The sequence below is a fragment of the Chanos chanos genome, chromosome 10, assembly GCF_902362185.1.
Source record: "Chanos chanos chromosome 10, fChaCha1.1, whole genome shotgun sequence".
NCBI lineage: Eukaryota > Metazoa > Chordata > Actinopteri > Gonorynchiformes > Chanidae > Chanos > Chanos chanos.
Window position 1 is genome coordinate 9,410,394 of NC_044504.1, and position 72,089 is coordinate 9,482,482.

The 72,089-nt window shown below is 40.7% G+C and overlaps 1 protein-coding gene and 2 pseudogenes across 1 annotated transcript; 1 reads left to right on the forward strand and 2 right to left on the reverse strand.

Moving 5' to 3' along the window:
- Positions 1–18,859: 18,859 nt before the first annotated feature.
- On the reverse strand, positions 18,860–30,073 carry LOC115822765 (transient receptor potential cation channel subfamily M member 2-like; annotated as a pseudogene).
- A 10,022-nt stretch (positions 30,074–40,095) lies between these two features.
- LOC115822767 (transient receptor potential cation channel subfamily M member 2-like) lies at positions 40,096–53,481 on the reverse strand (annotated as a pseudogene).
- Positions 53,482–61,700: 8,219 nt separating this feature from the next.
- On the forward strand, positions 61,701–64,950 carry LOC115823057 (protein lifeguard 3). The gene is made up of 11 exons (XM_030787057.1): positions 61,701–61,953; positions 62,416–62,486; positions 62,659–62,723; positions 62,859–62,912; positions 63,148–63,198; positions 63,311–63,350; positions 63,548–63,585; positions 63,701–63,788; positions 64,223–64,318; positions 64,640–64,693; positions 64,801–64,950. Exons 1-11 carry the CDS (start codon positions 61,701–61,703, stop codon positions 64,948–64,950), a joined length of 960 nt encoding a protein of 319 aa, XP_030642917.1.
- Positions 64,951–72,089: the final 7,139 nt, after the last annotated feature.

Below are 72,089 nucleotides of genomic sequence, written 5' to 3' on the forward strand. Positions count from 1 at the left end.
GATGGCCAGCAGGGCGGCCAGATTCCCCGATCCTGGCAGATATACTGACAAATGGTGTTGTTACCACTAAAGGAGAGAATAATAATACAAAATAATATGAATAGAACAGTCTTTTTAATAGTTACATCAAACTGGAATTCATTTACATCTTACAAAATTACAATACACATAGGCTGCCAACACCTTTTCAAATTTTGAAACCTTTTCATGGCTTTTCAAAGTTCTCACTTGCTGCTCCTACGCTGCTCCCCTCTCCTGTCCAAGCTCCTCTACTCCTCTCTTCTCCCCAAGCTGCTCTGCTCCTCTTTCCTATCCCTAGCTCCTCTGCTTCTCTCTCCTCCCCAAGCTGCCCTGCTCCTCTCTCTTGTTCAAGCTGCCCTGCTCCTCTCTCATCACCTGCCCTGTTCTGCTCAAGTCTGCATTTAAATGAGAATTGACAAAGGAAAAGGAAAAACCTTAATATAAAGTGAAAGCACTGATGGCGTGACATGATGATGACAAATCTGACAAAAGACTGAAAATGCACCAAGGGACAATAAACTTGAACTAGCTTGGCCATTCAGTGTGGTACTTTAATATCAAGAAATAAAATCATGACTGGATTACCTAGAGAAATCCATTGCTGCATAAGTTATCACTTAAATTAATGAACCACATGCTGATAACTTATGTAGCCTTGTTTTGTTTTAGAGACATGTAGATATAGTAACCTTAACTCAGACGATACAGAAGGCTACTAAGTTATCAACGTGAGGTTTATTAATTTAACTTGAGTCACTGAGCGTTGTGTCTTGTACGATTTGGAAAAGCAGACGCATGTCACAAGCTACATTGAATGCTATAGACCAGTGTGTCTCCATCCTGGTCCTGGGGGACCCTTGCTCCGCACATTTTCCATCTTTCCCTGCTCTACCTACCTGACTGAACTCACCAGTGGCACTTTTGATTGGCTGAGCACACCTGATTTAATCAAGAGCATATTAATCACACTAATCAGGTGTCTTCGGAGCAAGGATAGACAGAAGATATGCAGAGCAGGGGTCCACCAGGAACAGGAATAAGAACCACTGCCATAGACTACCACATACAATTGCCGAATGTCAGAACCGTTTAGACTCAACATATTTACCGATTTAAAAATCCACATCCACACAGCACAAATTTTCATTTAAAAGTATTTGCATGCGGAGGACAAACAATAAAAGGAATAACAAAATTACAATAATTTTGCTAAACTCGTTTTGCTTATCTTTCAGGTGTGTCTTCCAACCTAGGCTGCACAACCCACTCTTTACGCACCGCAGTAGCCTCTAGATCCACATCTAACATCAAATGCTCGAGCCACCTCGCTTGGCCGTCAAAAGGAAGCCTTAGGCTAATAATGGAGATGATGAACCGTCATCTAATGTGTGAGTGTGTTTAGGATGATTATCATGGTATTCTTATCAGGAGAACTAGGAAGCTACAGTTAATGGTAATGTTAACCATGTGGTACAAGTTAATGTTGGTTGATAAACTGGCTGATTGTCTATAACATCACATCAGTAACATAAGCGACTGACTGGCATTAATGCAAAAACCCCGTAGCTAAATACCACTGGTAGCCCAAAACTGAACGAGACAGGCTGAACATCAACTTCACATCTGAGGAAAGCTTGCTAGTGGTGTATGTGTCGATGATTTGAAGTGAAAGCAGAAAAATTAAGAAAACAGTAGGCTACATTTTCCAGTTTGTTTTCGTCAAACTGTAGGCTACATGTCCTAATAAAACACTGGGATTTGACTATCGGGTTCGACCCAAATGTAAATGCAACCAACACTATTTTCGATGTAGCCTACTAAGGCAATAGGTTATCTAGTCTTTTCCCAATGCCTCACAAAATTACGTTAGCCTACCTAATGTTAGCTGGTCTAGTTTTGCTAACTAAAAAGTGTCAACTTTAAGTTTTTCTCTCAAGATTTTCACTGATGTGGTACCCTTCTTTACATCAGTCTTTAATCCACATAGACATTTTTTCTCGCATTCTTTCACATGCTTCTTCTTTTCCCTCTTTCTTTTCCTGTTCTGTGCCCCTGACAGTCTCTTTTGAGCTTTCTCCATCTCGACTCATCATGACAAGTTGACAACTTGGATCACAAGATCACAGGATACCGCAAAGCTTCGCACTCTAGGATCTTTTATGACAACATTTTAACTCTCATCATTCAGTGCAATTGCATGAAGGTAAACAATCCGATTTCAATCCGATTACGATCTTTACTTCGATTAAAAAATTTCATGTAGATTGGGTTATCCGACTGAAATCCAATTTCATGAAATCCGAAAGAATAACCGGGAGTATTCGATTTTGATTGGATTAGATATTGCATGTAACTGATGCTCTGATTTCAGTTGGAGTTTATTTGCACGTTCCTGTGTAAAGCGCAGGCCAAGAGAAGGGCACAGAGACAGGAGTGGCAGTGCAGAATTTTGCGGTTTATTGGAGGAGGCATCAGTTCACTGTGAAAGAAAGAAGAAAATCCATTAAACTTTGTAAACCGAAAGTGAAACAAAATAAAATCAAATACAAAATAATTCTATACAACTAAACAAAGTCTTCTCTGGCCTCTGATGATAGAGGTCCAAAACCAGCAGAAACCAGTTTAAATAAATAACCAGTGCTCTGGTACTCCGGGACAACAGACAGGGACCTGCAACAGGGGCAAAAGATAGGAACAAAAGACAGGGACAAAAAAAAACAGGGAGCTCCCACACACATTCATATAGTTTGGTGGACAGAGAGGGTGACAAACAATAGAGCATGGCTAATATATAAATATATATGGTTATGGTTAAACAAATGTATCCACTGAAATTTACATAAGGTTATTTAACCAATAATCTTAATAAAGAAAACAGAGCAAACACATTAAGAACAATTATTTTGAAATTAAGCATTCGATTTATTATTAGGATGGGTGCTCAGGTGCAGTTTTAAGGTTACTGCCACTGTAATACAAGCAATTTAAATGCTGAAGCAGCCTAATTTTTATTATCATTTAACAATAATTTTTTCCCAATAAACACATTTGCACTTTTTGAATTTCAGTAACAGAAGCGGTTGCTCTCCATCAAGGCATCATAAATTTGCTCATAATCTAGGAACAACGTTTACCTGTCATTCTCAGTCTTGGACAAAGAAAAAGAAAAAAAGTCCAAAAAATCCCTGGTTTGGAAGCATTTCAAGCTTACTGGTGATGATAAAGAAAAAAGTGGAGTGCCGGATATGCACCCAACAATAAATTTGGGAAACCATCTGAAAAGTGTGAGATTATCTCTGAATTCCTAATATGGCTATCTTAGTAAATTAAGCTCTACAGTATCGTGAGTTACGCCTAGGTTAAGTTTAGCGTACTGCGCAGATAATCACTGTATTATTTGTGAATGGTTAGATGCATCCTCAGCTATGGAAAGAATGCCAACAGTCAACACCACAAAGACAGAGAACTCTGGATCAAATGATGTAAATAATGTCTATTAAAGAGTGTTGAAAGAAAAAAAGTGTGCAATTTCTCATATTTTATCACCTCTTTACTTATATTATTGAGCAGAAGGTGGAATATCCCACAACAACAGGCCAAAAGGATGACGTCACGTCACAGACATTCACAGCTTCATTCGAAAAAGGTTGGCTAAAATTCGACCGTCATGAAATGGCATTCAATACAGCGTAATACCAGAGAACATCTCTCTCACTGTACTTTTCTGCAGAGCATGTGCGAGATTGCAGAACGAAGAGGTGAGGGAGGGGTAGAGCGAGGGGAGACTGTCCACTAGTTAATCGATCGCAGATGACATTGTTCTCTTGTACAGATAAAAAAAAAAAAATACTAAAATAGGTTTCCAAATATACTTCAGCGGCCGTTAATTTACTGGGGCTTACTTTGGATCGAAAAAGTATAGTTTAGGAACTGGTATCGAAGTCAATGTATCGGTACCGGTATCGGAATTTTTTAAATGATACTCAGCCCTAGATGGCAGTGTGTATATTCATTGAAAACATACTTTTTAAACTGAAACGTGGCTCCTTTTGACATATAAGGTTTGCACCTGACAACGACTATATTTGATATCTTTACATGTACTGTATGTCAGTCTTAAGCAATCACAAGTGAAGCCACAGAGCAAGGCTAACACTCTGAAGCAAAACGCACCAAAATTCTGAATGAACATAAATATGGTCCTGTAGGCCCCATCACCAAAACCATGTGGACGAAGAGAGTCTAGGAAAATGACCTCTTTCTGTCCTACCAATAACACCTGTAAAGGACATATTTCATAATGATCACAGACACAAATATATGGGTCATCACTGATATATGTAAATACATGAGAGAACGCTAATAACTGACACTGTACACAGAGCATATACTGGTTTGCTTCACTATGCTGCCTACTCCATGCTGGTATTACAGTGCCATCTTTTGAGCCCATGTGTTCCTGGAAACATAAGGTTTGGACATCCATAAATTCCTACAACTTTGCATTTCTAATAGTGTGTTATTGAGTTTGCTGCATCTATGTAACATTTTAAGGTATTGTACTCAAGAAACCCACTGGCAACCAGATCTCACCCATTTTCCAAGTGGGAACCATGTACAAATTCACAAATTTATATCTCAAGTACAAATTCCCTAATTTATATCTTAAGTCAGTATTTCAAAATGTCTGAATCCACAAGTACATGAAATCCAAAAATTAATGTTGTATGGGAAAGCATGACTGATATACATGTCTGTGGACAGCTTCCTCTATAATCTTGAAACAAGCATTCCCAATCTACAAGTACAGAATGCAAAGGATTATGAAATTCGCTAAGTTATGAAGCCACCCAATGAAAATACAACATGCCAACCCCCCCCCCCCCCCCCCCCCCCTCCAAACTGAAGCAAATATCAACTTACATTGCTTTCCATGTTCTGACTTCAGCCTATGCTCCAAAACCCCTCCCCCATGAGGTAAATGGCGCCATCCCGCACAATCAGCTCTTGTGCTGGATGTGTTCTATCCGGGACACATTGTTCAGCTAAGAATGAAATAAAGTATACCTGTGATTAATCTAACCCTTGAACCGATAGCATGGCCTCAGTCGTGACACATTCAGTGTCTGGAGCTTGCCATCGCCCTTCCTCACAGTCGCCAGACCGGTAAAGGTAAACGGTTCTTGATGCTTATTCTGGAGAGTGTCTCCCACTCTACGTTTCTTGGGGTCCTCCCTGATTGGCACCTCATCACCAGCCTCCAGGGAACACTCTCACCTGCTTTTCTTTCCTTTCTTTCCTTTCCCTTCCCTTTTTTTCTGCTGACTGCTCAGTGCCCTCTCGATGTTGCTGAGAACCTAAAAGATCAGTACATAGAATTTAGTATACTACAACGCATGCAACTGCTGATGTCCTCTATAACTGTCCCAACCATTTAGAGCTTTAATGTCAGTCAATCTCCTATCCAGCTCATCCTCCAGGTCCTTTCCTTCAATTGTTTCTCCCATGGGACACGCATTCATCACCTCTGGGAGATGGAGATGTCGGTGGAAAAGAAGAAGTACGGACTGTACTGTGTGGATCTCTAATTTTTAAGAAAGTTTTTGTAATGCATTTAGATTTCACTTTTAAAAAACATGAAGATTTCACTCACTATACAACAACAGTTACGGTAATGGTAGAAAATTTCAGTTTCTGAAAATGATATATTACACACCACCTACAAATAAAAGACCCATTATTGACTGAGATGCAATTTTAATGAAATTGCCAAAAAAAACAAACAAACACTATTATAGAGTAAAAATAATAAGAAAACTGCTCTAGGAGTGCATTGTCTACAGATAAATTATACAACCTAATATCAGTTGGCAAAAATTATTTACAGTGGTGCTGTGTGGTACAGTGCCAGGACTATGGACTGATTTGCTGCGTGATGAGCCATTTTTGTTCAAACCGGTGGCTGCGTGTGGGTTTCGTTTTTGTGGCCATGTGCTTCTGTCTTTCCCCACCTCAAATCCCTGCCTCTCTGCTGATTGGCCAGCCCTTTCCTGATTACTTTTCTAGCACCAGCTGTTTCCTGTTTTCTCTTGACTTGTTTGCCTATTTAAAACCTGTTGTTTCTTTCACCAATGTCAGATCATATATCTGTTTTTCTGGTGTAAGTTCTTGTCCTGTTTCCTGCATCTGCTGATGATTTGTCTACTTGTTTGGATTTAATCTTTCTGGTCTTTCTGGATTTATGGTTTGTGTTTTTGTTTTAGGGACCATGTCTGTTTTGTTTTGCGAACTCTGCCACTTTCTGCCTCTGGATTTTTGCTGTGGACTGTTTACCTGTGTTGACGGTTGGCTTGAGCTTGGACTGTTTGTCTTTAACATGTTGATTACTGCAATAAAAACTTTAATCAAGATTCAGTCTGCAATTGGATCTTTCCTCCATCCACTGACAAAGTAAAGGTCTCTCACTGATAATGCTCCTCTCCTTCATCAGTGTGTTCTACAGTGACTGTGAGACATTGTCGACAATAACCCTCAGTTTGGTGCACATCTTCCCTTTCATCTCTACACTCACTGAGTCCAGACTGACTCCAAGACTCTGCCTTCCTCACTAATATTTTAGTCTGTTGGTGTCCACTACTTTCATGCCAGTGTCCAAACACACTGAAACAAATGGATGTATGTGATAACACACCCACTTGGTAATTGGTTTGGGGATAGTATGCACTGGACACTGCATTTTAATGTTCAGCGCCTTGAAGATTCTGCTTTTAAGTGGTCAGTAATTAAGAAAGACATAACATTGACTGCTTTAGGGTATGATGCAATCTCAGAAAAGAGGAAGGATAAGTAGCTTAAAACTGACATTACATGACACTGCGTGAAAAGAGGTGTATCCGGACTGGAATACTCCTGTATATTCCCGGATACTCCACAGATAATCGGCTGTATCCAGCAGTTTGCAGCTCTGTTACGCAGCATGGAATACTCCTGAATATGTACCGTGTTTGGGGGTCTGCCTAGAGCCCTTAGTTGCCATGGTGAATAATCCCTTGGGGGTGCTTGCAAGGGAACATTTGCACTTCACACCTTGGGCCACCAGGTATCCTGCAATTGGTCAAAAGTCTTACTTTGGATTGATGGAGCAATGTCTTGCCCCTCCTCTAAAACCCTTCCTCATTGGTCCATTGTGGGTCCCCAGACATGATTTCATATGGTTTATATTATTAATATTATTATTGTTATTATTATTATTATTATTGGTGGTGTTGTTTTATGTGGGCAGACTCCTCTTGCGCCTCTTTGATGGGACTCCATCCTGTCCAACCGCCGAATAACATTCTCCATGAACGTTTACTGCTGTTCAGACCTCTTCTTAAAAATGCGTTTAACGGGGACACCAGTTGTTTGTTTTCGTTCGGACTCGGCGTTGGAAAAATTGGATATCCCCGGTGCACGAGTAGCCTCTCCACTCCGCTGTCCGTTCGAAAACTCAAGTGTTCTTTTGCAAGCCATCTTCAAAATGCACACTATCGACAGAATACGGAGTACAACTTCTGTAATCCTTCAGTGACTTGCTTCTCCTACGTACAGGTAACCCCTTCCCCAAAGCAAATTTCGCGCTGCATTTGCACACAATGCTATTGGTTACTGTCACTCTACGCCATGCACGCACAGAAAACTGATTGGACAGGACTCAACCTTAGATTCTAAGTGGGTTGTTTGAAAATGGGGCGTGTCCTCGTACTGAGGATAAACATTCCAAACAAACAAGCGAGGAACAACAACAACAAAAACTCCTATGCCCGGTAAACTTAAAAAAAAAAACCTCCCGTATCCTTTGTCCCGCATCCCTCATACTGAGATAATGTCCCACATTTTCGTTGGTCGTTTAGTTTTTAACTGTCAGAAATAAAAAATATATGGATCCACTGTTTTACCCGCCCGGCACATGAGCTGCCTATGCAGTTGCGGCATAGTTTCTAATCTATTTAATAGCGCTATGTCAAAAGCAGTAAAAATGCAACATAGCCGAGTTTTTTTAAAGCCTTGCTTTCACCAAATGGCTGAGAGGAGAGCATTGAGGGCAGTCATCAAGAAGCTGTGGCGGCAGTCAATCAAACTGTGCAGATGTGGGGCCGACGAATTTCTTTGCTACATCACAAAAACCAAACTTTGTAAAACTTTACAGATATGAAGGTAAACGCTGTCAGCCGACATCATGGTCAAAAAGAAAGGAAAAAGTTCTTTTATCCCTCCTCACCATGCTACTCATCCAATAGAGATTTTGGCTTGATATAAAGATTTGCATTGAAATTGTTTTATTTTATGTAATATTTTATTTTGAGCCTTATTTATTCTTATAGTTGGATTTGGTCAGGGGTTTAACTTGAAAGACCTGAGCTGTATGATGCCTGCTGCTTTGCTTAAGTACAGTTGCCTTTGATGGGCCTGTAATGGCCAATGCATGTTGGATGTGTATCAATACACGTGTATACAAGTGTTTCTTAGACTGACATTATATAAGTTTTACCTTATTTCTCAGCATTAGTAACATGTCCCACATTGTCCCACACAAACTTACTACTTGTCCCCCATTTGGTCTGTTTGCATCTGATCACCCAATACCTTTGACCCCAAGTAAAGGACAGTTGCATAACCATCAAATATGTAATTAATGAACCTCTCATTTAGACTTTTTTTTTAAATTATGTTTTCAGTGTGTTTTTGTATGCTCCATTTGAAGAGTACATTGTAATTTAGCTGCACGACAGAGCAATGACATTAAAGGCTACATGGGCCTACCACTGCTGTATTATACACCATGCAGCACCTAACAAGTTTGTGTGGTTATCAAAATATCGGCTAAATATTACATATAGGCTAACTGATAGAAAGTAACAGCGAGGAAGGGGGGCAGGCTTCTATACCCAGTCCCACCTAGACCACTGACTGTTATTAGCATTTGAAAGGCCAAGCCATCAGCTAACGACTGTGGTCACGCAGATGCCCGAAAACCTCCGTCTAACAGCTGTATTCAGACATTTGCGGAAGTTTTCATAACAAAGTTCTGCAGGCATCCGAATACCTCCAGAAAACAGCAGGATTAGCGGAAGTTTACTTTGTCCAGATATTTCCGAATACACCACTTTTCACGCAGTGTGACATGCCATGATTTTTACAAAGTGCATTAAATTTGCAAGGCTTTAAAATATGTATGGGGGGGTATAGGAAGTGAAATATACTTTTTGGCTGTCTCCCTTAGAGGGCCAATAAGGTCTATTCCCACCACTTCCCATGCCTCTTATAACCTGTGGAGATGTGTGCTATTAGCATATTACCTTGCACAAGTCTTCTCATAGCAATTGTGCATTAGGCAGTAGACCCTACCTTGACTGGATGCAGAACTGGTGCCATCATCTTAATTGGGTCATTCAGTTGACAGTGATAACATTTGACCTGATGTAGGGATTCATTGTTTAAAACAGAAATTAAATGTCATGCGTATTGGAAAGACAAGCCTGATAAAATGTGAAATCTGAAGTTGAATAAAAAGTAAACTGCAGAATGATCTGGTCTGCACAGGTGCTCACAGCAAGAGCACTGTGTGAAAGTCATGATGTTCAATTCAATACTATGAAACACTCAGTCTGCATCCAATCTGCGGCCTCTTTCCTTAAACAGGACCAGTAATATCCGGCAACCACCCTGTCTCTGGTGCTCCTCACACTATTGTGGTTGGTGTGGCACTCTTTCAGTATTGCCTGCTTTTGTCCATCAGGCAGAACAGCAAGCCTCACGTACAGCCTGCTGGGGCCAGTATAGAACAGTATAGTCTGTTTGGAGAGAAGAAAAAAAAGACACGCTTCACTGACTTGCTTCCATGGCTTTACCTTAACACTAGCCAACTAGAAAAAAAGTGTGAATATTCACAGTGGCAAGATTTACTGCGTTAGAGTCAGTTCTGCTTTGGATATTCATTTGATATTTAGCTAATTGGTCTATTAAACACTCTGACCATTTGAATTTATGATGTCAAACACGTTACAAAAGACACAGATCAAGACTCCTCACCAAACCCAGTGCTGTTAAATCTTGTCTGGAAATCACATATGAATATTATCAACTTACCACAAGACCTTTAAAGAACTTTGAAATATATTTGACAATCATGGCATACCAGGACCTACATGTATGTTTATCATTATATGTTTATAGGTCTATCATTCCTCCTCATGATTATATGTGAAATAATGTCAAGCCAAGTGTAGAGCACATACCACAAAATTTGTATTAGAAAATGTACATGGTGGACAAGAATGTTAACTTCAAGCCCTATTTTGGCGAACGTTAGCTAACGTTGACTAGTGATAACTGGCTAACGTTAGTTACCTTTTAGGACGTAGTTATCAGCCACCCGGGTGACTGTCTTTCGCCCAACCTTGTCCAGTAGTGGTGCTATTTTCCGGCTCTCTAGATATTGCTTGGAGGGTTGTGAAGAACTCGGTATCAGACATAGCCCAATCTCGTATCACTAGTTAATTTCACTAATTTGATACCAACTCCTGTTGCCACGTCTCCGACGAGATCCAAGCCACGACTTTCAAAATGGTCATGCGAGAATTAGAGCGAGGTAAAAAAAAAAAAATGCCACATGCACGTAACGGATTGGACAGTCACTGCATGAAAAGTGGTGTATTCGGAAATATCCAGACAAAGTAAACTTCCGCCAAACCTGCTGTTTGCCGGAGGTATTCGGATGCCCACAGAACTTTGCGGACTTGAAAACTCCCGCAAATGTCCGAATACAGCTGTTAAACGGAGGTTTTCAGGCATCCGCATGACCACAGTCGTTAGCTGATGGCTTGGCCTTTCAAATGCTAATAACAGTCAGTGGTCTAGGTGGGACTGGGTACAGAAGCCTGCCCCCCTTCCTCGCTGTAACTTTCTATCAGAGCCTATGTTACGTCTCCGGTGGAGTGTGGTGTCTAGGGGTATGTAGGGAGACACAGCAAAAAGGAACCCACCACCTGTGCTGGTTTTGGGATGGTGTGATGGGGGAGAAAAACACGGACACTGGGAATTAGTGTAAAAGAAAGTGCACAATATATTTAGAATATTTACAAAGTGATATTTACAAAATATTTACAAACACACACAAAAACACACAAAGGTGGGAGAGGACGATAGACGGTGCCAAAGAAATGAAACTAGTAAAACAAAAACCACCCTGTCTACACCGAAATCTACACACACAGTGCATCCAGTGTCTTTAAATGTTGGCACTCCACGTCTGGTTGGCTAAACCACGAGGGGCACTCCCTCCCTGGTTGGTCGAACAGGAGAGGGGGGCGGGGCACAACATCAGGCCAGAGGGTTCTGCATACCGGACAAGAATACAATTGGGTTATGATCGGTGTACACCACCACCGGGAGTGAGCTAGACCTGACATAAACTTCAAAGTGCTGCAGAGCAAACAGGAGGGCCAGACATTCCTTTTCAACCGTAGAATAGTTACACTGATGCTTATTGAACTTTTTCGAGAAATAACTAAGTGGATGAACAATGCCACGGTCATCCTCTTGTAATAACACTGCCCCAGCCCCAGTGGCACTGGCATCCACCTCTAGCTTTAATGGTCTGCTGTAATCAGGGGCATTGAGAACAGGTGCATGGCACAATAGCATCTTCACACGCTCAAATGACTCCTGACACTCAGGCGTCCAGACAAACTCCCGGGAAAGACTTAATAGACTAGTAAGAGGAGCAACTACGGTGGAAAGATTTTGGCAAATATTAACCCACCATACCCAGGAAACGCCAGAGTTGCCGTCTAGTATCGGGCACAGGGAAACAGTGGATGGACTCTACTTTAGCATCCACGGGTCTTACCTGCCCTTGGCCAACTATCTTACCCAGGTAAGTTACGGTGGTTTTACCAAATTCACACTTCGCCAAGTTAAGAGTCAAAGACGCAGAGTGCAGACGACCAAAAACTAATCACAGTATTTCCATGTGCGTCTGCCAATTGGAAGAATACACCACGAGGTCGTCTAGATAAGCTTCACAGTTAGGTACCCCCTCTAAAACGATAGACATGAGCCGCTGAAAAGTAGCCGGAGCATTCCGCATCCCAAATGCCATGACTGAGTACTGAAGGAAATGATCAGGTGTCACAAAGGCAGAGATTTCAGCAGCACGGGAAGTTAACGGGACCTGCCAATATCCTTTTAATAGGTCAAGTTTACTTACGAACTTCGCCGACCTGACTCTGTCGATACAATCCTCCATACGAGGCAGAGGGAAGGACTCAGGCACGGTCACCGCATTCACCTTACGGTAGTCTGTGCAAAAACGGGCTGTGCCATCACTTTTGGGTACCAATATGCATGGTGAACTCCAAGGACTAGTGCTAGGCTGGGCAAGGCCGTGATCAAGCAGGTATGACACCTCCTGCCGCATTAAAGTGTGCTTGGTTGGGTTTAGACGGTAAGCGTGTTGCTTAATTGGCTTAGCTACATCTACATCAAAGTCATGTTTTAACACATTGGTTTGGGTGGGCACATCATTAAACAAAGAGGGGTATTCATGTACTAACCGTAGCACATCTGCTTGCTGCAGGGGATCTAAATGAGTGAGGCTACGAGGAAGCTCTTGTAAAGCGGGAGAATTCTGCAGCCTGGCACACTGCTCCGGCGTGCTCCGCAGCAAGAGGCCATCTTCATCCTCGCCAACGGTCAGCACCAGCACAGTGGCTACTGAGGGAGCTGGAGTTTTCGCCACTGAACAGGGGGCTTCCGACGCCTGACCACGCACACAATAGCGCTTCAACATGTTGATGTGACATACGCGAGTTTGATGCTTTCGGTCAGGCGTCTGAATTACATAATCAGTTTCTGAGAGCTTATAGTCCACCACATAGCTTACTGAAATACCAGTCATTTTATGATGGCATTAAAGCCTTGATCTCTAATGTGATGACTGATGAATCTGTGGCATCCTACACTTCGAAATGGGAATTCTTGAAATTTAAAATTCGGGAATATTCTATACATTTTGGAAAATTGCACAGCAGGAGTAACAAATTATCAGAGCTTAACATCATTAAAGAAATAAACACCTGCTGCAGTAAGACATCACCTACTGACAATGATAAACAGAAATTACAAACTCTGCAAACTAAACTTGATGAAATCTATCTTAGAAAAGCTGAAGGGGCCTATATAAGATCCAGGGCAAAATGGATAGAGGAAGGGGAAAGAAGCACATCATATTTCTGTCGATTAGAAAAGAAAAGGCAGGAGAGAAACTCAATTAAAGCCTTATTAATTAACAACAAAGTAAATACAGATCCGGCTTTGATTGCTAATGAAATAGTTTCTTTCTATAGTAATCTATACTCCTCAGCCTTTTCTATGGATGATGCTGACTCTTTCTTCAGACATATCAAAGATCTCATTCCCCGCATAGACGATGAGTTTGCAGAGTTGTGTGATGCTGATATTTCTTCTAATGAGCTAGATAAAGCGGTAGAGAGTTTGTCCTTAGACAAATCTCCAGGTAGTGATGGTCTTACAGCCAATTTCTATAGACACTTTTGGGACTTATTGAAGGGTCCATTCTCTCATATGTTAAAAGAAGCAACTGAGAATATGACATTTCCCTCTACTATGAAGCAAGGTATAATAACTCTAATTCCCAAGCCTGGCAAGGACCCCAAAATATTAGATAATCTTAGGCCAATCACTTTATTGAACAATGACTACAAAACTGTGACCCTTATTTATGCTAACAGATTAAAAAAGAATCTACACAAAATTATAAGTGACTCCCAGTCCGGCTTTATTATTCACAATAATATTCGCTTAGTGCTTGACCTTTTAGATTACAGACATTTAATAGAAGATAATGGTTTTATTTTGTTTCTTGACTTTTATAAAGCATTTGATTCAATTGAGCATCCGTTTATTTGCCACTGTTTAAGGTTATTAGGCTTTGGGGTTAAATTTCAAAACATTATAGAATGTCTTTATGAAAATACAAATAGCTCAATCTCTTTACCAGGAGGAACATCACCCCGATTTACAATTAATCGTGGGGTTAAACAAGGCTGCCCTATTTCTCCTTTTCTCTTTATAATAGCTACAGAAATGCTCTCCATCTTTATTAAAAATTCTAACATCGCTCCATTAGATGTATTCGGGAAACCATTAATAATTAGCCAGTTGGCAGATGATACAACTATCTTTATGAAGCAGCTAACTGAAGTCCCCAAGATACTACAACTTTCTCCAAAGCCTCTGGTTTAAAACTAAACTTGAACAAGTGCGAGTTAATGCCAATTCATGAAAGTAATTTAACTGTGGCATACAACATTCCTATAAAATCCATTGTCAAATACTTAGGCATCCATATATCTAAAGACTCAACTGAAAGGGAAAATATGAATGTGTGGAAGGGGATAGATGAATGCCACACTAGACTTAACTAATGGTTGTTGAGAGACATTAGCTTATTAGGTCATACTTTTTAACTAAATTGGAAAGCATCTGAAGGTGTATCTATCCGGCATACTCAATTGCTATTCCAAATGGAGCTATTAAAAAGATCAAATCAAGTTCATTTTGACTATATTTGGAAAATGTAAATCCACTATGTTAAGAGAGCAGAGATGATCAAATAATTTGAAGATGGAGGCCTACAAGCTATTAATTTTGATTTTATGAATGGAACCTTGAAAATCAATTGGTTAAAATCTTTTTTGAACAACAATAACTTTTGGTACCATATCCCCAGAGAAGTATTCAAGAAATTGGGAGGTATAGAATTTCTACTTAAATGTCATTTCACTATTCAAAGGCTCCCAATTAAATTATCCATTTTACCTCAACAGGTCCTGTTATATTGGAAACTCTTATATAATCACAATTTCACCCCACACAATACACCAATATGGAATAATAGATATATTACAGTCAAAAACAAATCATTGTACAACAAGATCTGGATGGAGAAAGGTATTTGGTCAGTGATTCACTTAGTTGATAGTAGTGGCTATATCATGTCATTTGAGAACTTCTGCCTTAGATACAATTTAATTGGCAATTGTAATATATTTAAATCCATAACTAAAGCCATCCCCAACTCTTTTATATGTCTAATTAAAGGAATTTTAACAAACTTTACTCCTATCACCCCTTGTCTCCAGAGGCGGACAAAGTAAACAACTCCATTACTTGAGTCAAAGTATAGATACTCCTGGTCAAACATTACTCCACTACAAGTAAAAGTTGTTCAGTTCAATTTTTACTTGAGTTAAAGTACTGGAGTACTTGCTTTTAAAAATACTTAAATATTCAAAAGTACATTTTCTTTTTAATGTCATCGCATTGTTGTATGCATTTACAGAGTCTAATGAGTCTAACTCTGTTAAGTAAAAAGCTTGTGGAATATGCTACAAAGCCTATAGAAACACAGTTGAACCAAATGCTTCCTCTATAAAAGACAGTGTATAGCTTCAGTTAAGCAGACACTTGGTTAACTCAGATTGGCCTTAAAAGGATAAACACGTCATAATGTTGTAGGCTAGCTTAATTTTACTTCTACTACATAGCATTGTCTGAAATGTGAAACAGCTGGATGACAATCGTCACCGCTTGATTCCCGCCCCCCTCGTCTTATTGGGACTGGGTCCTACGTGAATCCACTGACCTTACAAATATTGCTGTGTTTACCTGACAAGATTAAAACATATATTTCTGAAAGGATTTTTGTCAGTAACGTTAACTCGGCATTTTCGCTAGCTAACTATTAGTATGCGACAGCAGTGGATTCACACAGGACCCGGTGTTATGCCCCAAATGGTTTTCAAGCCAACTGGTTTCCATACGCATACGGGAAGCAATTAGCTTGGAAACCAGTTAATTTCAAAAATGTCAGACATGGACTTAAGATATGGCCATGGCTGCTCTGGTGAGGAACCTTTATCTTTATCATCTTTATCTTCCATTGTAGTAGCCATCAGTAAAACCGCCAAGTTCAGTTGTTAAAAAAAAAATGCAGCACGCACTTGACTGACAGCATTGGAGTAGTTTACTGTGATTGGTTTTTTCCCTGTGATGAACACAATATGGCCTATCGCATTTTAGAAAAGAAAATTTGTCCGCTGACTTCAAAGCTATGCATTAAAGTAACGAGTAACGAGAACATTCATAGAAATGTAGTGGAGTGAAAAGTACAATATTTGTATTTCAAATGTAGTGGAGTAAAAGTCATAAGTTTCCAAAAAAAAATAACACTCAAGTAAAGTACAGATACTCGAAAAATGCACTTAAGTACAGTACTCAAGTAAATGTACTTCGTTACTGTCCACCTCTGCTTGTCTCCCACAACTTTTAGTTGGAGGCTGTGACTTTAATGAAGTCAAAATTCCAAACAAAACAATTAGAAATATGTTTAATAACATTTCATACCGTGTCTTACAGAAACTCGATTTCAGAAATGTATTCGAAATGTACTATTCATAAGTTACGAACTAAATATTTAAAATTTCCCATAACTCCCAAAGCAAAAGAAATCCATTTTAAAACTTTAAATGGAGTGTACCCATCCAGTGACTTGTTACGAAAGCGTTTTGGAATTGAATCCAGTAATTGTGTATTTTGTGATGATACTGAAACCACTGATCATTTATTTTTCCAATGTATGTATTCTGAAGCATTATGGCTCGATGTACATGACTGGCTTTACCCAAAGGTTTTTCAACTTGAAAACTTTTCTCGAAAAGACATTGTTTATGGGCTTGTTATGGACAATAACAAAGATGACTTTCTCATTAATAATATTCTTATTTTTATATACACAAATCAAAGTTTATGAAAGTAAAATCTAAGTTTAGCGTTGTTCATAATGAGTTTCTTTCTTACACAAAAGCCCTTAAAGTTATGAATAATAAAAATGCAATGAAACTGTTAAGTATAATAGAAGAATATGATTTACAAGAAAAGCCCTAGCCCTTTAAGTGTTTTTTTTTTTTTGGTTGTTTTCTCCCTCCTTTTGTTATTAATATTATTTCAATCTTGTCTGTTGTGGTTTATCCTTCTTTGTATTTTTGATATGCACCTGATCCTATTGGTATATATGTGAAGCCATGTTGTTTGTATATGGAAAACTGTTCATTAAAAAAAAGCAAAAAAAAACCAAAACAAAACAAAAAAAAAATCTTGTGAGTTTTCACATCACTTCCGTGTTTTCTCAGCTACACCTGTAACCTGGCGCGCAGATCACACCGTGATATAAATAGAATGAATGAGATTCACCGTTGTTGTGCCCTGTCTTGGCAGTGACGGAGAAATATTTGAATAATTTATCGTTGACGAGTAAATGTAAACAACCTTTGTATCAATATTTTGCTGTAACTAAATTTAAATCTTAGATTTTGAACTATATGTTTTAAGTTGCGATTAAGTTGCACATGAGCTGCACTTATTTGAATATAGATTTGAACATTTATTTATACAATGCACTTTACGATTTGTACTCAGACTGAAAATTACATTGTGTATATGTAACCAAATCACAGTATCCAGTAGAAATGAACAGACTGGATTGACTTACTGAAATGGAGAATTTATTCAGGGTTTGATAGCTGTTTACTACCTGACTCCAATAAAATTATTGGACTGGAACGTATCCCTCTCCTAGAATACAAAGGATATTATACATCACAATAAATGTTTGTTCAATCCATAAAACAAAGTCTTTCTATAGTATATTACACTGCTTTTGTCCAAAATAAACAAAATGGATTCTTACAACATTTGAATTCACCTCCAAATGATACTTTGAACACTTCAGTTAAACACAAACTCACTAACAAATCCTTTGTGTAGTCCATTCTACCAGATTTGTTCCGTAAAGGTCTCTCGTCTGAAGAAATTGTTCCTTCGCCAAATGTGGGTGTCCTTATCACCATACTTTAGTTCCAACATAAAAAATTGAGAAGAAAAGGAAGGAAGGAAGAAGAAAACAAAACGAAACAAACAAACAAAAAAGGGGGTACACCTCAAAAAAATATTGTATAGAGCTCTATGTGAAAAAAATGTGTAATACTCCAGTTGTCCCGGTAGGGTGACCAGTACAAATCCGTCCACTCCTCTCCTCAGCGTGTCAAAAAGTCCAAGACTACTGAGCTGTCACTGAGCAGAAACACCGAAACTGCTACATGAACGAAGCTGGTCTGAAGAAGACTTTGGTGGCATTATCAGGGACCCTGTAAAATGTCATATGAGGCTACTGCTGAGAAAACCTAACTGATGTTATCTGATGCCTTATATCTATACCAATATCGTCAAACCTTTGCGAAATTTCTATTTCCCATCAGAAAAATAAAAGATGTCAGTCCATTATGAGCACTAGAGGGCAATTTTGTGTTGCAAATCAGCCACCAGATGCACTGCTGTTTGATTAACGAGCACAATGATCGTGACTTAAAAAAATGTTTGATCAACAATCTCTCTCTCTCTCGCTCTCTCTCTGATGGAAATCAGTTTCAGTTTGCCTGAGAAAAATCACCTGTTAATTTTCTGTGAGTGACAGAGAGAGGAATACTACAATACTGTCAATAAACCATTATGATTATATTATTATTATTATTACTTTTTTTTTTATTAAATGTACTGCAGTTTGCCTCAGTAATTCAAATTATAATTTCTTACAGGATTGTCTGCATCTTGATATACAATGAAAACAGTGTGGCTTATGTAGTTTTGTCATTGCAGTCCTCTACAACATGGTGCAGACTGTATCAGTAGTCTTTCCGTCTCTTAGAGCTTTGGCACGTGCTGTTTTTCCTGAGGATCAGAAAGGAATATTGTGGTCTTGAGCAACTCTCCGGAGAGCCTCTCTTTGGTACTCGCACACCGCTGTACTTCTGCTCACCTCCTTCCACTGCAGTGACTCAGTCTGAAGAGAGAAGAGAGAAAAGATCAGCTCACAGAGAACAGCCAAGCTCTTCAACCTCCTCCAATCACACACAGACCTGAGTACAGACGAAAGAGTCGGCGATGAACAATAAAACCAAATGTCATCTCAAAAAGAAGGCTGTGCAGTACTTTTCCATGTAGAAGAACACAAAAAAAATCCAATTTATTGCATTAAGACTGTTTGACCGATATTTGGAGAAAACAAGACATAAAAATTTTCTCCAAAATTAAGTGACCTGTGATTAGCTCAACTTTTACACTTTACATTAGACATCAAAACATGTGTGCACGTTCATTCATTCATCCATTAATTTTCAAAGCCTCTTGTCCTAATTAAGGTCGCGAAGGGTGCTGGAGCCTATCCCTGCATTCACTGGGTGAAAGGCAGGGAGACACCCTGGACAGGTCGCCAGTCCATCACAGCACTTGTGCACATTTCTATTCTAATTAACGAATAACTATCTAGAGTAATATGTCTTAACATTGATGACTGGAGTAGTCTTGGAGTTAACTGCCTGTCATGTCATCATCGATAGGCTATGAATAGAGAACTGGACCAGAACACTCTTTTTGTCTCCCCCGCCTCTCAAACTTGCTTGTCTGCTTCCCTTTACCTCTTGACCACCGCTTTGCCAACTGGTTACGTGAATGTTGATGATAGATCTTTCAAGCCAAGCGTTATCAGTGTTCCGAACATCATCAATGTAAACTTCATCAACCTGGAGAAGAACACAAAACCGTAAGTGTGTTTGACACAATATTCATAAATATTACAACCTACATCCTATGTAACTCAGCTCTGTCAAAATGAATATGAATGTTGGCCTTTTATGACATGCAAAGAGTTATGCATGGATTATCATATAAAAGCACTTGCTACCTATAGTGTTTAGCTGAACAAGACAAGGATACTGCCATAAGCATAACATGTCACATCCAGGTATCTGCATTTTACCTTCTTTCTCTGGGCTGGGCCCTCTACCTCTGCTTTGATCTTCTGATAGAGCTCTGTGCCCAGTAGACTCAGCAGCATTTCAGGTATGGATCCATCAGACTACAAGAGAGCATTGAAGCTGGAGTTAATGGTATGATGTACCACACAATAAAACTCTGAAACCCTCTAATTATGATTACTCCTCTGAGCTCTTTCACTATTACACAATGACAAATGAGAATTATAACGCATAATTTAATGGTTCTTTAGGGAGAGTTCAGAGAGCTCTCACTGCAGGAAATGCCCACTGGTGTGCAGGCTCATCCCAAACAGCCAGGAACTCAAGAGCAGAGCGGTCACTATTACGCCACCTGGAAAAAAAGAAAAAGAAAAAACCCTATCTCATTTAAGTCAATGCGTGTTACATGTTACTGCAGATCCTCCGCGCCAGGCTGCAGGGCTAACCTTAAGATACACGACGAATGAATCAAATTATTTCATCTTGAGGCATTTAATCTGATCCATTTGTAGTCTAAATCTGATCTTAATCTGAGTGCATGTTGGGAAAAGCCATAGTATGCATTTATATATATATACACTATATATATATATATTCATAAATATATATATATATATATATATATATATATACACACACACACACACACACACACACACGCACATACATAAATATACATATACATATATACATATGGGTGTGTGTGTAGTGTGTAGTGTGTAGTGTGTGTGTGTGTATGTGAGTATCTATTTTTTCTCCATTTTAAATTGGAAGGGAATTGGATTTTAGAGCTTCATTCTCTCACCGAGTGAGAATTAGGTTGACCCCACGATTTGGACCCAAGTTGTTAAGCACTCCTTTCCCCCTCATTCCAGTCCGGCCATTTGGATTTCTGATTTTTTTTTTTTTTTTAAGAAGAGAAGAGAGAAAGAACATAAGTAAAGTTTAATAACATGGTGGTATAACAGAGCAGTGCTGGTCCATAAGATGTTTAATGTCTCCATACCTGTAGTTGTCTAAAGAAGCAAGTTCTGATCTGCAGAAGAAAAAAAAAAAATCCTTTACAACGCCCACTTGCTTTCTCATCAGAGCTAACTCAATATGTTGAATGAAGTAAAATTAAGAAGTTCAGATTGTATTTTTCAGACCTTGTCTTTAATATAAAACTCACTCATTCATCTGCTCTTTTTTGTAAACCGGAGGTTTGTAAAGGCTAAAGTCCACCTGTAGCAGAGTGTGTAAGTGTAAATACATCGGAAAAAAGCTTTGCAAACAGGGAAAATACACTTATCCATCAGTTTGTCCACTAGACAGTAGAGTGAAGTAAAATAAAGCACCTCGCAGGGCACTTTCTCCTCTGGGACAGGGAAGCGAGGCTCTTTGCTGTCAGGGTACCGGAGCTGTCGTGCAAGTAGGTGATACTGGGCCTTCACTTGATCTGTCTCCTGCCCATCTGACTCATCTAGGGAGGTGCTTTTACCTGGGGGGTGGGGGGGAATTTTGTTTAGCATTCATCAAAGAGTGGAACAAGACAAAATCTCTCTCTCTCTCTCTCTCTCTCTCTCACACTCACATATATATATATATATATATATATATATATATATATATATACACACACACACACACATATACACACACACACATACATATATATACACACACATACATGCATACACTTACAAATCACTGGAGGGTCCTCTTTTGATTTGAAACCTTGAGATCTGAGTGTATCCATTATCCATTGGGAGTGACTGAGTGACTGGGAGACCTGTCAGAGAATTATCAACGTGTCACAAAGTTGAACAATGACAGCTTTGAATCTCAGTGTTGACATTTTGGACAGAGAAGGAATGAATGCAAGGCATTAAAACCAGATTCACTGGTGGTGGTACGTGTGGACACTTAAAGCTCCAAACCTGCTCCTCCAGCTGAGTCAGCCTCCTCTGTATGATCTCAGATGCACTGTCCTGCCCCCACTCCCTCTCCAGCAACTCTGACATGGTGCCGACCCTGGAGAGCATGACCAGAACCTTCCATTTCTACCAGGCTCTTCTAAATAACCTCAAAATAAATGCTATATAACCCAAATTAGCCATAATAATTATATAAGTCATAAGCAGTTTCAGGGTACAGATGTCCACTCCCAGCCCCCTATTTTCTTTACTTTTCAGCCATTTCCTGGATACGGTGTTCCATGTTCTGACTACTGTCCTGATGCATAGATGCCAAATAATTATCCGTCATGAGGGCTTCCCATGACAACAGCAGTTCTTCCTCTTCTTCTTTCAGCTCTATACCTGAACAAGTAACAAAAAAAATGAAACTGTTATATTACCACACATTTTCTCGCACTGTTCAATCCCACTCGCTACGAGCACTCACTGAAATGGTCGTCATTCCGCAGAGGGCAACACAGGAGTACTTTTCGGATGAAAAGGTAGAGGTGGCTGAACAAAATGAAGGGAGGTGGTGCTGGAGGTCGGCTGTGGTACTCTCTTATCAGCTCATACCTCTGAAACTTCCAGAATTTGTCAGTGTTGTCTTGCACCTCCTGAAACGTGTAGCTATTCAGAAAAGTCAATGAAAAGTCAAAGAAGTGTGGAGGGCAAGCTGATCAAGAAGCCATGAGGTAACTGACATTGTTCCAGGGGATAATTTATTTCAGTCTAAATGACCATGTTTTAGATCTACTGTGTCTGTAAAATTTTAAAATAAATGTTTTAAGTGATTTCAATAAAATTACACTGTACTTTGGACAAGATATATATTTAATGGTTAATACTGGTGGGTAAAACAAAGTGTTTGGAGTAGTAACTCACTTGAATATGGCAATTAGTAGATTAAGAAGCAGTATGTTGGAAAATAGCAGATAAACACTAAGCAGGATAATAGTAATCCATTTAGGGAATGCAGGCATGTTGTTTTCATTCAGTACAGGACATTTGGGTTTCAGAGGGTCTGTACCATCCACACTACAAGTGCTTATGTCAAACTCAGCATCTGCACCAACAAATAAGATGTAAGGTTAGAGGCCTGAAAAATGAAATCTCAGTGTGCGTTTAAGAAATAGGACATTATTGACACTCACTGTCACTGCTCTTTGGCAATTCTCCAAATATGATGAGGTAGGGCTCATAGACAGCACCCCGAAATATCCAGTCGAGTCGCACCTCGTTGTGGACTCGAATGCCCTGTACAGCCACTCCATAGGCCACGATCCAGATACTCAACAGAACCAAGAAGAAGAACAGATCCTTCATCTGTTGAGAACACAGAAAAAAAACAACAACAGTCATTCACTGGTCTCATAATGTTATACAGCAACGCATGACAAACGTGAATCTTAATGTTCTTATGCAATAAAATGTAATCAATGATGACTGGCTTTACACCCTGAAAGCTACAATGTGAGGTCAGTAGTCAAGTACACACCATTCTCCTGACAATGATGATATTAGGGCCCAAAGTTCTGTTAGCAGTGAAGATTTCCATCAGTCTCAGGGCAAATATGATGAAGTCAATGCAGAGGATAACTTTGCCTGCATAGAACAATGAGTCATTGGGCTGGAGCCTGCAAAAAAAAAAAATTCAACTGTGTTGAATCTGAAATTAATTTTGGAGGGAAGATGAGAGAGATGAGAATATGAGAAATTTTTTTTGGACAAGTCATAGATAATTGTTCTATTCTCTTAACACACCTCAAAGCTAGACCAATGATGAACAGTAGTATGGAGAGCACATCAAGAATGTTCCAGATGTCACTGATGTACGTTCCCGCTTTCCCTCGAAATCCAGATTGATCAGGCATATGGAAAAGCTAAACACAGGTAAACATGAATGCAAATCAGAACACGTCACTGTGAATGAAAATGCTAGTCATAAATCTGAGTCAGTGACTGAACTGAACTTGTTACTGTTTATTTGTAAGCCTGTTATGCTGAGTATGCTTCTGATCCAAATAAAGAGAAGTGACATATGTTGTAAGGTCTCACCTGTCGAATCTCCTCAAACACAAGCGATACAAGCCACACGTAGAGCAGGAGCTCCCTCCAGGATGGAGTGTCCTGGAAGTCAATCATCAGCACAAAGGCAAAGAGCCACAGAAAGCCAAAATAAGATGCTATGCTCCAGCAGAATTTCACCTTAGGGGAGGTGAACAGGCCCACTAGCCTGGATGAGCAGGTCAAAGGTTCCAGAGATGATCTGTCTGAAGAGTCACTGAATAGAGCACAGGCATAAGTTAGGTTTTGACAGGAGTTGACAGTTACTATTCTAGTCTTGCCATAACTAAATGCACTTAAGAGCAGGCTTCAATGATAAAAGTATTTTGTAAATATAAACCGAATGCTTGAGTTTCCGTGGGGATTGGAGCAGGTCTCATAAACAGAGCGCATTGCATTTTTCTCTTCCTCCTCCTTCTTCTTCTTGGCCTCTTTCTCGATCTCTTCATCCCGCCTGACATACACAGAGTAACATCACTTTCTCATGAATATTATGCTTAAAAGGAACACACTGAGTATAATGTAAAATAACATACTTCTAAAAATGGTTGAAATGTGAGGGTTTTTTTTGTTTGTTTTGTTTGGCTAATCTGTGCCTTCTGCCCCAAGGAGATAAAAGGAAATGAAGTGTTAATCTGACAGCGTCACTGACCCAAATGTCATGCTGCCATCTTGTGATCATTTGTCTCATTTTAAACCTATGTACAGAGCCAAAGTCTGGACTAATTTTCTCTAATCTCACTAATCTCATGTTTTAAGATTACAAACAGACTGCTAAAAAGCATTCCGATAAACTTCATTACATTAATATCAAATATATATAACCTATGACAATATTAACTGGTACTACTTTTTCACTTGTTTTTCTTTCTTTTTTGTGAATGTCGGTGTAAACTGCAGTGTGATGAGGTTACCTGTAGTTCAGGAAGCCTGTGTAGATCAGAGGAAAGAAGAACATACAGAGCCATAGCTTCCACAGTGGATTATCAACGGCCAACTCTCCACACCAGATCTGGTTTAAGAGAGCCTGCACAAGGCACAAATCTTCCTTATAAGCATGTGTGCCAACCCAGTGTCGCCATGATCTTCACACTGAATCCCCCCCACCCCCACCCCCACGCATGTTTCCCTCACCACAGATGTTTGGAGAAATGCTTAAATAAAAGGACCACATCCACATCTATTTAATTTGAAATTTTCTCAAATGCAGTGTATAGCAGTGAGACACAAAAGAGCCTGTGCCCAAAGGTCAAACATATTCTGACCTGAACCCCTGAATGGGCCACAAAGTTCTTGTCGTCGGCCTGCAGAGCCAGTTGTAGACAGGTGGTTTTGCCCCAGGAGGGTGAAATCCTGACCAGCAGCATCTGAGCCCGCTGTTCATCCCATTTGTAACATTCAGAGAACACACCTGAAACACACACACACACACACACACACACACACACAGGTATGGGGAGTCTATAATGTATAGCATTAATGAGCATAGTATGCTTCACAGATTCTCTATATCCTAAATATAACTAAAGTAACCAAATCCACGTATGGTTCAAAATGTACGTCAACAATCAATCAATCAGTCAAACAATCAACCTATAAATAAACTCTTAAAGAATATTGGTCTGGAGGTAGAAGGTTGGCTTGTCCTGATGTAGTGAGAGTGTTTTGCTGAGTATAATGTAAACTTTGTACCAATGGCATGTTTCTCATAGTGGTTGGCCAGTTCTCTCATCTCCTCTGACTCAACTCCCTCATTCTCGTCCTCCTGTGCAAGCTTCTTCAGAATCTTACTGGCTGCCAGAGCTGCTGCAATGCAATCTTTGCACTACACACAGACATCAAACAATAACATCAGTATTTACCTTTACACTCTTAACACAACTTAAGGATGAGAACAAAAGACAACTAAAATCAGGAAAAATTCATTTAATCATAATTGAGTGTGTTTGTGCATGTTACATGTGTACGTGTATACATATATACATATATGCACCAGCCGAAAACAAACCCTTATCCTGTTCATCCTAAGATAGCATTCCTTCCTTTTTTCCAGTTGCAGTACCTGATCAAAGATGATCTCAGCCAGCTCCTTCTGGTTCTGCACGATAGCCCAAAGGAACAGGTCTCTGCCTGGATCACACACAGTGTCCATGGTGTTGCTGTCCTCTGAGTCGCATGGCACCTCAATGTACTCTTCAGATGTCATCTAGGGAAAGCCATAGATCATTTTATCCATTTATATTATTATTAAAACAACATGATAATAGGTCTTGTAATGACGGCATCCATGCTCTAACTCACTGTCTGTCGGACGGTGGCGTCTCCACGCACATCACTGTGCTGGGTCGTGGAAATAGGATAGAGCCGCTGTGTGAAACCCCCCAGCAGGTGGCACACCTCGTCTGATACATGACTGAGGGAGAGTTTATTTGAGCCACTTTTATCATCTCGAAGACGCTTTTCTAGCTTTTTCTGAAAGAGGCAGTGTGGCATTTTGGCATAGAGATCACACAAACGGCCCTTCTTTTCCAGGAACTTGCCAAAAGAAACATTGTTCTCCAACAGCAACCGCACAAACTCAGGCTTATGGCCCACCAGCGCAGAGAACATGGCCTGATGCAGATCAGTGGGCTGATGTGAGAGGAGGGAGGAACGACAGGTAACAACAGTCAGAATTAAATCAAGCAAGCTTATCATTGACATTAATGCAAAGACCCTAAGTTCACTTCAGCTATCTTCGATGATCATTTGAAGTCAACCCCTTACTGAAACTGACAGCCATGTTAGATATGGCTGTATGTTTGTTTGGATGACAAAGCACGGACCTTCCACTGGTTCACTTCAGTGAAGATCTCACTCCTTGCAATGTCAACACGGTTCCAGGCCACAGCCAGTTCTAGCTGCTGCACCCAGCTTTGCTCACCAAAACTTTCACTGCTCCTAGAGGCTGCAAGGAAACAGCAAAATTTCATCAATGTCATCTTGAGCTAGAGGAATATTGAGGTAATGAACCAGCCAATGGAAAAAGATTTCTATCAAGATCTCGCACGAGATCTAGATGCAGGAAAAGCCCTAGATTATATTACATTACATTACATTTATTTGGCTGATGCTTTTATCCAACGCGACTTACAAGTGGGGAAACAATTCAAGCTCCAGTATAGTGAGAGCATCTGTGACTGCCAACTATGGCAGACTACTGCAACCCTGACGTCTTGGGTTTGATAAAGTGCTGTTTGGGCTGACCAAGAATCCTTTTGTCATGGGGCACAACCACACTGAGAAAAGGTATTGTCACAGGGGCTAAAATTCTTTACAAAGAGCATGGCGTACTAGCACTGCACCCATAACATAGATGGAGAGGCGAATAAGGGAAGAGGTGGGAGGCAGTGGGTGTGGGTGGGGATAAGACACAGGAGCAGCCAGACAGCACAAAAATGAAGACAAAACAAACAAACACTACAAACAATGCCGAGACAAGAGACTTTCATGAAAATTAAGTAATGGTTCTTAGCTAACTGTCAATGACATAACACTGGTAAGTTTATTGTTGATGTAGAAGGATTGCTAAAGATTTGGGAGACACTGGGATGATCATTAAAAACATTAATCTTGCATGGAGTCCTACCATGGAAGTTGACACACTTTATCTGCCACAGTGAAGCATGAAAGAATGAATTAACACACTATGGTAACAAAATCAAGTTACTGGATGAATTTCAAGTGTTTGCTGGTGGGTTTGATTGGGTTCTTTCAGAAGCACCTTTCAAAAAAGCTTGAAGAATGGCTACATCCACATCCTGTTTTTTTCCCTCATCATAGTGGAACACAGTCAGTAACTGGGGCATTCTAATTATGTCTTGAATCTGTGGAGAGGACGAAAAAGGATAGCAAAACGCATGATCCTGAAATAAGTTACACACATACAAATGCCACCAAATCACCACTGTAATACCAAATCTACAGGCATCTAAGTGTCTCGGACATGTTTCCATTGTCACCTTTTTGGTCCACTCAATCAAGTTCAGCTCAATGATCTTGTCACTCTCCTGGCCAAAGAATTTCTTTATCAGTTGCTGGATGAGAGCCATGGTGACTTGGGACACAGGCAGACTGGCAACCTCGGCGATGACATCTGCCACTCTCCCCGAACCCCCCAAGACCACACAGGGAGTTTTGTTGAGCATGGCATTGTAAATAGTCTGTGGAACACATCTTTGGATTAACCATAGCTTCATGAAAAGTAAAAATACATAACGCAAAAATCAAATTCAGAAATTCAGAAGGTTTTAATGTCTCACATTTAGAGTCCCTGGTCCACCATTCAACACCACACATACCACAGGAACCTTTACAACACTGTCTGGAGATGGTAAACAAAGCCAGATAAGAAAGCAAATGATTATACTGTCAAAAGCATGGATTATCTAAGAAAGAAAAAACAACAGCACATTTCAGGATGATGATGCTTACCTTTGTCTCCCAGGGGCTTTTCGGATATGAGCTTCTCTAGCCGGCTACGCAGCTCGATCTCCCTCCCATACTGTCCATGTGTCCCATCATCCACCAGCAGAAAGTGAGAGTGATTTCTGTCCAGATTCATTTCATCCAGAGAGTAGTTGACAGGGATGTAACCCTGAGAAAGGGAGACAGAGAGAGAGAGATAGAGAGAGAGAGAGAGACAGGGAAAAAGAGAGAGGGTGGAAGTATAGAGAGACATGCAATCAGCATCTTGCGGATTATCATTTTTTTCATCATCGATTAAAAAGTAGTCACGAACCCCCTTCATGCATTTAGCTGAAAGATACGGCTAATGGCTAATGGCTAATGTCAGTAAGGTCTGTTTCTAACTTCACTGTGAATCAGAGAATCCCTGTTGTGCACTATGCCCCAGGTTGCCACGCCGATGGTAACAATCTGGCGGCCAGAGGAACCGTTTCTCAGAGTGTGTTCATGGACGGCCATCCCGACATGTTTCATCACCCCAGTGTTGGTGCCCCCAGTGATGATCCACGCACCTGCACGTGCCACACAACAGATGTTAACATGAACAACAGAACATGAACATGAACACATAGAGAATGTGGTAGTGCTACATTGTACTGGCATACAGTTAAAGAAGCAGAAACAATAAAAGTAATTTTTATTCAGATATAATCATTAAGGTGCTGTAAACCTGTAGTTTGAGCCACTTTAATCAGGCCCTTGCGAAACGTCCTCTTCAGATGGTCTTTCATGTGGAAATTTTTAGCTCCACCAGTGACTGATATCAGCAGATTAGGAGGCTGCAGTTTCCAGTGCCTAATCAACAACTCAAACAGAGTCTTTGGCTCGGTATCTGAGGACACTCGAACATACTACACGCACGCATGCACGGGCCCAAACACACACACACACACACACACACACACCGGAACAAAACAAGCTTTCACATTCAGAAAATAATCAATATATGACTTAATATGAATTAATGTATGAACTGACATATGATCAAAAACAAGAAAATGAAAAACCCAAGAACCCCACCTTGCTTGTTTTCTGATTCAGTCCTCCAAAGTCTATTTCACCAAATGCATCAGTAGGCACCTCACGTATATGCCTATGCTTGTCCCACAGCGCACCCATGGATGTCTCTGATCTTCTCTGAGCTTCATCAGTGTGGTCAGACTTTTTATAGCCGCACTTACAAATCTCCTCTCCTTTACTGTAAGAAAGTCCACGTTTACACATAATAGCCCAGTACCACACAAACCCAGACTACAAATCATAAACAGGGATGGCTGCACAAAAATTAGAGATAAAAAGATAGAGATGTCTCTTTATCAGATGATTTACAGTTCATTATCACTGATACAGATATCAAAAATCGTCTGTTTACCTTTGTATCAACATTAAACAATAGAAGTTTGCTACCTCCACAGGCAAACAGAAACAGGCACAGTACCTGACATCTTCCTCATAGAAACAGCACTCCTTCTTCTTGATGTTTGTCTTGACCCACTTGGTAAATGTGCTGCCCTGAAATATAGGAGTGAAAAGAATATATCTTTAATTCTGATTCCATCTGACAACCCACCGTTGCACCAGGGCAGGCTCTATTACTGCCTCTCCCATCTTTAAAGCACAGAGGAAGAGTGGTGTCAGACTGCTGCACTCACAGCTCAGCTACTGCATCAGTGATGTCATTCAGCAGTGCCCACAGAAGGAGTGCTGTTAAGTGAGGGTGTAATCTGAGTGGCATCAGGGAGACATATTATCCATAAAGTGAGTTTAACTTAATGTTATCACCCTGTACTTACAGTTTTGTGCTTAATGATCTGTTGGCTTTTCCTTTTTTTTCTAGATTAGCCAGAGACAGCTCTGAAAAATTGGACCTGCTGTAAACTTTTACAAGTTCCACAAATAGTTTCTTGTTGCCATGATGGTTGTGACCACAGTCAAAATTCTGTTGCAATAGTTTAACTGATTTACTGATTTAACTGAACTCAACTGCTGTGTAATTTCGTTAGGGGGCTTGGACACTAAGGACATTTATATCTCGGTTAAATCCCAGAACAGCGAAGAGTGTTATAATATAAGAAACTCAACACATTTTGCCTCTACACTAATTCAGGTGAATAATATTACAATTACAACAATACAACAAATCCTTTGTGAGAACAAATATTTCACATAATAAATTCTAAAGAACTGAAAAGTATGAGTAGGCAGTGCTAAGTTATATAATTTTCTTACAAAGTGGAGAGGTTTATGTCCAATTTTTACATTAATTAACGTTAATTGATACATAGAGATTCCTATTCACATCTCACATGTATAATGGTACATGTTCATGTGTGGGGAAACACCAAATTACATCATGAGGTGGAGCCGTTATCTGATGTCACCATATTGCATATTTCTACTGCAAGCGGTTAATGTTTGCTATGGTTGACAGTTTTAGTAGACTGCCTAGTTAGGCTATTGCGAGTGTCATTACATTATTATTATATGATGTGTATAAGAAGTTTTGCAGCTTAAGTTTAGTGTTACTGTGTGTAACTATATACACACTAAGTTGCAATTATTTTTGCAGAACCACACTCACACACACACACACACACACACATACACACACTCTAAGAAATTGCTGTAAAAATACAGCCAAATTCCAATAGTGCTGTACTGGTTTTCCAAAATACCCTGAAATACTGTAAAGTTTGATGCTTTCTTGGAGCCAAAAACAAGACTGACTGCTAACAGCAGGCTACCAAAAAATGTGATGGTACAGCGCAGTATTTTTTTTTTTTGCAGTAGTAGAGCAGTGAGCCACATGCAACAATCTTTCAATCATCATTCATTCTCCTTTCTAGAAACCAACAAAAAAGTCAGTAACATCATGCTGAGAAATTAAAACCACATTTGTGAATCTGGTTTCCCAATTTGTGAGATAAGCCTATAATTTATGCTAACTAAAACAAGGCTTAACTTGGCGTCCGATTCGCAGCGTGAGCTGACAGATGTGTTCTGAGCAGAGTAGCGGTGTGCAGTTCGCAAACTGGTCGTTCTTTTTGAATGACTCCTTTTAGTGAGTCGTTCATACTGGTTCACCAGCACAACTGAGTTTCTCTTTTTTTCTAATTCAGCTGTTCCCAGTCAATCGGTCGGAAACCTCTGGTATCACTAGGCAGTGCGCACAGCAATGAGCAAGAAAGTGTGCAAAGCCTCTTAAGAAAATAGACTATTTATCTTACTAAATTGACAAGTGTTTCCATTGACCCAGGTGAAATAATTATTTCGAATCTTTGTATAACAAACAAAAGGATCTGAATTGAGTTAAACTGCTCTGGTGTCTCGACCATCAGCCCCCTGCAGCTCTGCAGCTCTTGAGAGCTCGAGCTCAAACTCGAACTCGGACAGCTCACGAGTTCGATGGTTCATGCAGTAGACGAGTCTACCCGAACTCGTGGCTCAGCTTGCATTCAATAGTTCATGCAGCAGAGCAGATGATTCTACCCAAAGACTACCCAGCGCAAAGTATAATCTAAAAGTACAAGGAGTTTCACTCTGAGAAAAATCTCACAGTGCATGGAGTAGCCTAACTTTAATAGGAGGACGACATTTTCGGAATTTGCAACAAGTGTTGTAGCTTTAAAAACAACAAAGATGCTGCTAACCCTCACATATTCAGCATCTTATCTCATATGCGGTTTCTATTTTTTGAGCAGGAAATCTCAGCTTGCAATTCTCACAGCGGCGATGAAGTTCATTGGAAGAACTCGTGGAGTTTTGTTTTGACATGACTTTGATTAGAAACCCTGTTTAACCGAATCAAGTTCAAACATACTTGTAATATTTCATGTAAAGACATAGATCTTTCACACTTGCCTCCTGCCAAATCTCTGTGCCTCCTGCCATTCTCTGCCTCCCCTGATTTTTAAGAACACCTGCTTCTCCATTAGCTTGATATATATGTGGGACTCTTTGTCACCTCTTTGTTGGAGTGTAACCTCTTACTGAGTGTTATACACCAAATTTGAGTCTTTGCCCCTTATTGTTCTGTTGATCCCATTCCCATACATGGTTCTTGCCTAGTTATTTGTTATCTGAGTTCTGCTTGATGATTTGGTCACGGTATTTTCCTTTTATACAGTGGTTATTTCTTGTCTGTTATGAACTTGACCTGTCCTGGACTTGACCCCTCTGTGTTATTTATCATGTTACAGCTGAAACCAGTTCCTCTTGAACTTCAAATTGCATTTAGAAGTGTCACCAATTTGATATCTGTTTCTCACCTCTTCTTTTCTGGATTGCAGATTTCTCTGACATGGCCACTGTAACTTGGATGTATCCACGTGATCTGGATGTCTTTTTCTCTCAGATAAAGGCACCATTTCTGTGAATGAATAAAGTTCAATAACGTAAGGAGTCCATAAAAACCCACCAAAGATTAACACACAATCAGTAACCATGTTTTGCTCAGTTACATAACAAGTATGTGTGGCTTCCTTTCAAACAAAACGATTTTAAAGAATATACAGTGCATACCATGTGTCATTTTTGCTTCTGGTCAGATGTCTGGGAAAAGCCAACAGCCTGTCAGAATACTCCTTGACACACTGACAGAACAAGACTGTTCAACTATTTAAACTGCAGAAGACTCCTCCCTCTGTATAGCTGCATGCTTTTACACTCTGCTGACCTTTGCTTAATGAACTGAGAGTTTTTAAGGGGGAGACAAAAATTAAAATTGTGGTTTTAGTGTTAGTTAGTATATTAGTGTTAGTGTGTTAGTGTATTAGTGTTTGGTAACCACTTACCTTCTTCAAGCTTTCTACAGTCTCAGTGTTTCTCACATGTCTTGGTTGCTATCGCTTCTTGAGCCCCTGTCAGTAGGTGTTCTGAGGACTAACAGGTTTTTAGAGCAAGTGTGACTACCTCTCTAACTCAATGTTTGGGAAACCTTAATCTGAGGCAAAGTACAGATAAACAAATCCATGAAGATCAATTAAAGTCACTGACTTAGTTGTAACGTAAGTACATACTTGTTTCTATCTGAGAGGCTGTAGTATATATGCTCCACACAAATGAATGCGTCATCACAGTGTCAGTTGCCAGGTGATTCCTAAATCGAGAACTCATGAGGGATGTAGATGCTCATGTGGATCGTGTTACACCACCAGTGGCTAAGTCCTGTCAGTGTGCCAGATCAGCAATCAGTGTCTGTCCTATGGGAAAGAAATACTTTGACATATCAGGATATTTTACCTCTCTAAAAAAAATAAATGCTGCTTAACTTGGGTTAATAATAAATTGGGTTTATTGGATTTATTACTCTTGTGACTGGCCAGTTATCTTTGGTTCTTTGTGGTGGTGTCCAATGAAAATATGCAAATCTCATAAGTGGAGACAAAGGTCCCTGTTTCTAGTGGTCAGAGGATGGCTTGTTAATATTAGCACGATTTTGATTTTGTCAAAAATAAAAGAGAACTTTCCCAAGGTATTGATATCATGTCACAGTAATTTAATTTAAAAGAAGAAACTATTACCAGTAGGTAGAATACATTCAACGTGATTCATTTGCATTGGAAACGTGCTGTACATGCAAGTAATACAGAAGAACTGAGGATAACAAATACACATTTTAAAATATCAATATCAACTCCTATGGATTCTCCGTTATCTACCATTACACCACTTTACACGGGCTTCAAAACAGTCTTTGTTAAATGTTAGCAAACCATTGTTAAGTATGACATTAATTGTCCATCCATTTAAAGTGCCTCATTCTGTTCAGTCATCTTCTGTTGTGTTATGCACATGGTTTTTGTGTTTAGCTATGCCAGTCATTCAGTATGTGTCTATCTGTCATACTCACATAAGAGACATAATGGCTAAGATAGAGAAACAGGATAACAGTCAGGATGGTCTTCACAGCTACAGAGAGATCTGTTTCTTCTTAGATGTTGGAACATCCATTAGGTGAGAATAATGGAACGTGCTCCTTTCCTGCCAGCATGAAGCTGTATGAACTAAGGTGGGAAGAGTACACGAAGCTCCACACTGTTTAAAAGTCACACGACACAACACACTTGCAGACAATTGTACACACTAGAGTGCCAATGGTGTCATACTGATTGAAGAGTAAACTATTTGTCATCATTACTCCGTCCTAACCTTCCTCTCTGCTGGCCAATAAGTAGTCTGTTTTTCCAGTCTACCGATCACCTGTTAATTACACTCATTTTTCTAATAATCAGTCAGATATACAGTAATCACCTTCACCTGTCTTTGGTTTGACCTGTGTGTGTTTTTGCTCCTTTGGTTTGGTTTACTGTTGGTGAAGTCCACTCTATTTTGAGAGTTTTCCGAGTCTGGTCATCGTGAGTTATGCCTCTCAAGCCTAAATCTGTGGAACTTAAATCAACCTGTCATTTAGCCCTTGTTATTCTGCTTTTGGCTTGTGTTTGACCAAAGTCTTGTTCCCTGGGGGGCAATCTTCAGGCATAATGTTGTTCCATCCATGATCTAAAACATCTGGTTGAGCCGATGAATGCCTTTAGAATATGAACATTGGGTAAGAGTTGGGACATCTCTTGTCCTTCATGACAGTAGATCTCCAGGAGGAATATTCGCAATCTCTGACAAAGACAATTATGGAAGTTTGTTTCACCCCCTTAGGCACTAAACACAAAGAGGAAGATTACAGTCTTTACCAGAGAAGGGCCAGGAAGGAAGCTTTAAGTATTAAAGCGATCAACAGTGAGGGTGACGGGCCAACGCTGTTATAACTGATGTCTTTTGCAATACAGCCTAGAGTTCTGCAATACAGATTTTAAGGAACCAAATCTGAGCCAACACATTCCGTAAACATCCATACTCTAAAGAACAGAAAGAGGGCTGGGGAACAGAAACGACAGACATTACAAAAAGGAATGACCACATGTCCACAGAAGGTCAAAAAGAGTTCTCTGCTACATGTTTCAATGACAACCATAAAAAAGCATTTTTTTACAGCACTACTGACCGCAATAGCAATCGCAATATGACTTTAACAAAAAGAACGAAAAGGCAAGACGCTAGTGATGTCTAACACCCAAGACAGACCTGTCAACTCTCCAGTTTTTTCCGAGTTTCTCCCGTATTATAGCCTTCTGTCCCGCAGTGCTACCGTTTTAATATTTTCCCTTGAATCTCCCGTATTTTAACCTTTCATAACGTTGGGTTCTGGGTCTGGCGGTGGCGTAGCTAGAAATTTATTTTCGGACGGACAAAAGTGAGCTGGCGCGACTTTCACTCACGGTCCATACCTGTCAACACTGGGCTCTAAAATATCAACAAGGAATCGATTAACTAGTTCCTACATTAACTAAGTGACAGTCAGATACCTGGTTGAAGGTGAAATGCTGTGAACACTGAATGCTGTGATTAAAAATGTACACATTCCTCATCGCAGGAGGAATTGTGAATATCTGCGTGTTTAAAACTTGTAGGGCAACTTCAACGGAAATACGAGGTAAAATCGCAACAAACCCCTTGCTGATGTTAATAAACCTGTTTCCATCAACCAGTATCATTTTACCAGATGCTAATTACCTCTTTCCAGCAAATAAATTCCTTTCGCCTTCCAGCGAAAAGATTTGATGTGAAGTTTAAGCGTTAATTTCCATTAAATAGTTGGATGGAAATCCAGCTACTGTTGTGACAGCATTATACTGTGCGTTTCTTGTGACAGGGCATGCTTTTTACGCTACTTCTGATTTAAGTGTGCCTGATGAATAAAAATGCGGCAGTATTTTGAGGGTTACTACATATTCCGTTTCAGTGCAAACAAAGAACGGAAGACTGGGCTGGCTTGTTCAGTGCGCTACAGTTGCGATACGGGGTGTGTGATCTGTCATTTAGTGCAGCAGTAGGTTGATGGAAACAGGTTTAGTAACGTCAGCAAGGGGTTTGTTGCGATTTTACCTCGTATTTCCGTGGAATTTGCCCTACAAGTTTTAAACCTACAGATAGCTATTCACAACTCCTCCTGCGATGAGGAATGTGTACATTTTTAATCCAAGTTCAAGTTTAGGTTTAAGTTTAAGTTTATGACGATGAAGAGAGAGCTGACGGGGGGGGGGGGGGGTGGGGCACCTAAGAAGAAAGCAGCCACATTCAAGCCAGACACTCATGCTCGAAGAGATGAGCCACAGCCATGCAGGAGATGAGGGAGGGAAGGAGAGCATTATTGGAGTATCAGCACTTAACAGATGAAATAAGGAAAATAATTTTATAGAAGCATGAATGTTGCAAGACTAGTGGCTGTGGAGGGCGCAGGGGGAGCAGGGCCACGCGGGGGGAGCAGGGCCAGGGACAGCAGGGCACAAAGTCAGTTTAAGTTTATTCATTGGAGAAAAGCTTTATTTGGTGGTGGTGGAATCCGGCAGCACGTCTGCTTGCGCCAAAGCTCAACTCAGAGAACTGTTACTGTGATCGGCCTTTTATACCATGAAGCAAACAGACAATAGGTGTACAAATCTTGCTTGATGCAAATCAGATTCTAGGTGTTAATGCTAAAGTCCCCTTTTGTCTGTGATGGCTGCCATTTGCCCATTACTGGTTGTATTTTGCCTTAATCAATTGCTCTTGGCTCCAACAGTAACGTGGCGCCAAAGGTATGAAGCTTTCTTTGTATCTATGATAATACGACCATCAGGTTAAACAGTTCTCTTATCCTGGACCATGTCTGTTCAGATGTCACTATAATCTTACATTCCCCCCCTTTGATCATAACAAAATTTGATCACAAAAAGAAATAATTGTAAGAAAATACATGAACAGAAGGAGGAAAAAGAACAGATAAAGAAACCAAGATATGTTGATAGTAATCATGTACACAGCCTAATACTGAGTACAGGCACCTCTGCTTACAGTATAAAATAAAAATATCTTTTTATGATGATGCATAGATATTGAAAGGATGTACAGCATTATTAAAAATGACATTGTTGGCATGGTGGATGATTGCATTCCACAGTTATGGTGCTGGATTGTATTGGTGGACGAGATCTCCTGAAGCAGGCTGTGCTACATTGTGCAAGAGAGGAAATGGAAACGCACCTGGCCAAACTGCATCGACACCAAAATGAATTGTCATTTGTATAGACGCCTAAAATATCCCTATTTAGTTTTGGCTGGAAGCTACAGTATTTATCAGTGGTGGTATGATGACCTCATCATCCTCAGGCGACAAGCTAGAGCCTAGACAACTCTAGTCCCACCATTTCTGGACTCTGATAAATACTACCGCCATTCTGTCCCTACTCTCTAGGCGGATTTGCTAACTTACAATGGCTCACATGGTACCACTTGCCTTTTCCCTGCACCTTAACTGCTGCATTAGTAACTAAAAGGACCTGATATGGACCCTCCCACTTGGCTTCTAATGCTACCCTCTGAGGTTTGTGAATCATTACCCACTGACCAGGCACTAGACTATGTCCCCCCTCTGGAGGTGGTTGCCAACTGCAAACGTGTTTCTCAGCACCCTGTACTGCGAGACTGAGTTGTTCACAGTACTGCATCAGGCTGTCAGAAGTCAGATGCACGTCGGCTTTACACAGATCCATTGTTCCGGGTAGGGGCATGGGCTGGCCTATGATGACTTCAAAAGTGCTTAGTCCCTTTTCCTTGTTGTGTGTTGCTCAGTTTGAGTCTTATTTTGCACTCCTTCCTCCAGTGTCCTGGCTTGTGGCAGTAATGACAATGTCCATTCCATGTGTCTTGCCCTTCATTGCTTTGTGTTCAGTTCCTGTGTTCAGCTAGATTGCTTAATTTCTTAGCAACTTAAAAAACAAATACAAATTCTTTCAGCATATAACCTTAAGAAAAGTACAAATTTTCAAGTATGCTTTTAGGACAAAGTAACTCCGTTCTTGGGATCTTTCACCGTCGGAGTTCCACCTCACAACACAACCACGCTACTTCGGGCATTAACCCCTGACGTTACTTAGAGTAGTTTAATTTCCAGACTTACAGTCGGAATGCGAAGTTCAATACCAGTATACTTCTCAACTCTCTCACAAAGAATAATTATACCGTACTGAATTCTTGTATAGCTTACACCAACACCCTTTCATACCACAGAAAGGTGTCTAGCAACCAGTTGCAGCGTTTCTAACTTTACTTAGAACATTTCCAGACTTATAGTCGGAACACAAAGCTCACTTAACAATACCAGTATACTACTTAACTTTCTCACAAAGAATAATTATACAGCATTGAATCCTGTGTAGCTTCCATCAACACCCTTTCATATCACAGAAAGAAACTAGTTGCAGCGTTTCCAACTTTACTCAGAATATTTTCAGATTTATAGTCGGAACACGAAGCTCACTTAACAACTTACAGTACCAGTATACTGCGCTACTTCTTAACTGTCTCACAATCAAGAAAAGCACAAGATTTTAATTCTCTCACCGAAGAATAATTGTACAGTATTGACTTCTGTTCCAGAGCTTACAACGACATGTTTTCCTAACCATAGGAGGTTGTCCAGCAACCAGTTGCAGTGTTTCTAAGTTTACCTGGAACATCTCCTGACTTTTAGTCGGAACACGAAGCTCACTTAACAATTTACAATACCAGTATACTGCGCTACTTCTTAACTGTCTCACAATCACGAAAAGCCCCAAATTTTAATTCTCTCACAGCGAAGAATAATTATACAGTATTGAATTCTGTTCCAGAGCTTACAATGACACCCTTTGTTATGGGAGGAGCAACCCAGTTACTTGTAGTCCCTCCATCGACCTCCGACTAGAGGTCTGATAGCCAGCTCGATGCGAGATGACTAACAACACTAGTACGCACTCCGTCAACCTCAGGTCTAATCGAAACATATAGCTGTGACAGTAGCCAAGTCACAACTAAGTATTTACGGGGAGACGACGTGAGCTGTGTATGTATGTTTCACATAGTTCATATGCAAATGAGCCGAGACGTGCATTATCAGGTACCCTGTAAAATTTCATGTGAGGTTACTGCTGAGAAAACCTAACTGATGTTATCTGATGCCTTATATCTATACCAATATCGTCAAACCTTTGCGAAATTTCTATTTCCCATCAGAAAAATAAAAGACGCCAGTCCATTTATAAGCACTAGAGGGCAATGTTAGTTCGCAAATCAAGCACCAGATGCACTGCTGTTTGATTGAGTTTACATTAACGAGCACAAAACGCCTCTTTTGAAAATTCATAGTTTAATCTCGACAATGATTGTGACTTAAAAAAATGTTTGATCAACAATCTCTCACTCTCTCTCTCTCTCTGATGGAAATCAGTTTATCAGTTTGCCTGAGAAAAATCACCTGTTAATTTTCTGTGAGTGACAGAAAGAGGAATACCACAACACTGTCAATAAACCATTATTATTATTATTATTATTATTATTATTATTATTATTATTATTATTATTACTAATAAATTTACCACAGTCTGCCTCAGTCATTCAAATAATAATTTCTTACAGGATTGTCTACGTCTTGATATACAATGAAAACAGTGTTGCTTATATAGTTTTGTCATTGCAGTCCTCTACAACATGGTGCGAATTGTATCAGTAGTCTTTCCATCTCTTAGAGCTTTGGCATGTGCTGTTTTTCCTGAGGATCAGAAAGGAATATTGTTGTCTTGAGCAACTCTCCGGAGAGCCTCTCTTTGGTACTCGCACACCGCTGTACTTTTCTTCACCTCCTTCCACTGCAGTGACTCAGTCTGAGGAGAGAAGAGAGAAAAGATCAGCTCACAGAGAACAGCCAAGCTCTTCAACCTCCTCCAATCACACCTAGACCTGAGTACAGACGGAAGAGTTGGTGATGAACAATAAAACCAAATGTCATCTCAAAAAGAAGGCTGTGTGGTACTTTTCCAAGTAGAAGAACACAAAAAATTCCAATCTATTGCATTAAGACTTTTTCACCGACACAAACAAAAGACAAGACGTAAAAATTTTCTCCAAAATTAAGTGACCTGTGATGAGCTCTAGTCAACTTTTACACTTAACATTACACATCAAAACATGTGTGCACGTTCGTTCATTCATCCATTCATTTTCAAAGCCTCTTGTCCTAATTAAGGTCGCGAAGGGTGCTGGAGCCTATCCCGGCGTTCACTGGGTGAAAGGCAGGGAGACACCCTGGACAGGTCGCCAGTCCATCACAGCACTTGTGCACATTTCTATTCTAATTAACGAATAATTATCTAGAGTAACATGTCTTAACATTGACGACTGGAGTAGTCTTGGAGTTAACTGCCTGTCATGTCATCAGCGATAGGCTATGAATAGAGAACTGGACCAGAACACTCTCTTTGTCTCCCCTGCCTCTCACACTTGCTTGTCTGCTTCCCTTTACCTCTTGACCACCACTTTGCCAACTGGTTATGTGAATGTTGATGATAGATCTTTCAAGCCAAGCGTTATCAGTGTTCCGAACATCATCAATGTAAACTTCATCAACCTGGAGAAGAACACAAAACCGTAAGTGTGTTTGACACAATATTCATACATATCACAGCCTACACCCTTTGTAATTCAGCTCTGTCCAAATGAATATGAATGTTGGCCTTTTACGACATGCAAAGAGTTATGCATGGATTATCATATAAAAGCACTTGCTACCTATAGTGTTTAGCTGAACAAGACAAGGATACTGCCATAAGCATTACACATCACATCCAGGTATCTGCATTTTACCTTCTTTCTCTGGGTTGGGTCCTCTACCTCTGCTTTGATCTTCTGATACAGCTCTGTGCCCAGTAGACTCATCAGCATTTCAGGTATGGATCCATCAGACTACAAGAGAGCATTGAAGCTGGAGTTAATGGTATGATATACCACACAATAAAACTCTGAAACCCTCTAAACATGATTACTCCTCTAAGCTCTTTCACTATTACACAATAACAAATGAGAATTATGAACACATAATTTAATGGTTCTTTAGGGAGAGTTCAGAGAGTTCTCACTGCAGGAAATGCCCACTGGTGTGCAGGCTCATCCCAAACAGCCAGGAACTCAAGAGCAGAGCGGTCACTATTACGCCACCTGGAAAAAAAGAAAAAGAAAAAACCCCTGTCTCATTTAAGTCAATGCATGTTACATGTTACTGCAGATCCACTGCGCCAGGCTGCACGGCTAACCTTCCGATACATAGCGAATGAATCAAATTATTTCAGCTTGAGGCATTTATTCTGATCCATTTGTAGTCTAAATCTGATCTTAATCTGAATTGCATGTTGGGAAAAGCCATAATCAGTGTATATATATATATATATACACAATATACACACACACACACACACACACACATACACACATACATATACATATATACATATGGGTGTGTGTGTAGTGTGTAGTGTGTAGTGTGTGTGTGTGTATGTGAGTATCTATTTTTTCTCCATTTTAAATTGGAAGGGAATTGGATTTTAGAGCTTCCTTCTCTGACCGAGTGAGAATTAGGTCGACTCCATGATTTGGACCCAAGTTGTTAAGCACTCCTTTCCCCCTCATTCCAGTCCGGCCATTCGGATTTCTGATTTTTTTTTTTTTTTTTTTAAGGAAGAGAAGAGAGAAAGGACATAAGTACAGTTTAATAACATGGTGGTATAACAGAGCAGTGCTGGTCCATAAGATGTTTAATGTCTCCATACCTGTAGTTGTCTAAAGAAGCAAGTTCTGATCTGCAGAAGAAAAAAAAAAATCCTTTACAACGCCCACTTGCTTTCTCATCAGAGCTAACTCAATATGTTGAATGAAGTAAAATTAAGAAGTTCAGATTGTATTTTTCAGACCTTGTCTTTAATATAAAACTCACTCATTCATCTGCTCTTTTTTGTAAACCGGAGGTTTGTAAAGGCTAAAGTCCACCTGTAGCAGAGTGTGTAAATGTAAATACATCGGGAAAGAGCTTTGCAAACAGGGTAAATACACTTATTCATCAGTTTGTCCACTAGACAATAGAGTGAAGTAAAATAAAGCACCTCCCAGGGCACTTTCTCCTCTGGGACAGGGAAGCGAGGCTCTTTGCTGTCAGGGTACCGGAGCTCTCGTGCAAGTACGTGATACTGGGCCTTCACTTGATCTGTCTCCTGCCCATCTGACTCATCTAGGGAGGTGCTTTTACCTGGGGGGGGTGGGTATTTTGTTTAGCATTCATCAAAGAGTGGAACAAGACAAGATCTCTCTCTCTCTCTATATATATATATATATATATACATACACACACACATATACATATATATATATACACACACATACATACATACACTTACATATTACTGGAGGGTCCTCTTTTGATTTGAAACCTTGAGATCTGAGTGTATCCATTATCCACTGGGAGTGACTGAGTGACTGGGAGACCTGTCACAGAATTATCAATGTGTCACAAAGTTGAACAATGACAGCTTTGAATCTGGATTACGTTACTCAGTGTTGACATTATGGACGGAGAAGGAATGAGCGCAAGGCATTAAAACCGGATTCACTGGTGGTGGTACGTGTAGACACTTAAAGCTCCAAACCTGCTCCTCCAGCTGAGTCAGCCTCCTCTGTATGATCTCAGATGCACTGTCCTGCCCCCACTCCCTCTCCAGCAACTCTGACATGGTGCAGACCCTGGAAAGCATGACCAGAACCTTCCATTTCTACCAGGCTCTTCAAAATAACTTCAAAATAAATTCTATATAACCCAAATTGGCCATAATAATTATATAAGTCATAAGCAGTCTCAGGGTATGGAAGTCCACTCCCAGCCCCCTATTTTCTTTACTTTTCAGCCGTTTCCTGGATACGGCGTTCCATGCTCTGACTACTGTCCTGATGCATAGATGCCAAATAATTATCCGTCATGAGGGCTTCCCACGACAACAGTAGTTCTTCCTCTTCTTTGGTCAGATCTATACCTGAACAAGTAACAAAAAAAATGAAAGTGTTATAATACCACACATTTTCTCACACTGTTCAACCCCACTAGCTTCGAGCACTCACTGAAATGGTCGTCATTCTGCAGAGGGCAACAACAGAGTAGTTTTCGGATGAAAAGGTAGAGGTGGCTGAACAAAATGAAGGGAGGTGGTGCTGCAGGTCGGCTGTGGTACTCTCTTATCAGCTCATACCTCTGAAACTTCCAGAATTTGTCAGTGTTGTCTTGCACCTCCTCAAACGTGTAGCTATTGAGAAAAGTCAATGAAAAGTCAAAGAAGTATGGAGGGCAAGCTGATTAAGAAGCCATGAGGTAACTGACATTGTTCTGGGGGGTCATTTATTTCAGTCTAAATGACCACGTTTTAGATCTACTGTGTCTGTAAAAATTTAAAAGAAATGTTTTAAGTGATTTCAATAAAATTACATTGTACTTTGGACAAAATATACATTTAATGGTTAATGCTGGTGGGTAAAACAAAGTGTTTACAGTAGTAACTCACTTGAATATGGCAATAAGTAGATTAAGAAGCAATATGTTGGAAAATAGCAGGTAAACAATAAGCAGGATAATAGTAATCCATTCAGGGAATGCAGGCATGTTGTTTTCATTCAGTACAGGACATTTGGGTTTCAGAGGGTCTGTACCATCCACGCTACAAGTGCTTATGTCAAACTCAGCATCTGCACCAACAAATAAGATGTAAGGTTAGAGGCCTGAAAAATGAAATCTCAGTGTGCGTTTAAGAAATAGGACATTATTGACACTCACTGTCACTGCTCTTTGGCAATTCTCCAAATATGATGCGGTAGGGCTCATAGACAGCACCCCGAAATATCCAGTCGAGTCGCACCTCGTTGTGGACTCGAATGCCCTGTACAGCCACTCCATAGGCCACAATCCAGATACTCAACAGAACCAAGAAGAAGAACAGATCCTTCATCTGTTGAGAACACAGAAAAAAAAACAACAACAGTCATTCACTGGTCTCATAATGTTATACAGCAACGCATGACAAACGTGAATCTTAATGTTCTTATGCAATAAAATGTAATCAATGATGACTGGCTTTACACCCTGAAAGCTACAATGTGAGGTCAGTAGTCAAGTACACACCATTCTCTTGACGATGATGATATTAGGGCCCAAAGTTCTGTTAGCAGTGAAGATTTCCATCAGTCTCAGGGCAAATATGATGAAGTCAATGCAGAGGATAACTTTGCCTGCATAGAACAATGAGTGATTGGGCTGGAGCCTGGCAAAAAAAAAAAATTCAACTGTGTTGAATCTGAAATTAATTTTGGAGGGAAGATGAGAGAGATGAGAATATGAGAAATTTTTTTGGACAAGTCATAGATAATTGTTCTATTCTCTTAACACACCTCAAAGTTAGACCAATGATGAACAGTAGTATGGAGATCACATCTAGAATGTTCCAGATGTCACTGATGTACATTCTCGCTTTCCTTCGAAATCCAGATTGATCAGGCATATAGAAAAGCTAAACACAGGTAAACAATGCAAATCAGAACACCTCACTGTGAATGAAAATGCTAGTCATAAATCTGAGTCAGTGACTGAACTGAACTTGTTACTGTTTATTTGTAAGCCTGTTATGCTGAGTATGCTTCTGATCCAAATAAAGAGAAGTGACATATGTTGTAAGGTCTCACCTGTCGAATCTCCTCAAACATAAGTGATACAAGCCACACATATAGCAGGAGCTCCCTCCAGGATGGAGTGTCCTGGAAGTCAATCATCAGCACAAAGGCAAAGAGCCACAGAAAGCCAAAATAAGATGCTATGCTCCAGCAGAATTTCACCTTAGGAGAGGTGAACAGGCCCACTAGCCTAGATGAGCCGGTCAAAGGTTCCAGAGATGATCTGTCTGAAGAATCACTGAATAGAGCACGGGTATAAATTAGGTTTTGACAGGAGTTGACAGTTACTATTCTAGTCTTCCCATAACTAAATGCACTTAAGAGTAAGCTTCAATGATAGAAGTATTTTGTAAATATAAACCGAATGCTTGAGTTTCCGTGGGGATTGGAGCAGGTCTCATAAACAGAGCGCATTGCATTTTTCTCTTCCTTCTCCTCTTTCTTCTTCTTGGCCTCTTTCTCAATCTCTTCATCCCGCCTGACATACACAGAGTAACATCACTTTCTCATGAATATTATGCTTAAAAGGAACACACTGAGTATAATGTAAAATAACATACTTCTAAAAATGGTTGAAATGTGAGGGTTTTTTTTATTGTTTGTTTTTAAAGGTAATATTTGAAATGCAGTTATAGAAATCTGCAAAAGTGACAAGTAACGTAAAGCCTTTGTCTAATATCAGCTTTGAATTTGTAATTTAGTATGACATTAAAGAGTAATTTATTACAGATTATACAGTTCTCACACAGGATCAATTTATGTCAAGTTTAAATTCTCATTTCAGAGGCAATCATCATTGTGTTTTGAAGAACCGTGACTTTAAAATGTTTCATATTTGTATGTAAATGTTGTAATGTTTGGCTAAGCTGTGCCTTCTGCCCCAAGGAGATAAAATGAAATGAGGTGTTAATCTGACAGCGTCACTGACCCAAATGTTATGCTGCCATCTTGTGATTTGTCTCATTTCAAACCTTTGTACAGAGCCAAAGTCCGGACTAATTTGATCTCATGTCTTATGATTACAAACAGACTGCTAAAAAGCATTCAGATAAACTTCATTACATTAATATCAATTATATATAACCTATGACAACATTAACTGGTACTACTTTTTCACTTGTTTTTCTTTCTTTTTTGTGAATGTCAGTGTAAACTGCAGTGTGATGAGGTTACCTGTAGTTCAGGAAGCCTGTGTAGATCAGAGGAAAGAAGAACATACAGAGCCATAGCTTCCACAGTGGATTATCAACGGCCAACTCTCCACACCAGATCTGGTTTAATAGAGCCTGCACAAGGCACAAATCTTCCTTATAAGCATGTGTGCCAACCCAGTGTCGCCATGATCTTCACACTGAATCCCTCCCACCCCCACGCATGTTTCCCTCACCACAGATGTTTGGAGAAATGCTTAAATAAAAGGACCACATCTGTATCTATTTAATTTGAAAATTTCTCAAATGCAGCAAATAGCAATGAGACACCAAAAGAGCCTGTGCCCAAAGGTCAAACATATTCTGACCTGAACCCCTGAATGGGCCACAAAGTTCTTGTCGTCGGCCTGCAGAGCCAGTTGTAGACAGAGCCAGTTGTTAACATTCAGAGAACACACCTGAAACACACACACACACACACAGGTATGAGGAGTCTAGGATGTATAGCATTAGTGAGCATAGTATGCTTCACAGATTCTCTATATCCTAAATATAACTCCTCACGTAAAGTAACCAAATCCACATATGGTTCAAAATGTACGTCAACAATCAATCAATCAATCAATCGACCCATAAAATAAACTCTTAAAGAATATTGGTCTGGAGGTAGAAGGTTGGCTTGTCCTGATGTAGTGAGAGTGTTTTGCTGTGTATAATGTAAACTTTGTACCAATGGCATGTTTCTCATAGTGGTTGGCCAGTTCTCTCATCTCCTCTGACTCATCTCCCTCACTCTCGTCCTCCTGTGCAAGCTTCTTCAGAATCTTACTGGCTGCCAGAGCTGCTGCAATGCAATCTTTGCACTACACACAGACATCAAAGAATAACATCAGTCTTTACCTTTACACTCTTAACACAACTTAAGGATGAGAACAAAAGACAACTAAAATCAGGAAAAATTTGTTTAATCATAATTGAGTGTGTTTGTGCATGTTATATGTTTACGTGTATGAGAACAAAAGACAACTAAAATCAGGAAAAATTCTTTTCAGCATTAAACTCCTGATAAAAACTATTACTGCACAATATCAAAAGAGCACAGATATATGTAATTTAGCGTGTTTGTGTGTGTGTTATATGTGTACGTGTATACATATATACATAAATGCACCAGCCGAAAACAAACCCTTATCCTGTTCATCCTAAGATAGCATTCCCTCCGTTTCTCCAGTAGCAGTACCTGATCAAAGATGATCTCAGCCAGCTCCTTCTGGTTCTGCACGATGGCCCAAAGGAACAGGTCTCTGCCCGGATCACAAACAGTGTCCATGGTGTTGCTGTCCTCTGAGTAGCATGGCACCTCAATGTACTCTTCAGATGTAGTTTAGGGAGAGCCATAGATCAGTTTATCCATTTATATTATTATTAAAACAACATGATAAGAGGTCTTGTAATGACAGCATCCATGCTCTAACTCACTTTCTGTCGGACGGTGGCGACTCCACGCACATCACTGTGCTGGGTTGTGGAAATAGGATAGAGCCGCTGCGTGAAACACCCCAGAAGGTGGCACACCTCGTCTGATACATGACTGAGGGAGAGTTTATTTGAGCCACTTTTATCATCTCGAAGACGCTTTTCTAGCTTGTGTCGAAAGAGGCAGTGTGGCATTTTGGCATAGAGATCACACAAACGGCCCTTCTTTTCCAGGAACTTGCCAAAAGAAACATTGTTCTCCAACAGCAACCGCACAAACTCAGGCTTATGGCCCACCAGCGCAGAGAACATGGCCTGATGCAGATCAGTGGGCTGATGTGAGAGGAGGGAGCAACGACAGGTAACAACAGTCAGAATCAAATCAAGCAAGCTTATCATTGACTCTAATGCAAAGACCCTAAGTTAACTTCAGCTGTCTTCGATGATCATTTGAATTCAACCCCTTACTGACAACCATGCTAGATATGGCTGTTTGTTTGTTTGGATGACAAAGCACGGACCTTCCACTGGTTCACTTCAGTGAAGATCTCACTCCTTGCAATGTCAACACGGTTCCAGGCCACAGCCAGTTCCAGCTGCTGCACCCAGCTTTGCTGACCAAAACTTTCACTGCTCCTAGAGGCTGCAAGGAAGCAGCAAAATTTCATCAATGTCATCTTGAGCTAGAGGAATATTGAAGTAATGAACCTGCCAGTGGAAAAAGATTTCTATCAAGATCTCGCATGATGCAGGAAAAGCCGTTGATTATATTACATCACATTACATTAATTTGGCTAATGCTTTTATCCAAAGCGACTTACAAGTGGGGAAACAATTCAAGCTCCAGTATATCTGTGACTGCCAACTATGGCAGACTACTGCAACCCTGACGTCTTGGGCTTGATAAAGTGTTGTTTGGGCTGACCAAGAATCCTTTTGTGTTGCACAACCAGATTGACAAAAGGTATTGTCACAGGGGCTAAAATTCTTTACAAAGAGCATGGCGTACTAGCATTGCACCCATATCATAGATGGAGAGGCGAATAAGGGAAGAGGTGGGAGGCAGTGGGTGTGGGTGGGGATAAGACACAGGAGCAGCCAGACAGCACAAAAATGAAGACAAAACAAACAAACACAAGAAACAATGCCGAGGCAAGAGACTTTCATGAAAATTAAGTAATGGTTCTTAGCTAACCGTCAACGACATAACACTGGTAAGCTTATTGTTGATGTAGAAGGATTGCTAAAGATTTGGGAGACACTGGGATGATCATTAAAAACATTAATGTACCATGGAGTCCTACCATGGAATCTGACACTTTTTATCTGTCACAGTGAAGCATGAAAGAATGAAGTAGCACACTATGGTAACAAAATCAAGTTACTGGATGAATTTCAAGTGTTTGCTGGTGGGTTTGATTGGGTTCTTTCAGAAGCACCTTTCAAAAAAGCTTGAAGAATGGCTACATCCACATCCTGTTTTTTTCCCTCATCATAGCGGAACACAGTCAGTAACTGAGGCATTCTAATTATGTCTTGAATCTGTGGAGAGGACGAAAAAGGATAGCAAAACGCATGATCCTGAAATAAGTTACACACATACAAAAGACACCAAATCACTACTGTAATGCCAAATCTACAGGCATCTAAGTGTCTCAGAAAACGCCATGTTTCCATTGTCACCTTCTTGGTCCACTCAATCAAGTTCAGCTGAGAGAACTTGTCACTCTCCTGGCCAAAGAACTTCTTTATCAGTCGCTGGATGAGAGCCATGGTGACTTGGGACACAGGCAGACTGGCAACCTCGGCGATGACATCTGCCACTCTCCCCGAACCCCCCAAGACCACACAGGGAGTTTTGTTGAGCATGGCATTGTAAATAGTCTGTGGAACACATCTTTGGATTAACCATAGCTTCATGAAAAGTAAAAATACATAACGCAAAAATCAAATTCAGAAATTCAGAAGGTTTTAATGTCTCACATTTAGAGTCCCTGGTCCACCATTCAACACCACACATACCACAGGAACCTTTACAACACTGTCTGGAGATGGTAAACAAAGCCAGATAAGAAAGCAAATGATTATACTGTAAAAAGCATGGATTATCTAAGAAAGAAAAAACAACCGCACATTTCAGGATGATGATGCTTACCTTTGTCTCCCAGGGGCTCTTTGGATATGAGCTTCTCTAGCCGGCTAGGCAGCTCGATCTCCCTCCCATACTGTCCATGTGTCCCATCATCCACCAGCAGAAAGTGAGAGTGATTTCTGTCCAGATTCATTTCATCCAGAGAGTAGTTGACAGGGATGTAACCCTGAGAAAGGGAGACAGAGAGAGACAGAGAGAGAGAGAGAGAGAGAGAGAGGGAAAAAGAGAGAGGGTGGAAGTATAGAGAGACATGCAATCAGCATCTTGCGGATTATCAGTTTTTTCAGCATCGATTAAAAAGTAGTCACAAACCCCCTTCATGCATTTAGCTGAAAGACATGGCTAATGGCTAATGTCAGCAAGGTCTGTTTCTAACCCCGCTGTGAATCAGAGAATCCCTGTTGTGCACTATGCCCCAGGTTGCCATGCCGATGGTCACAATCTGGCGGCCGGAGGAACCATTTCTCAGAGTGTGTTCATGGACGGCCATCCCAACATATTTCATCACCCCAGTGTTGGTGCCCTCACTGATGATCCACGCACCTGCACGTGCCACATAACAATTGAACATTAACATGAACAATGAACATGAACATGAACACATGGAGAATGTGGCAGTGCAGAAACAATAAAAGTAATTTTTATTCAGATATAATCATTAAAGTGCTGTAAACCTGTAGTCTGAGCCACTTTAATCAGGCCCTTGTGAAACGTCCTCTTCAGATGGTCTTTCATGTGGAAATTTTTAGCTCCACCAGTGACTGATATCAGCAGATTAGGAGGCTGCAGTTTCCAATGTCTAATCAACAACTCATACAGAGTCTCTGGATTGGTATCTGAGGACACTCGAACATACTACACACACGCACGCGGACGCATGCACATGCCCATACACACACCACATACACACACACACACACACACACAGACGCGCGCACACACACACACACCGGAACAAAACAATCTTTCAAATTCAGAAAATAATCAATATATGATTTAATATGAATTAATGTATGAACTGACATATAATCAAAAACAAGAAAATCAAAAACCCAGGAACCCCACCTTGCTTGTTTTCTGATTCAGTCCTCCAAAGTCTATTTCACCAAATGCATCAGTAGGCACCTCACGTATATGTTTATGCTTGTCCCACAGCGCACCCATGGATGTCTCTGATCTTCTCTGAGCTTCATCAGTGTGGTCAGACTTTTTATAGCCGCACTTACAAATCTCCTCTCCTTTACTGTAAGAAAGTCCAGGTTTACACATAATAGCCCAGTACCGCACACACGGATGGCCGCACAAAAATTAGAGATAAAAAGATAGAGATGTCTCTTTATCAAATGATTTACAGTTCATTATCACTGATACAGATATCAAAAGTCGTCTATTTACCTTTGCATCAACATTACACAATAGAGGTTTGTGGAATTAATGATTGATTAAGGTAAATCAGTCGCAATAACACGCATGCTAGGTATCTTCAAGTATGTTAGGTTCATCTCATGTCTCATATTCCTACACTGATACCTTAGAGCTCTGTATAGGCTCAGCAATACATGCAAGGTCAGAGCAGGGCACATGCTGACTCAGAAAGCTACCTCCACAGTCAAACAGAAACAGGCGCAGTACCTGACATCTTCCACATAGAAACAGCACTCCTTCTTCTTGATGTTTGCCTTGACCCACTTGGTAAATGCACTGCCCTGAAATATAGGAGTGAAAAGAATATATCTTTAATTCTGATTTAATTTCTGATTTAATTCTGACAACCCACCGTTGCTTCATGGCAGGCTCTATTACTGCCTCTCCCATCTTTAAAGCACAGAGGAAGAGTGGTGCCAGACTGCTGTGCTCACAGCTCAGCTACTGCATCAGTGATGTCATTCAGCAGTGCCCACAGAAGGAGTGCTGTTAAGTGAGGGTGTAATCTGAGTGGCATCAGGGAGACATTATCGATAAAGTGAGTTTAACTTAATGTTATAGCTCTGTACTTATAGTTTTGTGCTTAATGATCCGTTGGCTTTTCCTTTTTTTTCTCAAGATTAGCCAGAGACAGCTCTAAAAAATTGGACATGCTGTAAACTTTTACGAGTTCCACGAATAATTTCTTGTTGCCGTGATGGTTGTGACCACAGTCAAAATTCCGTTGCAATAGTTTAACTGATTTACTGATTTAACTGAACTCGATGGCTGTGTAATTTCATTAGGGGGCTTGGACACTGCATGTTCCTAGGGACATTTATATCTCAGTTAAATCACAGAACAGTGAAGAGTGTAATAATATAAGAAACTCAGCACATTTTGCCTCTACACTAATTCAGGTGAATAATATTACAATTACAACAATACAACGAATCCTTTGTGAGAACAAATATTTCACATAATAAATTCTAAAGAAATGAAAAGTATGAGTAGGCAGTTACATAATTTTCTTACAAAGTCGAGAGGTTTATGTCCATTTTTTACATTAATTGATACATAGAGATTCCTGTTCACATCTCACATGTATAATGGTACATGTTCATGTGTGGGGAAACACCAAATTACATCACGAGGTAGAGCTGTTATCTGATGTCACCATATTGCATATTTCTACTGCAAACAGTTAATGTTTGCTATGGTTGACAGTTTCAGTAGACTGCATAGTTAGGCTATTGCAAGTGTTATTATATTATTACTATCTGATGTGTATAAGAAGTTTTGCAGCTTAAGTTTAGTGTTACTGTGTGTAACTATATACACAAAAAGTTGCAGTTATTTTGCAGAACCACACACACACACACACACACACACACTCTAAGAAATTGCTGTAAAAATACAGCCAAATTCCAATACTGCTGTACTGTTTTTCCAAAATACCGTGAAATACTGTAAAGTCTGATGCTTTCTTGGACCCAAAAACAACACTGACCGCTAACAGCAGGCTATCGAAAACTTTGATGGTACAATGCAATATTTTTTTTTTTTGCAGTAGTAGAGCAGTGAGCCACGTGCAACAATCTTTCAATCATCATTCATCCTCCTTTCTTCAAACCAACAAAAAGGTCAGTAACTGTCACACTGGTGGTGTGGTGCAGGACCCAAGTGCAAAGACACAATGATGAAGGTGACAAACGGAGGACTTTACTAACAAACTGAAGATAAAAATACAAGTGTAGACTGGAACAAAACCGATAACAAAAAGGTGCAGCATAACAAAGTGCAAAATACACAAACAACGATAGACAAAGGACAAGGCAAACACTAGGGCTTAAATACAAGGGAGAACTAAACAGGGCAAAGCATGATTGGTAGAAATTAACAAGGTTAATAAACGAGACAAACAGGAACAGGTGAGGGGCGGAGACAGACACAGAACAAGAGCACAAAGACATATCAAACTAAAAGTCCAAAACGAGGTGCAGGCTGTGACAGCAACATCATGCTGACAAATTAAAATTACATTTGTGAACCTGGTTTCCCAATTTGTGAGATAAGCCTATAATTTATGCTTATTTTATACTAAAATAAGGCTTAACCTGGCGCCCGATTCGCTGCATGAGCTGACAGATGTGTTCTGAGCAGAGTAGTGGTGTGCAGTTTGCAAACGGGTCGTTCTTTTGAATGACTCCTTTTAGTGATTCGTTCATACCGGTTCACAGAGTTTCTCTTTCTTTCTAATTCAGCTGCTCCCAGTCAATTGGTCGGAAACCTCTGGTATCACTGCGCAGTGCACACAGCAATGAGCTAATAACAATCAATAAAGAGCAAGAAAGTGTGCAAAGCCTCTTAAGAAAATAGACGATTTATCTTACTAAATTGACAAGTGTTTCCATTGACCCAGGTGAAATAATTATTTTTAAACTTTGTATAACGAACAAAAGAATCTGAATTGGGTTAAACTGCTCTGGTGTCTCGATCATCAGCCCCCTGCAGCTTTTGAGAGCTCGAGCTCGAACTCAGACAGCTCGAGTTCGACATCACCAGTTCAAACTGGGACAGCTTGAGTTTGAATCCATGAGTTCGATGGTTCATGCAGTAGATGAGTCTACCCGAACTCGTGGCTCAGCTCGCATTCAATAGTTCATGCAGCAGAGCAGGTGATTCTACCTAAAGACTTAACACATGTTCTGGGTCATTCTGTCGATTCAGTGGATACATCATTCCAGCGTCCCATAAGGTCTAGCCAGCATATACTTCTTTGACAGTTTGGAAACAAGAAAGTAAGAAGCTGAGAGACATGCAGGCTCCTACACCATTCCAACTGGTCCTGGTAATTTCTACCATGTTCTAGAACACTCTAATCAACTATTAATTGAGAACAGCTCATGCAGTAGTTCTCTAGTCAGTTACAAGTCAATTGCAAGTCATGGCGGAAACCAAAGAGCTTAGTGAGGACCTCCAGTTGCACATTGTGGCTGCTGACAAGACTGGGAAAGGCTATAAAACCATAACCAAGTGTTTTCATGTGCCAGTGGCCACAGCGCAAAGTATAATCTAAAAGTACAAGGAGTTTCACTCTGTGAAAAATCTCACAGTGCGTGGAGTAGCCTAACTTTAACAGGAGGACAACATTTTCGGAATTTGCAAGTGTTGCAGCTTTAAAAACAACAAAGATGCTGCTAACCCTCACGTACTCAGCGCCTTATCATATGCGGTTTCTATTTTTTGAGCAGGAAATCTCAGCTTGCAATTCTCACAGCAGCGATGAAGTTCATTTGAAGAACTCGTGGAGTTTTGTTTTGACATGACTTTGATTAGAAACCCTGTTTAACCGGATAAAGTTCAAACATACTTGTAATATTTCATGTAAAGACATAGATCTTTCACACTTGCCTCCTGCCAAATCTCTGTGCCTCCTGCCATTCTCTGCCTCCCCTGATTTTTAAGAACACCTGCTTCTCCATTAGCTTAATATATATGTGGGACTCTTTGTCACATCTTTGTTGGAGTGTAACCTCTTACTGAGTGTTACACACCAAATTTGCCCCTTATTGTTCTGTTGATCCCATTCCCATACATGGTTCTTGCCTAGTTATTTGTTAGTTCTGACTGATGATTTGGTCCCGGTATTCTCCTTTTATACAGTAGTTATTTCTTGTCTGTTATGAACTTGACCTGTCCTGGACTTGACCCCTCTGTGCTATTTATCATGTTACAGCTGAAACCTCAGTTCCTCTTGAATTTAAAATTGCATTTAGAAGTGTCACCAATTTGAAATCTATTTCTCACCTCTTCTTTTCTGGATTGCAGATTTTCCTGACAGGTCCACTGTAAAATGGATGTATCCACGTGATCTGGATGTCTTCTTCTCTCAGATAAACGCACCATTGCTGTGAATGAATAAAGTTCAATAACTTAAGGAATCCATAAAACCCCCCAAAGATTAACACACAATTAGTAACCATGTTTTGCTCAGTTACATAACAAGTATGTATGGCTTCCTTTCAAACAAAACAATTTTAAAGAATATACAGTGCATACCATGTGTCATTTTTGCTTCTGGTCAGATGTCTGGGAAAAGCCAACAGCCTGTCAGAATACTCCTTGACTCACTGACAGAACAAAACTGTTCAACTATTTAATGTGCAGAAGACTCCTCCCTCTATATAGCTGCATGCTTTTGCACTCAGCTGACCTTTGTTGAACAGAGAGTTTTTAAGGGGGAGACACAAATTAAAATTGTGGTTTTAGTTTTAGGCATGCTATGTGGTGTTTCTGTTTTTACTGTAATGTTGGTGTTAGTGTTAGTGTGAGTGTTAGTTAGTATATTAGTGTTAGTGTATTAGTGTTTGGTAACCACTTACCTTCTTCAAGCTTTCTATAGTCTCAGTGTTTCTCACATGCTTTGGTTGCTATTGCTTCTTGAGCTCCTGTCAGTAGGTGTTCTGAGGACTAACAGGTTTTTAGAGCAAGTGCCACTACCTCTCTAACTCAATGTTTGGGAAACCTTAATCTGAGGCAAAGTACAGATGAAAAAAATCCATGAAGATCAATTAAAGTCACTGAATTAGTTGTAACGTAAGTACATACTTGTTTCTATCTGAGAGGCTCTTGTACATATGTTCCACACAAATGAATAGGTCGTCGGCATCAGTTGCCAGGTGATACCTAAATCAAGAACTCATGAGGGAAGTAGATGCTCATGTGGATCGTGTTACACCACCAGTGGCTAAGTCCTGTCAGTGTGCCAGATCAGCAATAAGTGTCTGTCCTATGGGAAAGAAAATACTTTGACATATCAGGATATTTTACCTCTCTAAAAAAAATAAATGCTTCTTAACTTGGGTTAATAATAATTTGGGTTTATTGGATTTATTACTCTTGTGATTGACCAGTGATCTTTGGTTCTTTGTGTTCATTGTGGTGGTGTCTAATGAAAAGATGCAAATCTCATAAGTGGAGACAAAGGTCCCTGTTTCTAGTGGTCAGAGGATGGCTTGACAATATTAGCACAATTTTGATTTTGTCAAAAATAAAAGAGAACTTTCCCAAGGTATTGATATCATGTCATAGAAATTTAATTTAAAAGAAGAAACTATTACCAGTAGGTAGAATACGTACAACGTGATTCATTTGCATTGGAAACATGCTGTACACGTAAGTAATACAGAAGAACTGAGGATAACAAATACACATTTTAAAATATCAATATAAACTCCTATGGATTCTCCGTTATCTACCATTACACCACTTTACACGGGCTTCAAAATGGTCTTTGTTAAATGTTAGCAAACCATCGTTAAGTATGACATTAATTGTCCATCCATTTAAAGTGCCTCATTCTGTTCAGTCATCTTCTGTTGTGTTATGCACATGGTTTTTGTGTTTAGCTATGCAAGTCATTCAGTATGTGTCTATCTGTCATACTCACAAAAGAGACATAATGGCTAAGATAGAGAAACAGGATAATACTCAGGATGGTCTTCACAGCTACAGAGAGATCTGTTTCTTCTTAGATGTTGGAACATCCATTAGGTGAGAATAATGGAACGTGCTGCTTTCCTGTCAGCATGAAGCTGTATGAACTAATGTGGGAAGAGTACACGAAGCTCCACACTGTTTAAAAGTCACAAGACACAACACACTTGTAGACAATTGTACACTCTAGAGTGCCAGTGGTGTCATACTGATTGAAGAGTAAACTATTTGTCATCATTATTCCATCCTAACCTTCCTCTCTGCTGGCCAATAAGTAGTCTGTTTTTCCAGTCTACCGATCACCTGTTAATTACACTCGTTTTTCTAATAATCAGTCAGATATACAGTAATCACCTTCACCTGTCTTTGGTTTGACCTGTGTGTGTTTTTTCTCCTTTGGTTTGGTTTATTGTTGGTGAAGTCCACTCTGTTTTGAGATTTTTCTGAGTCTGGTCATCGTGAGTTATGCCTCTCAAGCCTAAATCTGTGGAACTTAAATCAACCTGTCATTTAACCCTTGTTATTCTGCTCTTGGCTTGTGTTGGACCAAAGTCTTGTTCCCTGGGGGGCAATCTTCAGGCATAATGTTGTTCCAGCCATGATCTAAAACATCCGGTTCAGCCGACAAATGCCTTTAGGATATGAATAGTGGAGCAAGAGTTGGACATCTCTTGTCCTTCATGACAGTAGATCTCCAGGAGGAATATTGGCAATCTCTGACAAAGACAATTAGGGGAGTTTGTTTCACCCCCTTAGGTACTGAACACAAAGAGGAAGATTACAGTCTTTACCAGAGAAGGGCCAGGAAGGAAGCTCTAAGTATTAAAACTTGTAGGGCAACTTCCACGGAAATACGAGGTAAAATTGCAACAGACCCCTTGCTGACGTTACTAAACCTGTTTCCATCAACCAGTAACATTTTACCTCTTTCCAGCAAATAAATTCCTTTCGCCTTCCAGCGAAAGGTTTCCTTTCTTATGTGTCTGATTTGTAAAATGATATGGTACAGAATGATATGGTACATCACTTGCCTACACATTCGTCGTAACTTTCCTGAAACGGAAGACTGGACTGACTTGTTGAGCAGGCCTACGCTAAAGTTGCGATACGGGGTGTCTGATCTGTCATTTAGTGCAGCAGTACGTTACGAAGAATGTGTAGGCAAGTGATGAACCGTCAGACCTGTCAACCCTCCCGTTTTTTCCGGGTTTCTCCCGTATTATAGCCTTCTCTCCCGCAGTGCTCCCGATTTAATATTTTCCCTTGAATCTCCCGTATTTCTAACCTTTCATAACTTTAGGTTCTGGGGCCTGGTGGTGGCGTAGCTAGAAATTTATTCTTTAGCTATGGGAATGTCTGTGTGCGTTTCCATCAGCTGTGTTATGCGGATTAAAAATGTATACATTCCTCATCGCAGGAGGAGTTTTGAATATCTGTGGGTTTAAAACTTGTAGGGCAACTTCAACGGAAATACGCTGGAAGGTGAAAGGAATTTATTTGCCGGAAAGAGGTAATTACTCACTCACTCATTACCTAAGCCGCTTGTCCTGATTAGGGTCGCGGGGGGTGCTGGAGCCCATCCCAGCGCTCATAGGGCGAAAAGCGAGGAAACACCCTGGACGGGTCGCCAGTCCATCGCAGGGCAGACACACAGACAAACACACTCACACACACATTCATACCAAGGGGGCAATTTAGTGTCTCCAAGTCACCTAACCTGCATGTTCTTTGGACTGTGGGAGGAAACCGGAGCTCCCAGAGGAAACCCCACGCAGACACGTGGAGAACATGCAAACTCCACACAGAAAGGACCCCGGCTGCCGAGACCTTCTTGCTGTGAGGCGACCGCGCTACCTACTGCGCCACCATGCCGCCCTAATAGGTAATTAGCATCTGGTAAAATGAGACTGGTTGATGGAAACAGGTGTAGTAACGTCAGCAAGGGGTTTGTTGCGATTTTACCTCGTATTTCCGTTGAAGTTGCCCTACAAGTTTTAAACAGACAGATATGCAAAACTCCTCCTGCGATGAGAAATGTGAACATTTTTAATCACAGCATTCAGTGTTCACAGCATTTCACCTTCAACCATGTATCTGACTGACCACCCAATTGTAGTCACTTAGTTAATGTGGGAACTAGTTAACCTAGTCCTTGTTGATATTTTAAAGTTCTGGGAGGGAAATCCTCCCTTATTTTTAAAGCCCAGTGTTGACAGGTATGGACCGTGAGTGAAAGTCGCGCCAGCTCACTTTTGTCCGTCCGATAAATTTCTAAATAAATTTCTAGCTACACCACCGCCAGGCCCAGAACCTAATGTTATGAAAGGTTAAAATACGGGAGATTCAAGAGAAAATGTTAAAACGGGAGCACTGCGGGAGAGAAAGCTATACTACAGGAGAAACACAGAAAAAACGGGAGGGTTGACAGGTCTGTCTTGGGTGTTAGACATCACTAACGTCTTGCCTTCCTAATGTAGGAACTAGTTAATCCAATCCTTGTTGATTTTTTACGGTTGGGGGGGGGGGGTCCTCCCTTATTTTTAAAGCCCAGTGTTGACAGGTATGACCCAAAACAGTGATCATACTTATCCCTGGAGGGCGCTGTACAGCGCCTTTTCAAACCTGATCCCTTGACCTGACTGTTTACAGTCTTTGACCATGTAAGCTTGGTCATTATTTTCAGCCATGATACATTTCTCATCTCTTGAACGGGAGAGGCCAGTGGATGTGTTCTAGAGCATAATTTAAAGACCTAATGTATTCCTAATGTATTGTGACTTATAACAAAGATCTTCCCCGTGATTTGAGCCTCGAAGGCCTCGTGTGTGTTATTTATTGAAAAGTATTGAAAAGTCCACTTATGGAGAACACATTCATGTGGACTTTGTAGTAGTTGGTGTATCATGACGTGACCAAGATAAAAAGGTTTGAAAATGAAACAGCACGAACAGCAGGCAAACTGAGATTCTTAGAATAGCGTGGTTGATCTGAGATTCAGAGCCTCCAACTGGCATCATCATTGCTCAAAGCAACTGGATGCCGTATGTATGAATGGTGTGCGAACTGTAGCACCGCCACATATGGGTTTTAGGATTCCTTTTTAATTCAAGGTTAACAGTATAAGGGAATGAAGGGAATCCATATAATATAACATTCCATCGTCTACATGTATTATGGTTGTTTTAATTTATACCGGTCTTTCGTTCTGTTTTAATTTGCTGTGTTTGGGTGAATCAGCTGGCCGTCAAACCTGTCAGCTGACGCGCCAACCCGGGAACTTTTCAAATGCTTTTAAAAGGAAACGCGGGTGTGGCAGGAGAGAGAGGCGAAAAGAAAGTCAGGGAGTCTGCGGGGGACCTGAACGCCGAGATAAAAAAAAAATGCACTTGAAATAAATGAAACGGAAGTTTCCTTAAACTTACACTCACCGAAGTTTCAGGGCTGAGCGCGGGGTAATGTCCTCTGATCCCTAGTCTGCCAAAGCGGTGAGATTGTTCTTTTTTTTTCTTTCTTTTTTGTTTTTTTGCTGGTTCCATTGTGGATTATCTTTTTTGCTGTTTGTTGGTTTTTTGGGGACTCTTTTTTTAGTGTAAATTTTTGGTTGCCTTTTTCGTATTTCGTGGGATTACTCGCTGTTTTAGAATGACTTTCTACATTGGTTGCGCGAGGACATAAACCGCAGCTAGCGTTTTACTGATGGAACTGTAAGAACTATAGGCTATTTGGTTTGTGTGTTAATGATAGGTGTTGGGTGTATGTTTGTGTTTGATGGTGGGTTAATGACAATATATTTAAAAAACGGCATCTTCTGTGTTGCATATTTATTTTATGTACCGATCCGAATTTGCCGCAATTAAAGAAAGAAACGTCAATCAATTTTAAGCCGTGTGTTTGTTGGTAATAATCGCTGTTTGATAGCTGATCGTTACAAGCAAGTAGCCCTAGTTCACTTGATCAGCTTTCCCTTGAATATAATAACTAGCCTACTAAGTGGATTAATCTTGCCTTTGGTATAGACACACTTATTGTTGAGGTTTTTTTGTAATCCACGGTGCTTAACTTCTCTTAAAAGTCTAATTTTAAACATTAAAAGATAATATTTTCAGGTTGTCTGTCTAGAGGGAAGTAAACGTCGCTCTGGTAACTGGAGCTCCACCCAAGAGGTTCTTACAGCGTCGTCCCGTGTCCGAGAGATGTCATGGAACAGAATCCGTCAGCTGTTCTGTAGTTCGGACAATAGCCCTCCGTCGAACACAGAGCTGACATTACACATTAGTCGGACGACATTAGTTCGACGTTTATCGACCGTTTTATAGAACGGGCTACAGTTTTCAGAGAGGAGAGTCAACGTGGTAAGTAAAACTGATTTATGAGGTTAACCGTACTGCGCTAGTTGCTTTGGAGTACCCTGCATGTTACGCTGCAATACTACGCTGTTCGCTGCGTCTGGTTGCCGGGTGATGTGACTGAGCAATTGAAAAGAGTCATGTTTCATAGCCTGGAATTACTCAGTTTGCATCCTTACATTTTATGTGCTATATCTGTGATTATTACATTGTTTGAACAAATAATCAGAAGCTCATAAGCACATTCTTTGAAATCATGTTTCATATTTTTGAAAAATGAATGTGTTTGAGTACAAACCGTCTGAACTATGGCGACACATGGTAAATGTTGTTGCTGAATGGAAAATCCAACACACTCCCTGTTACAGCCTCCCTTTGTAAAACAAAATATCATGTTAAATATGATAGATAGACAATAGATATTGCACAAATTCCACACTACTCTGCGACATAACAATTCTGTTCTCATGTCTCCTGTGTCTGACATTCAGACCTTTTTAGTAATACTATTCTGTTGTGCTGTTAAGTTCTTAACCCAGTATGTGTGATGAGTTTCTAAACTGAACGCAGTTTTGTTCTCCTCATCGCTCAAGAATATCACCATGTTCAAATCAGACCTCCCACCAAGTTATGAAGAATCAAGGAATCAGCAGTTTGGTCATGCACATGGGAGCTACCCAGCAGCTCCAGGATATGGATACCCTGCCTTTGGGAACCCTGCCCAACCTGCCGTCTACCCTGGTCCTGGTGCCTATCCTCAGGCAGGGATGTGGCAGGGTCCTGGCTACCCTTCACCTGGCCTGCCATCCATGATGCCACCAGTTCTGTCTCCAGGGATGCCTATGTCAAACCCAGGCCCTGGTGAGCAATAATGATAGAATGCCGTGATGAATTTGCATGAATAATGTTTGTTGGATGTTAATGAAAAATCTATATTTAAGGTCACCTCACCCAAGACAACACTGGTTTCCCGTTGTCTTGTTTCTAATTGAGAATGATACTACACAATATTATGCTGTACCGTTTGTTGACAGAGACACCTGCTGCGGAGAGGTGTAAATAAACAGTAAGAGATGCCAGTAATAGCAACTGATGGTTTTATACTAGCAGAAAGGGAAAGTACAGAAGCACACACATGCATGAAAATTCTTCATCTTCTTCACTGCCTCTCTAAATGTACTTTAACTGACAATCTGTTTTGTGTAAATATGTGAATATAGCAAGGACTCTGGAGAAATGCTGGCATGTATGTTAGGATTGTGATTGTGTAATTAAATAAATCAACTTTGCTCTGTTGTATTTTTGTGTATGGCACAGGAGACATGGAGGACTTTGCATCAAATCCACTGTGGGATAGCGTGGCTGTTCGCCATGCATTCATCAGAAAGGTACCTTTGTTTATTGCTTTGAGGAAGCCAGTGAAAAGTTCAGAACAATATTATAAATTATATGTAGAAATGTGTTCTATTTTGTCTACTGATTTTAATGTATGTTAGGCAAATGTTATCAAGTATCACTGTCATTGTATCTAACCACATTCAAACCTATATGCTGACACAGGTCTACATTATTTTGGGTGTTCAGCTTATTGTCACTGCTTCAATTGTGGCTGTGTTCACCTTTATGTAAGCACAATGACAAATATATATATATATTCATGAATAATTTTTTTATTTTTTTTAAATGTCACTATTGCTATTACTGCTATTTCTCACCTGAGTCATTTATCTGTATGATTTTATTTACATCTTTTGTTATAGCGATCCTGTGCGTCTGTTCGTAATCCAGTATCCAGGCATTTATTGGGCATCATTGTGAGTTGTTTTTTTAAATGCATTGATCAGGCAAAGAGAACGAAATAAGTTTATTCATTTATGTCACATATTCTCAACCTGTGTTCTCAGGACTTGTTTTACTGAATTCTCTCTGTCATTGGACATCTCTGTAATATTACCGGCGTTCATCGGTGACCTGTGATATAATGAAAAAGCTTAGGACAGGTAGAGAGCATGTGGTTATGTCTGAACATTGATGTGTTTCTTTTATCAGCGGTGTTTTCTTTGTCACTTACCTGGTCCTGGTCTGCTGTGAGGGACCTAGGTGAGCTTCCTTACATTCTCTCTATGTGAGACACCTCATTTCACTTTTCATCTGTTGAGTGCATAGCAGGATGTTACTTTTTGCATCATGAACAATCAACCACTGTCTTTAGGAGGCGTTACCCATGGAATCTGGTTCTGTTGGCTGTCTTTGTGAGTACCATTCTGCCATGTCAGCAGAATGTAAATTTGATAAGAGGAAACTGCAGTTAATCATTACTCCTGAGCAGTTTACAAAAATGTGACTTATGTTTATCAAGCTAATAATTTTAGCTTTATTTCATGTGTACTTCTAAAACATGTTTTTTCAGCATATAGATGAATGAATCATTTATGTCCTTCTTTCATAGACTCTAACCTTGTCCTACATGACTGGAACAATATCAAGGTCAGATTCAATATCAGTCCAGTGACACTGTGTAAAATGTTTGTTGTGGATCAGCACACAAGTTTGTCGTTGTAATAACGGCCTTTTTTCTCTCTCATTTCTCGTTTTTTTTCAGTTATCATGACACCAAAGCAGTGTTCCTAGCCATTGGAATTACAGCAATAGTGTGTATAACTGTCACCGTTTTCTGCTTTCAGACCAAGGTAAAGCAGCTTACAAAAGCTCTGCATTGACTGAGCTGTGAGACTCTTATCAACTGGGCGTGTGTGAATGTGGCTTTGTTGTCAGTGTCAAATAACTCCTTTGTCTCAGCTTACAATGATCGCCTGTCCTCCGTTAAACATTCATGGTTTTTCTCGTAAACGTGTCATGCTAGGCCCTTCCAAAATCATGTTAAATTTTCATGTTTCTGAATTTCTCTGGATCAAACAGGAACTTCCTTTCCATGTCGCTCTATCATTTGAAGAGTGTGAAATGTGATAGTTTCATTTATGATTGTCTTTATTTTAAATGACTTCTATGTACACTGATACCAAGAAAAACACACATTCACTCCACACACACACACACACACACATTCAATCAATCAATAAAGAAAGAATGAAATCAAACTGAAAATTTTTACCTCTTTGTGTAGGTGGATTTCACATCCTGCACTGGTCTGTTGTGTGTCCTTGGCATGGTTGTTCTGATCACTGGATTCATCACAGCCATTGTGCTGTCCTTTCAGTATGTAAGTGTCCCTGATCAATGACGTGTACGCATAGAAAGCAAAATTAATGAAGAAATATGAATCCATGCGGTCAAAATCACGCAGACTTGTTTCAGAGATAATGACTGAAGTATCTTTGCCATTTGAGTATTTCTAAGAAGTTAATTTTTGATGAAAATACCTTAAGTTCAGATCTTACTGGAGCCAATTTATGGTTTTTAGTGGTTCTATGAGTTTGTAATGGCCTGTTCAGTCACTGTTTAGAAATAAAAGAAGTAATGATTATATAAACTGACGTTGAATACCAAGTATCAGTTTTACAAAATGTCTGTGATCTGTCAGGTACCTTGGCTACACATGCTGTATGCTGCAATTGGAGCGATAGTTTACACTTTGGTAAGACTGCAGAAAATTCAGTTTGTTTCTATCGGTGTCAGCTGTATGTGGATGGGCTCTCTCCTGCATAGTATTACAGTGTTCCATCTTTACTTTTACCCTTATAGTTTTTGGCATACCACACTCAGCTCCTCATAGGAAACAGAAGACATTCCATCAGTCCAGAGGAGTACATCTTTGGAGCTCTGTCTTTATACGTTGACATTGTCCAGATCTTCCTCTTCCTCTTACAGATCACTGGTGCTTCCTCAGAGTAGACAAAGTTAAAACGTTGTTACCATAAAACAACAAAGTGGAAGTGTATTGTGTCTGTGTTGTACTTTCATGATAACAATGCTCAGCATCAACTTTTGCTAATATAGCCTGATGTATAAGTTTCAGATGAATAATTTATTTATTTGCAGTATAGTTTTTTAAAACTTTGGGTTTTTTTCACATTTAAAAACATTCAATCAAAAATCAACAGTGCTAAACTACTAATAAAATAGAGTAAAAGTTGGAGTCACAAATAAAGTAGATATCAAGGAGTAGTAGAGAAGTGGATCTGTCCACTAACATAAAGAAAAAGGGTTGCCACACTTTTTATATTTTCACTCTACTAAGATTCGTTTAGACCTGCACATCACAAATTTAATGTTGCATTTAATTTAGTGTTGCATAAATAAGATTCTTTTTGTTGCTATTTTTTTGTCTCATGAGATCATCACTGTGAGTATGTTAATGAGAGAACGGTAAAGAGAGTAATGTTAAGGGATAATGGAACTTTGATCTTTTTTTAGACTTGAAAGGAATTAACTTTTGTTTCATTGTTTATTTATTTATTTACCAGTAAATGTGTTACTTCGTATGTATTTGAAAGCAAGTGTTGTATTTATTTATTGATTCTACATTAAGTGTGATACATCTCTTATATAGCACTTTAAAAAACATGTAACTCATGTAACTTATATGAAATGTAGATTAAAGCTGCTCGAATAAAAATCTTTTTTTATCATTATTGTTTGTGATGGTTTGTCGGTGGTGAAGTCTGTTCTTTTGTACTTCATTGTAAAAATGGCTTAGCGGTGATAATAACCTAACTGGACTGAATTTGCACTGACACCGTATAAACATGTTGGAGCACGTTGGCCCAACACTGTGTGAGATGGAGGGTCTCTGATTTTAGCTGACATATCTCACAGTCCTTTAAAGATCTGTACCATGGTGTTGGTGATGGAATCAATGACCTCATGGTAATGACAGCTGAAAGCCATCTTAATATCCAGACCCACAAACTCTGTCAGATAATGGTTTGGTCTTCTACTCTGAACGCAAGGGAAAAGCATTTTGGGCATAAACATGGCATTGTGGGATTTAGACAGAAGAATGACAAGAAGAAATTAATATTGATGTATTCTAATTTTATCAGTGTTTAAAAGATTTTATCTATAAATTACACTGAGTGAGTTCTATCCAGTTTTGTCTGGAATGCATTTCATGTCATATGTGACAGTTGGTACCATACATACGGGAGACATTATGTCTTAATCACAACAGCAGAGAGCCCTACTGAGTCCAAAATAGTGTTGTGGCTCCTCAGTAAAATATTTGAGCGTGTTTTATTATATCTGTGAATGTCTAATTAGCATTTGTTGCATGGCAACTAGTAATACTACCACTGGCCATGCAGAATGTGCGCTAAAAATGGGATTTGCTTGTGACTATTCAGTGTTTGTTCAGTGTACAGAACATCTCTCGTTCTTTTGCCCGTACACATGATTCTGACAGCAGGTAGAAACCTCTCCTGCATGTACTGCAGGACCGAGTATAATGTTTTCTGTGGTATTAGGGTCAGAGAGAGACACACACACCCACACACACACACATGTAACTCACATATTTCTCCATATATATCTGTTTGCCTTTGTACTTACACATCACCTACACATTTGCAAAATCTTTGCCTTCACACATATATAGATGGTCATTTACATGATTTACCAACATACACAAATGCCCAACAGTAAACTGTAGGATTGTTGGCAGGACATACTCAGAACCATGCAGGGATGGGCAGGAGATTGATCTAAGGCCTGTAAGTGCAGGATTGAAAAATAAATTGATCAAAACCCTGTAAGCACAGAATTGGGAAATCAATCTTGTTTGCTGTAAGAGTGTACACTGGCATGTTTGTCTGCCACTGCTTGCTGGAACTGTCTATGCCATTTTTCTCCAGCAATCCTTTCTGTTTAATGTTTTGGACCATAGGACTACCTGTTTTCGTGGACTATACCAAAAGCCAAGGATTGCAACCACTGGATTGTGTATCTCAACTAAGTGTCAGATTATTCAACCTGGTCCGTTTGGATTTGTTTTCTCTCCCGCAGGTGACACTAGAGCTTCAGTGGCCTAACTCGAGCCGCTGTCTGTCCAGCGTACACGTGTGTAAGCCTCTCCTTCCTCATGTTTGTATGTTGTCTCTTGTCCTCTCTGGCTAATTTGCCAGTCTTTGCGTGTCTGTCGGCAAGTGTATTGCTGGTCATCTTAACTTGGCTGTGTAAAAGCTAGCTAGCCATCCTGGTTGCTTATGTAGCACAGTGAGACATTATGTAATCCGTTCTTTCTTTAAGTTCAGCAGACGAGTTTGGAGTCGACAGCCCATATATATATCTTCCGTACAGTTCTTTGCTCTTTATTACCAGCAAGTTAATTGGTGCACAGTAGGTGGCAGTGGCACACTAGATAGTGCTTCGTGTTGCTAGTCATGGGGTATCGAGCGAATGCATTACTATGCTGAGATTCTCCATGTTAGCTCTATGCTAAGCACTTGGCAGCCATTCACCAAGTTTACAAAATATATCTGTGTGTATTTTCAGGTGAGCTGGTGACGAATTCATTCCTATGCTGACATTGCCTCCTGGATGTCTGCTAACCATCTCAAACTTAACCCGGAGAAAACAGAGCTCCTGTTTTTTCCTACAAAGAACTCCCCAGCGATCGACACTACAATCACCATCGAGGGATCTGCGGTGTTTCCCACCTCAGCAGCCAAAAACCTTGGCGTAACCCTCGACAACCAGCTGACATACTCCGGGCACATCGCAGCAGTCACACGATCCTGCAGATTCGCCCTATACAACATCAGGAGAATCCGCCCTTTCCTCACGCAACAGGCAACCCAGCTCCTAGTCCAAGCGCTTGTCATCTCCCGCCTGGACTACTGTAACGTTCTACTGGCTGGCTTGCCGGCCTGCGCCATCAGGCCGCTCCAGCTCGTGCAGAACGCCGCTGCACGCCTGGTATTCAACCTCCCTAAGCACTCTCATGTCACTCCACTGCTTACTGCACTCCACTGGCTTCCGGTAGCAGCCCGCATCCAGTTCAAGACACTGGTGCTGGCCTACCAGGCCACAAGAGGCTCTGCCCCATCATACCTTCAGTCTCTTATAACGCCTTACACCCCAACTAGGACCCTCCGCTCCACGTCCTCCGGACAACTGACGGTCCCCTCACTCCGGGAACCCGGCAGCCGCTCCTCCCGACCACGCCTCTTCTCTGCCATTGCCCCGAGGTGGTGGAACGACCTCCCCCATGCAGTCAAGACTGCGGAGTCTCTTACCATCTTCCGCAGGAAACTGAAAACCCACCTCTTTAGAACACACCTGTCCCCCAATGCCTAACCTCCCTTCCCTAGAAAAAAAAAAAAAAAAAAAAAAAAAAACCCTTTGTCTTGTATTTCTGTTTGTAAAAGTATTCCAGGGGCGCAATGCGAAAGGGCAATTTGACGCTCAGTCTTATTATGATCTCTGTTGAAGGTATTACAAATCCGACTGATGCACCAATTGTAAGTCGCTTTGGTAAAAAGCGTCTGCTAAATAACTAAATTGTAAATTGTAAATTGAGATTCTCTGTGTTAGCTCTATGCTAAACACTTGTGCAGCCATTCACTAAGTTACAAAATATATCTGTGTGTATTTTCAGACATTTATTAAATCATTAAATATGTGGCACCAACACAACCATTGGCCTTGTGTTTGAGTCTGCTACATATTTTGGCGAGCCAGCCAGGAGAAGCTGTAAGAGCCGAGACGTCCAGCTTCAAGAAAGAGACAAACCTAAACAGAGAGAGAGAGAGAGAGAGAGAGAGAGAGAGAGAGTCATGGAGCAGTTACAGGATGAGGTCAGCAGAGCATTGTTAACAATTGGGAAACCAGAGCTCATTTCTGTGTGCCAGTACCTAAAGTGCATTGAGCCAGCACCTGGCGGGTTCCCGAGCTTAACCAGACGCCGCCTCATAAGGCTGGCAGAGAAAACTTTAGAGGACATTGAAAATGAGGAGGATCTGGAATTGTTTTTAAAGAACCTAAAAAACTTCCTGTCCCTCATTGACTCCTTTCAGTCAAAAGGTGCAACAGAACCAAATGTTGTGAAGGAAGAACAGACTGAGCTCAAGCAGTTAAAAGAGAGATATGCTTAAGTACAGAGGGAGCAGGCAGAGGCCCGAAGATGGCTAGAGGCGGAGATTGAGGCATTAGGTGAGAAAGTCAGAGCCACCACCATCCAGGTAGAAGACCAGGGAACTCCATTAATTCCAACATCAGCAAGAGAGTTGACTTTAAGGAGGGAGTTCAGAATTTCGGGATAGATTGGGGAAGCGGGGCAAAAAGATAAACTGTCTTATACCAGCCTCATAAACCAGATTGAGTCAGGGCAGAGGAAAGGGCACTCGGAAGCTGAAATAACTGAAGCAGTGATTCGAGCTGTCAGCCCTGGCCTCCATCTCAGGGATATGTTAGAAATTGAGAGGTATCACTCTATCCAGCTTAAAGACAATACTCAGGGGGCTTTACAAAGTAGATTCGTCCTCAGACCTCCTACATCGGTTGATAAACATCTCCCAGGACCCAAAAGAGTCAGTTCAGAATTTCCTGTTCAGGGCAATTGAGCTCAGGGAAAAACTGTGGATGTTAGGTGAGGAAGATGAAGGGGAAAAGCTTAGCCCAGATCTAAGTAGGAGAAAATTCTTGCGCTCATTAGAAACTGGACTGATAAGTGATGCTGTGAAATTTCAGCTTAAGCCTCACCTGAGCGATCTGAACATCACAGATGAAGTGCTCATAGAGCGTGTAAATGAGGCTGCAAACCTAGAACAAGAGAGACAGCAAAAGCTGAAGAAGACTGTGCTGGGAAAGTCCCCAAAAGTCAATGAATTCCAAGCAGAACTATATTGTACCAATCCCCAGTCACATCTCATAGGATAAGCAGAGTCAAAGCATGCAGTTGGAGGTTACGCTAAGAACAGAGAGGTGCCCAGCAAAAACAAGAAAAGTCAAGCAAGCTGCCTTGAACCAGACACAAGTAGCAGCAAGCTTATTGAAGGTCTTAGGGCTGAGGTGCTAGAGATGAAGAAAATGGTTCTAGAGACTGTGGGAGCAAACAAACAACCACAGCCAGCAGTTGCAATGGCAGCCACTCACCGCAGAAGGCCACCTGGATGTAGGACCTGTCAGGAGGCAGGTAGTGGTGAGACATGTAGACACTGCTATAGATGCGGCCAAGATGGATACCTCTCCCGTGGTTGCAGACAGAGAAGAGAACAGGGAAATGGGACAGGGCTGCTGGGTCGAGACCCCCAGTAGTCCTGCATCAAGGGTCCCCATGTAGCGCAACACAGGAGCCGCCCATTGAGGGTCCACATGCACCGACGCGTCATATCAGCCGTGATAGTATGTCCTCTGCCTCTCCTCCTCTCAAAAACCCTGCTATGACCAATAACTATGCTATGACCGGCACAGTTCCCTCTGCCCTGAAGAGGGCACGGGTCAAGCCACTGCTTAAGAAGCCCACTCTAGACCCAACTGATGTCAGTAGCTACCGTCCAGTCTCTCTCCTACCGTTTCTCTCCAAAACCCTGGAACGTGCAGTATATAACCAACTCTCTCCATATCTTCTCCAGAACAATCTCATGGATCAGAACCAATCTTCTTGCTGTATCGGAGGAGCTCCACTTGGCCAGAGCAAAGTCCCTCAGCTCTGTCCTCGTACTCCTAGACCTCTCCGCAGCATTTGACACGGTCAACCACCAGATACTCCTCTCATCCCTTGCTGGGCTGGGCATCGCGGGTTCTGCACTCGCATGGATCAAGTCCTATCTGTCTGACCGTTCCTACCAGGTCTCTTGGAGGGAATCGGTCTCCTCCCCCCGCCCTTTCCACACGGGAGTCCCACAAGGTTCGGTACTTGGGCCACACCAGATCACTCGGTCAAGTTATCTCCGCCCATGGTCTCTCTTACCACTGCTACGCTGATGATACACAGCTGTTCTTCTCCTTCCCCCCCTCTGATACGAGGTTCAGCCTCGTATTGCAGCCTGCTTAGCTGACATTGCCTCCTGGATGTCCGCTAACCACCTCAAACTCAACCTGGAGAAAACGGAGCTTCTGTTTTTTCCTACAAAGAACTCCCCAACGATTGACACTGCAATCACCATCGAGGGATCTGTGGTGTTCCCCACCACAGCAGCCAAAAACCTTGGCCTAACCCTTGACAACCAGCTAACCTACTCCGATCACATCGCCGCAGTCACTCGATCCTGCAGATTCGCCCTATACAATATCAGGAGAATCCGCCCATTCCTCACACAACGGGCCACCCAGCTCCTGGTCCAAGCGTTTTTCATCTCCCGCCTGGACTACTGTAACGTTCTACTGGCTGGCTTACCGACCTGCGCCATCAGGCCGCTCCAGCTCGTGCAGAACGCTGCTGCACGCCTGGTCTTCAACCTCCCTAAGCACTCTCATGTCACTCCACTGCTTACTGCGCTCCACTGGCTTCCGGTAGCTGCCTGCATCCAATTCAAGACACTGGTACTGGCCTAACAGGCAACAAGAGGCTCCGCCCCATTATACCATCAGTCCCTAATAACTCCGTATACCCCTACTAGAACCCTCCGCTCTACGACTTCTGGTCAGCTGACGGTCCCCTCACTTCGGGAACCCGGCAGCCGCTCCTCCTGACCACACCTCTTCTCCGCCATTGCCCTGCGGTGGTGGAACGACCTCCCTCATACAGTTAGGACTGCGGAATCCCTCACCATCTTCCGCAAGAAACTGAAAAAAAAAAAAAAAAAACCTTGAATTCTAGGGGCGCAATACGAAGGAGTAAATTGACGCTCAGTCTTATTGCGATGTCTGCTTATGAGGTATTAGGAATCCAACTGATGCACTGATTGTAAGTCGCTTTGGCTAAAAGTGTCTGCTAAATGCTAAATTGTAAATAACTCTGCAAGTTACCTTCCCCCCTCAGCGCCAAGCCAAACTTCTGGACCTCATTGGGAAAAGATGCCTCGTCAAATGCCAGCTGGATAATATTACTGTGGAAGTGCTGTGGGATACAGGGGCACAAGCCAGTCTCATCA

Excerpts from the sequence above, each read along its gene's own strand:
- LOC115823057 (XM_030787057.1), top strand. The coding sequence starts at position 61,701 with ATGTTCAAATCAGACCTCCCACCAAGTTATGAAGAATCAAGGAATCAG. Across the intron at positions 62,724-62,858 it reads GTGGCTGTGTTCACCTTTAT|CGATCCTGTGCGTCTGTTCG; the intron begins GTAAGCACAATG and ends CTTTTGTTATAG. Across the intron at positions 64,694-64,800 it reads GAGCGATAGTTTACACTTTG|TTTTTGGCATACCACACTCA; the intron begins GTAAGACTGCAG and ends TTACCCTTATAG.